General features: G+C 35.7%; 4 protein-coding genes across 4 annotated transcripts; 3 read left to right on the top strand and 1 right to left on the bottom strand.

The window, feature by feature from the left end:
• Positions 1–13,255: 13,255 nt before the first annotated feature.
• LOC125824809 (polyribonucleotide nucleotidyltransferase 2, mitochondrial-like) lies at positions 13,256–36,454 on the top strand. The gene is given in 18 exon segments (XM_049504195.1): positions 13,256–13,605; positions 20,823–20,978; positions 28,382–28,552; positions 29,015–29,140; positions 29,220–29,381; positions 29,515–29,634; positions 30,039–30,176; positions 30,293–30,319; positions 30,321–30,456; positions 31,582–31,707; positions 31,884–32,014; positions 32,910–33,129; positions 33,234–33,317; positions 34,121–34,200; positions 34,524–34,667; positions 35,204–35,439; positions 35,441–35,855; positions 36,245–36,454. Coding segments are annotated over 18 exon segments (2,919 nt in total). The 5' UTR covers positions 13,256–13,263; the 3' UTR covers positions 36,350–36,454.
• A 664-nt stretch (positions 36,455–37,118) lies between these two features.
• On the bottom strand, positions 37,119–37,496 carry LOC125824499 (em protein H5). The gene is made up of 2 exons (XM_049503928.1): positions 37,368–37,496; positions 37,119–37,282 (listed from the first exon to the last, which is right to left on the bottom strand). Exons 1-2 carry the CDS (start codon positions 37,483–37,485, stop codon positions 37,119–37,121), a joined length of 282 nt encoding a protein of 93 aa, XP_049359885.1. The 5' UTR covers positions 37,486–37,496.
• A 4,810-nt stretch (positions 37,497–42,306) lies between these two features.
• LOC125824597 (uncharacterized protein At4g08330, chloroplastic-like) lies at positions 42,307–43,372 on the top strand. Its single transcript, XM_049504025.1, has 2 exons — positions 42,307–42,413; positions 42,937–43,372. Exons 1-2 carry the CDS (start codon positions 42,307–42,309, stop codon positions 43,361–43,363), a joined length of 534 nt encoding a protein of 177 aa, XP_049359982.1. The 3' UTR covers positions 43,364–43,372.
• A 170-nt stretch (positions 43,373–43,542) lies between these two features.
• On the top strand, positions 43,543–52,441 carry LOC125825172 (laccase-12-like). Its single transcript, XM_049504529.1, has 9 exons — positions 43,543–43,584; positions 43,760–43,979; positions 46,838–46,974; positions 47,149–47,300; positions 47,491–47,735; positions 47,837–47,965; positions 50,915–51,403; positions 51,617–52,081; positions 52,279–52,441. Exons 1-9 carry the CDS (start codon positions 43,543–43,545, stop codon positions 52,407–52,409), a joined length of 2,010 nt encoding a protein of 669 aa, XP_049360486.1. The 3' UTR covers positions 52,410–52,441.
• Positions 52,442–72,089: the final 19,648 nt, after the last annotated feature.

Here is a 72,089-nt window from a genome sequence, read left to right as displayed (position 1 = left end):
CTATAAATACACTGATTCCTCAGACTTATTCCTTATGAGTTTTTCTGATTTCTTCTTCTTCTTCTGCACAAAATTTCTTCGTGTACTTTACTGCTGTTGAGTGGTTCACTGACACCAGAGTTTTGGGTATCAATACACTGGTAATTGAGATCATTCTATCCTGGGAGGACATATTTCAAATCAAACCTCGGATACTAGAAGGGAATAATTTCCTTAAGGGGACACTGTGCATTCAGTGGGCTTGATCTTTTTTTTTATTCTGTTTTTCCAGATTGTGGTGCATTTTTTACAGATTTTAGTTTTGTCAATTAATTTATGTTCATCTGTTCTTACTAGTTTATTAAACTTTGGTTACTTCGTGTTTATGCAAAGTTTATTGAAATTAGTAATTATGGTTTTTTATACACAGATTGATAACAATCTTAAGGAATTATTTTATACTTTTTAATTTGTGTTTCTAGTGAAGAGAAAAACCTTCGTGGTTTTATACTCTTGTTAAGTTTGCAACTTAAGTTATTGCTTACTGAGTCATTTGTATCAATTTCTATTTGTTACAGATTTTGAAATGGCTAATGACAATGTTACGGTGGTTGTTGCTGCACCAACCCGAACTGTTGTACTACCAGGAGAGAAACCGGGAAAATTCTCTGGTGTGAATTTCAAAGGATGGCAGCAACGGGTATTTTTCTGGCTTACCACTCTTGGTCTGCAAAAATTTACCAATGAAGTAACTCCAGTGCCTTCTGCTGAAATGCCAGACAGAGAAAAATTCATGATTATTGAAGCATGGAAACAGGCAGACTTTCTATGTAAGGGCTACATTTTGAGTGCGTTAGGGGATGACTTATATAATGTCTATAGTGCAATGACAACTTCGAAAGAATTGTGGGATGCACTTGAGAAGAAATATAAGACAGAAGATGCATGCTTGAAAAAGTTTGTGGTCGCAAAGTTTTTCAAATATAAAATGTCAGATAGTAAAACTGTTGGATCACAAGTGCAGGAACTTCAACTTATTTTCCATGATTTGATTGCTGAAGATATGGTAGTAAATGAAGTGTTTCAAGTGACTGCAATGATCGAGAAGTTACCTCCTTCGTGGAATGACTTCAAGAATTATTTAAAGCACAAACGTAAAGAAATAAAGCTTGAAGATCTTGTGATTCGGCTCAAGATTGAGGAAGATAACAAAACCGCCGAAAAGAAGTCTTGTAAGAGTTCGACAGTAATTGGAGTTAATATTGTTGAAGAAGCTCCTACAAAGACAAGAAGAGAAAGAAGTCCAACGGACAGAAGTCAGAACAGGCCAAGAAAAAGTTCAAGGGCAACTGTTACAATTGTGGTAAGGCTGGTCACAAGTCTTCTGACTATCGTGCTCCAAGAAAGGACAAAGACAAAGGCAAAGGCAAAAGCCAAGCAAACATCGTGGAAGAGATGGAAGATGCAGATGACCTGTGTGCAATGATCTCAGAGTGCAACTTAGTTGGAAATCCCAACGAGTGGTTTCTCGACTCAGGTGTCACTCGACATATTTGCTCTGCGAAAGAAGCCTTTGCAGCATACACTCTTGCTGAGGTTGATGAAGATTTGTTCATGGGAAACACATCAACAACAAGGATTCCAGGAATTGGGAAAGTAATGTTGAAGATGACATCCGACAAGGTGTTGACTCTGAACAACGTTCTGCACGTTCCTACTATTAGGAAGAATTTAGTTTCTGCTGCACTGCTCGTTAAAAAACGGGTTCAAGTGTGTCCTAGTTAGTGACAAAGCTGTAATAAGTAAGAATGAGATGTTCTTAGGAAAAGGCTACCTCACTGAGGGCCTCTTCAAACTGAATGTAATGGTTGTTGACAGTATTAATAAGAATTCTACTTCTGTTTACTTATTGGAGTCAAATGATTTATGGCATCCTCGTTTGGGACATGTAAATTACAAAGCCTTGTGGAAATTGGTTACTTTAGAAGTATTGCCTGATTTTAAATGCGATAAATCGAAATGCGAAATTTGTGTGGAAAGTAAGTTTGTTAAACATCCTTATAAGTCTGTTGAAAGAAATTCAAAACCTTTAGACTTAATTCACACAGATATATGCGATATGAAGTCGACACCATCTCGTGGTGGGAAAAAGTATTTTATAACTTTTATTGACGATTGCACTCGATTTTGTTATGTATATTTGCTTAATAGTAAGGATGAAGCAATTGATGCATTTAAGCAATACAAAAATGAAGTGGAAAATCAATTGAATCTAAAGATAAAAATGATTCGAAGTGATAGGGGTGGAGAATACGAATCTCCTTTTGCTGAGATATGTTTGGAATATAGTATTATCCATCAAACTACTGCACCCGATACACCGCAGTCAAATGGTTTGGCTGAACGGAAGAACAGAACATTAAAGGAAATGATGAATGCCTTAATAATCAGTTCTGGTTCACCAAGAAATCTATGGGGAGAAGTCATCCTTACGGCTAACAAGATACTCAATAGGGTACCCCATAGCAAAACACAATCAATTCCATATGAGTTATGGAAATGAAGGAAACCCAACTTGAAATATTTCAAAGTGTGGGGGTGTCTTGCCAAGGTAGAAGTTCATTTACCTAAGAGGGTGAAAATTGGACCCAAAACAGTGGATTGTGTATTTATTGGATATGTTGTGAACAGTAAGGCCTGCCAATTTTTGGTTCACAAATCTGATAATCCTGAAATTCATGTGAATACGGTAATTGAGTCAGATAACGTTGAGTTCTTTGAACACATTTATCCGTATAAAACTGAATGTGAGTCGACAAGTGAAAGATCTAAACGACCACGGGAAGAATCAAAGGAAAATGCACAACCTAATGAAGATCCTAGGCGTAGTACTCGCCAACGGAAATCCACTTCTTTCAGACCAGATTTTTTGTGGCATTTTTGCTTGAAAATGAGCCTCCAACATTTAAAGCAGTTATGTCGTCATCTGAGTCAATCTATTGGAAAGAAGCAGTCAATAGTGAGATCGAATCAATTTTAAGTAATCATACTTGGGAATTTACTGATCTTCCTTCAGAAAATAAACCTTTAGGATCAAAGTGGATCTTTAAAAGGAAAATGAAAGTCGATGGACTATTGACAAATATAAGGCTAGACTTGTAGTCAAAGGATATAGACAAAAGGAAGGTCTAGATTACTTTGATACATACTCTCCAGTAACAAGGATAACATCAATTAGAATGTTAATAGCACTAGCGGCAGTGCATGATCTTAAAATCCACCAAATGGATGTAAAGACAGCCTTCTTAAATGGAGAGTTGGAGGAAGAAATTTACATGGAACAACTTGAAGGGTTTGTGGTTCCTGGTAAAGAAGAGAAAGTGTGCAGACTTGTGAAGTCGCTTTATGGGCTTAAGCAAGCACCCAAACAATGGCATGCTAAATTTGACCAAACAATGTTGACAAATGGATTCAAGATTAACGAATGTGATAAGTCTGTTTACATTAAAAACGTTCTGAATCATGAAGTCATCGTTTGTTTGCATGTTGATGACATGTTAATAATGAGTAAAGACATTGACAATATAAATGCTACTAAGCGCATATTGTCCAGCAAGTTCGATATGAAAGACTTAGGAATCGTTGATTTGATCTTAGGGATCAGAATTCTCAAAACTCCTCAGGGACTAGCATTATCTCAATCTCATTATATTGAAAAAATATTGGATAAGTTCAAGTACTTGAATTTCAATGTTGTCAAAACTCCAATTGATTTAAGCTTTACATTTCAAAAGAATGTAGGTGAAAGTGACTCTCAATTGGAATATGCCAGAGTGTTGGGAAGTTTGATGTATATTATGAATTGTACGCGACCAGATATTAGACGTGTTATTAGCAAACTGAGTCGGTTCACTAGTAATCCGAATCAAACTCATTGGATGGCAATGAAACGTGTGTTGGGTTATTTGAAGCATACACAACACTATGCTTTGCATTATAATAAATTTCCTGAAGTGATTGAAGGATATAGTGATGCAAACTGGATCACCGGGTCAAATGAACTAAAATCCACAAGTGGTTATGTGTTTACACTTAGTGGAGGAGCAGTCACTTGGAAATCATCCAAACAGACATGTATCGCTTGCTCCACAATGGAATCTGAATTCATTGCCTTATATAAGGCCGGTGAAGAAGCTGAATGGCTCCGGAATTTCTTAGAGGATATTCCATTCTGGCCCAAACCTGTGGGACCTATTTGCATACATTGTGATAGTCAAGCAACAATAGGTAGGGCAAGGAGCGTTATGTACAATGGGAAGTCTCGTCATATATGACGGAGACATAATACCGTAAGACAACTCCTCTCTAGTGGAATTATCACAATTGACTATGTGAAGTCAAGCGATAATGTGTCAGATCCACTAACGAAAGGCCTAGTGAGAGAGGCAGTTGAAAGATCATCTAAAGGAATGGATTTACGGCTTAGGACAAGTCAGCATGGCGGTAACTCTATCTAGCAGACTGGAGATCCCAAGAGCTAGATTCAAGGAGAAAAACAAAGTTGTGACTGACGGTTCGACATTGTCAATCAACTCAATTCATTCTCATGATGAAGACAATGTTCAGGAACAAGGTTAAGACTTTAAGGCTTGTTAATGAGTTAATAAAGCTTAACATTTTTAATGATTTGCTAAGTTTGGCAGATTTGACCAAATAGTGTATCTACGAGATGACACGGTTAGAAATCACCTATGTGAGTGTGAAGTGTAAGCCGCTTCAAAAAGAATTTTATGTCAAAAGCCTATTTTTTATACACTCATGAAACCAGGAGGTGTTCATGGCTGAAACGAACACAACCGTAAGAACCATAAACGGTAAAGGGTTAATTGTGTGACATATGGTTGTCTAGGTATACACCAAAGCTCGACGGTTCAAAGATATCGCATCTACCGATTGACCGAGTATATCTGACATATGTTCACTACGGAAAGTCCAAGGGGAAACCTACTTATCCAGATGCAACTGATTCTTGCTTGTAAAGTACACACTCGTCCGTGCATTCCTTATGTTATAAACATTCTTCATTAATGTGGGGGATTGTTGGGTATGTAGCAAGAGTTAATGGGAAATGGAGGGAAGATAAAAGAGGAACTTGAAAAAGTTGGGAACTTGGAAAGTTGAGAACTTGAAAAGTCCTCTTATGCTTTATTGAAAAGACATTTGTCCCTTATCGGTGGTGAAAAGAAAAATAGGAGAGTTTAAATATAGAAACACTCCTATTAATTGTTAAAAGGGTTGGAAAGAGGGACCCCCCTCGCGCCGTCGTCGTCGTCGCTCGCTCAGCTCGGCTTTGGATTTGGATTTGGATTTGGAAAAATGATCGAGAGATTATTTTTTGGACAAAGTTTGTTTTAATTATTTTAGTTAATTAATTATTTAATTAAATTAAATTAAATGGCCAACGTTTTAATTAGTTAATTAACCGATTCAATTAATTAGTTAATTGACCCGACCCGACTCGGATCCACGTGCGACCCGTGTTATTTAAATCTTTCCCGTGTTATTTGAATTTCCTGCCGTTGGAAGTGACTGTTCTGAAAGGGTTGCAACTTTTAGAAACAGTCATGACCGTTTGAAAGGTTGCAAACTTTCATGAATGGTCGTGTGGATTCTGAAAGGATTGCAACCGTTCGGAACCAATTCCTCTTGCCTATAAATACATTGATTCCTCAGACTTATTCCTTACGAATTTTTCTGATTTCTTCTTCTTCTTCTGCACAAAATTTCTTCGTGTACTTTAATGCTGTTGAGTGGTTCGCTGACACCAGAGTTTTGGGTATCAATACACTGGTGATTGAGATCATTCTATCCTGGGAGGACATATTCCAAATCAAATCTCGGATACTAAAGGGGAATAATTTCCTTAAGGGGACACTGTGCATTCAGTGTGCTTGATCTTTTTCTGATTCTGTTTTTTCAGATTGTGGTACATTTTTTTACAGATTTTAGTTTTGTCAATTAATTTATGTTCATCTATTCTTACTGGTTTATTAAACTTTGGTTACTTCGTATTTCTGCAAAGTTTATTGAAATCAGTAATTCTAATTTTTTATACACAGATTGATAACATTTGGTCACCTTGAAGTCTGCTTTAAAGTTATGAAATCATCCAGTCACTAAAGGTCTAGGCTTTAAGAGTTGCATCTACTATTCAGCCAACACTCACTTGCATGATGATGATTGTAATATGAAATGTATTTCTCAATAATGTTTTAGGCTACATTTTATGAAATAAACAAATATAAAACGTTCAATAACATTTTATAATTCGTTATCGAGATGTTTTATGGCTATAAAGTTATTCACAGTAACGTTTTATTGAAACACCTTGTTTAAACAAAATGGTCAAGCTTTTTCAATGGAGATTCTTCCTCATGCTCAATCTACAATAAGAAATTTTCGAAGATTTTTTCTTGTTGCTTAGGTACCATCCTTTCAAATATTAAATTATCAGTCTTTTGTGATTGTTAAATATTAGACTATCAATTTTTTATGATTGTTAAAAATTAGACTATCAGTTGAAGAAGTTAATATTCCTTTTCATCCTACTTAAAGAAGCTATCGAATTAAATGTGATATAATAAATAAACAAAGCAACTATAAAAGAAGGGAAAAAGGTTCGAAATATATCTAAACTTTGACCAAAATTGTTGTAACAATCTCAAACTTTAAGCATGGCCTATTACCCCATATACTATTTAATAGTTTATTTTAAAGATATATAAGTGCTCACATGGACTTAATAATTATTGCATCATTATAAATAGTAGTTTGTCCACGTGACACTTATATATCTTTAAAATACATTATTAAAAAGTGCAAGGGGGTAATAGGTCCTGCCCAAAGTTTCGGATTGTTACAGCAATTTCGGTCAAAGTTCGAATATATTTCAGACCTTTTTTCCTAAAAAAATGACTACATCAATTAATTGACATTGTAGTAGATTATAAGAAGTTATTTTTCCTTACTGTTCTTGGTCTTGCAATTGCATCAAGAGTTCTTTTTTCACGCAAACACTTAAGTTATTAATAGTTCATGTAGCTTCAATTGTTAAATTTTGATACTCTTGTTCATGTTGTGTTTGTCGTTAAGTTTTAGTTATCTAAACCAATTTTGCCACTAACACACAAATATATTTGTCTTTCATGTAATTTCAGTTGTTAACTGTCCAAAATTCCTATTACAAATCTATATATATATATATATATATATATATATAATAAAGGAGAAACATAGATAAGGTGATGTGTCACCTCTCTATGGCCTCCATTTGTATTTGTCTTTTTTCTCATTTTTTGACATTTTTTTCTTATTTAAATTAATTATTGTATTATAAAATCAAATTACTTAATTTATTATAAATAATTATTTTATTAATGGAGTAACATTTATAACAAAGACTCTTCACATTTTTTTTCTTTATTAGCCTCACTTCTAATCATAAAATGATAATATATTTTAATATTTTAAGTGTTTTTCTCTTTATTATTTAATTTATTTACAAGGAGTAATTATCCATGACCTACACCTCTTTAATTTTTATTTTTAATAATATTCAAGACTCTCATAATTTTCATGTCTATAACCTCCAAAAATTAATTTGTAAGTTTATGATGTCTTATTGTATTCCTATATTTTGCCTATGTAAATTTATTTTTAATTTCATGGAGATTCACATTCAAGATTAACAAAAAAAAAGTACATGAAGGTGAGAAGTATTTCATTCCCAAGTCTTTCTTTTCATTTTCTACATTTTGCCTATCTAAATTCATATTTAATTTCATGAAAATTGACATTCAAGAATATATTTTCTCTTCTTTATCATATTAGTTTGTGAATTAACTAACATGTAACGAAAAAGAAGTACATGAAAGGTAAGAAATATTTCATTATCAAGTCTCTTTTTATTTTTATGTATTTGGATATGCTTTCTTAATATTTTATTTATGTATGTATTATCATTCTCCAAGCAAGTATGATTTAATAAAAAAAACTTTGTAATAATGAATAATGTGTTGTTAGTATATGATTGTTCTCTTTAATAGTCAATTTGATGAATATAATATAGTTTGATTACAATATGTGTGAGATTTCAAGGGATGATTATTATTTATTGTTAGTAAAATTCATGAAAAAATCATTTACAGATATATTACATATAGTTTAAATTTCTTTCTTTCTTTTGGTATAATCACTTTCAATTGGTATGATATTTTATTTATTCATAATTATGTTTTTTTATTCAATTGGTAGCATATAATGAAGAGGTTGACATATGGAGAACAGAATATAATGGCAGATCTACTTACAAAGGAAGATAGTAGAATAAAAGCAATTTTTGAAGCATAATTAGGAATTTTTTTTTGCTAGAAATTTTTTTGTTACTTTGACTTGTATTGGTAAGGTAGCTACTTTTGCTAGAATTTTTTAAACTTTAGTTTATATAAGTAAACTAACTACATGTATTGGCAATGCTACTCATTTGGTTCTTTACTATTTTTTATTTTTTTTGGTTATCTCATTTATAAAATAAATAAATTATGATGATAATGAGCTTCATTTTTATTATGCTTGCAAGAAAATAATTAAAAATAAAATATTAAATTTTATGATGTCGTGTTTTTTTTGTATGTAACAATTTGTTTTTGTCACTATTCTTTTTTGTTTGAAATGTATTTATATTTTTTATGCAGTCACCAATCATTTTATTTTTTTGTTCATTATTGTATTTCTATTCCTTATTTTCACATTTATTTATTATTAATTTATTTTTATAAATAAAATTAATACATGATTATTAATGCAATTAATTAATGTCTAATAAAATTCATAACTCATGTCTCTTCATTTTACTTGTAACTTCTACTCTTAAATATTGTTATAACTTTTTCATAATTTTTATTAATATTTTAATTAATGTTTAAATTTTTTTTAAAACTAATAATAAAGGCCAATGAAGAACTTCAAAAGTTATTTTTACGAAATCAGAATTAGTATAGAGGATCGTAAATATGTATACAATATATTGTTATTTCAAAATATGATCTCTATTTCATTTACTTGTAATGACCCGGAAGGTCATTTGTGGAAATTTTAAATATTCGTTTAACTACAGTTAATTAATTGATGGGTAATTGTAGATAATTGACTTAATCAATAGTTAATGGGCTAAAGTGATAATTTATTTAAGACCCTACACTATTTGACCATTATATATTAAAATAAGTAATAGGGTTTTCACTTTTATACTTGATTATTTTTATATGAAAAGAAAAGATAATAAGAAGAGGAGAAAATTACCTGGGCTTCGGACGAGAGAGGCGGAGGGCACGGGTCGATGCCATGATAAGAAACCCATGCTTCAGGTAAAATCTTAAGTTTATTTTGTTTCTGTATTGTTGTTATAGGAAAATAATAGAAAATTAATGGTTGGTGATAAGTTATATTATTATATTAATATGTTAAATTAGAAATTGGATGAATTATAGCGGTTTTGGTTGGAATGTAAATTGTTAATATAAGAGGTGTATATGAAAAGTATTAAACTGTCAATCGGTGGGGAGTTTCCATTATTTAACTAGCAGGTAATTCATGTTTGGATTTCACAAATATTTTGTCTTACATTGGCCATATGTGTGGCATCAATTTTCGATTGGGATAAAACAGTGGGCAAAAATCATGAAACAATTATAAATTGGTAATTATGGACAAATAAGGTTCTAGATATTTCTTTGTATGCAGGTTAAGTATGGGTCACGTGTGATTTAGGCAGATTTTGGTTTATTTTCTTTAGTTGTCATATTATGATTCAAGTTTGATATATTGAGATATTTGATTAAATATCGAGTGTATTATATTATATGAAAGCTATTAGGGTTATAGTGTTTGGGGAAATTATGACTTAATCCTAGGCTTGAATTTGAGAAATATGAGAGTTGATATGTTAATTGACATCGAGCTTAAGAACTTGATTATAAACTTGGGTGGATTTTGGAGTCAAAGCTAAACACATGGTAAGATGAGTGTTGTTAGTTTTGGAATCTTACTGTGGTCATTTATTTGAATAGATTGCTTTGAGTTGGAAGTTCAACGAAAAGGGAAGGCTCAAGTTCCGGAGTGAATTCTTGATTGATTGAGGCAAGTGGATTTCTAAACCCTTGTTAAGTGTATGGAATTCATGTATTTCCTTGTAATATGTGTTTAGGGTAATGAGGTTTGGTGATGGGTTGACTTGTCCACATTGATTAATTCTAATGATAAGAAAGGGATAATAAAAGGCAATGTGATCAATTGTTTGTGTGATGTGTTGAGAATTGTTTGAAAGGCTTGTTGAATCATTGTTGATGTTGTATTATGATTGTGTTGTTGTGAATTGTGCAATTGTATGAAAATGGTCATCTCTTCATTATTTATGTGAACATGTCATTTGCATTGTTCTGAGACATGGTTGTGACAAGTGTTATCTGCATTGAGAAAGAATAAGAAAATAAAGAGGATGTACCATTTCGAGGAACGTATCGCGCGCCGTGATGGATACTATATTTCGAGGACATGTGCGGCGCGACGGATACTATATTTCGAGGGACGTATCGCGCGCCGCGATGGTTACTATTATCGAGGGACGTATCGCGTGCCGCGATGGTTACTATTATCGAGGGTCGTATCGCGCGCCGCGATGGATGCATGGACAGATATGTCCCCCATGGGTCCCAGACTGAGAGACAGCGGGTGTGTATCATTAGGTCAGACATGCATCACTATACTTGACATTGCATTTCATTACATTGCACTTCTTTATTATTACTGAATTTGATCTTGTGTATTGCTGATCTTGTTAGTGTCTTTCTATGGAACTTGTGACTGATGAATATTGAGCTTGTTGTTGAAGGTAGGCAATTGTTAGAGTGTTGTTGTTGAGGATATGAAACTATTGTTGTTGTTGAGGATATGAAATTGTTAGAGTGTTGTGTTGAGCTATGTGCTTTGTAAATTGTGAACTGTTAGGTTGGGCTGGTTTTATACAGATTGTAGTTGTGAAGGTTCAGTTGGGGTGTAAGGAGTACTTGTATTCTATCCCCTTAACTCATGTTTAGAGGTTTACTTGTTGAGTACCGTGTGGTTTGGTACTCACCCTTTGCTTCTACAAATTTTTGTAGGTTACGAGCCTGGATTTTTGTGGTACTTGTCATTCTCTTCTTTTCCAAGGCTTCTGGGAGATTTTTGAGGTAGTTGTTTGTCTTCTCAGCGATCCTTCTTACTCCTGTTTATGATCTTGTTCTACTCTAGAAACAATGTCATATGAGACTTGTATTTTTCTTTTGATTCAATTGTAGTACTTTAGAGACTTGTACACGTGACAACCAAATTTTGGGGATATATTTGAGTTTATTATAAAAAAATTCTGCATTTTATTGTAATGGTTGTGTTTTAGGCTGACTGGTTTTGGTGGGTTAAGACAAGTGCCATCACGTCCATTTTTGGGTCGTGACATTACTTCACCATGGTAAATAATTTATTCTACTATATACATATGAATAGTTTGCACTTAAAACATGTAAAAAAAAAATCAGTTGTATATATTTAAAAAAGATGAAAAAATGTATCATATCACATATGAAGAGAATATCAATATTGTTTATATATCTGATACTAACATGAATATAAATATTAGTTTATATTATTGTCCAATAAATATTTCTTGTAGCCGCGCGAAGCGCGAACAATTTCCCTAGTTGTATGTGAGGAAGAATCTCCATTGAAAGAGCTTTACCATTTTATTCATACAAGGTATTTTAGTAAAATATTGTTGTGAGTAATATTTTTATTGTAAAACATGCCTTAAAATAATAAATTATAAAATGTTACTGACAGTAACGTTTATGTTTGTTTACTCCGTCAGAACTTCGTCATTTTTTTCATTAAAGATTTTTGAATAAAATATAGCCTAAGAAATACGTTTATACTAGTTTGTAAAATTTCAAAAATAATAATATTTTGGTAAATTAATTTTAATAATGGCTTATTTTGGTCAAAAATATTTGTTGGAGGGGCGATTGAAAAAAATGGTGTATTATTCTAAATTGAATATTTTTAATGTTTAGTAAATTATTTCGTATTTGTCTTTATATTTAGTTGAGCGTTAATTTAAAATTATAAATTTCACTTGTTAACTACTGGGAAATAATATTCAAGTTTACCTTTTTATTTTTAATTATAACTTTAGATTTCCTCGTATTTGAGTTACACCAAGAACAAAAAAACAAAACTAGATGACTTAATTCTAATAACTAGATTATAATCATAGTATAAAAACGGATAAAATTACTAAATTTTTAGTGTAGAGACATATTTGATTATTTTTGCTTAAAATGTAAACTCTATTTTGGATTGTATTGCTGGTTTTATTTTTTGAAATAATTAATAATGATATATCTTATATTCAACTTAAATAGTATATCTTATAATCTACCTAAGATATTAAGTGGTTAGTTGTACATACAGAAAAACCACTATAAATTAATATAGGTGGGATCATGAAATTTTATTATTTTTAAGAGATATTAACTAATCGATAAATTAATATTTATTAATTTAAAGAACGGTTAGAGATTTAATGAAGGTTAATTTTGATTATATCAAAATCATTGTATCTTACTAATTTCTGTATCATATTTATTGATTTCACATAAAAAAAATATATTATACATAAAGTACAACGAATACATCAAAATCATTATATCTTACTAATTTCAACCTTGTAATGCTGGGATAATAAGAGCTTTCAAGATGTATTATCGTAACAAATTTTATCGTATGATATTAGAAGGCTATGAAGTGGGACAAACTGATCCAGCAAAGATTAATGTTTTGGATGCTATCAGTTTTGTAATCCCTGCTTGGACAACAAATATTCAGCAAGAGACGTTAAGTGGTTATTTGTATATACTAGGTTATAAATGTCAAATAAAATTAAGTTAAAAGACAAATTTATCTATTAGTATGACTTTTATTTTATTTAATTAATAAATTGTAGCTGGTATTGCAATATTTATTTCTTTGTTAATTTTCTGAAAATGCAAATTTTTGGTAATTTGGGATAGCTCTGGACCCGGTTCATAGAGTTTCCTAAAACCCCACTGCAACTAGGAGAAAATCCTTAAACCCTAAGCAAGTTTCTTGTTTTTTTTCCTTCGTTCAATTTCCACTTATCCTTTCAACTCTGTAATGGTGTCTGTAAGAAACAAAATAAACCCACTTCTCTGCAACTTACCGTACGTTCTCACATGGCGAAGATTTGGTTTTCGTACAATCTGCAGTGGTCGTCTTGGCTTTGCGCCGTCCACATCACCGTCAATGGCTGATACAGATATTCCTGTTGCTGGAACGAAGGTTCTCGAGACATTTTCTCAGGAATTTGAGATTGGATCACGCAAAATTACTTTAGAAACTGGAAAGATTGCGAGGTTTGCTAATGGCTCTGTAATTTTAGCCATGGAAGAGACGAAAGTCCTCTCTACTGTCGCTTCATCTAAAGGCGACGCACTTCGTGATTTTTTGCCTCTTACAGTATAGTATGTTCATCACATTTCTGAATTCCTTTTTTTTTTAATAAAAAAACTTATTCTTTTTAATATTGCTTTCTTAATATTCCCTTGAAGGGCTATGAAATTATACAACACTAAAACACACCGGAATTCTTTTTTTGCTACTTTAATCTTTATTATTTTCTAGATTTTATAGAATTGACTTCAAGCTCTAACATAGAGACAAGATATCTCACATTTTCTGTTTAAGATTTATAGTACATCTCACATTTGTTTAAGATTTATAGTACAGCAGAAATACTTGAGGAGTTTGTGCTGCTTTGGAGAAGTGAAACATGTGTTACTACATATTAAATTTTATTTTTTTTCACAACTTCAATTTACATTATTTTCTATATTTCATAGAATTAACTTCAAGCTGACAAGATATCTCACATTTTCTGTTTAAGATTTTGGTAGGTAGCATTTTGGGATTTTATAGATCTGGTCCCAACATTGGGTGAGGCGGGTTTTGCTCTACCCATCTCTCCAGCGATCTATCGGTATTCCTATCAGTACGTTGAGTTGTGTTTACCAAAGAATTACGTTTCTCGGCTCGCTCCCACCTGTCTTCTTCCCACTATAGTGAAAGATCTTTCACTTCACCATAGCAGGAACCTCACTAGCCTTCTCGGCCAGTTAGTCTAACCACAGGGATCCCTTCCTGCTTATCCACCCACCGTAAACGATTACTAACGAACTTGGAATACGAATGAGATCAAAAAGGCCCTATTTGATTCTCTAGGCTAGTGGTCCCTTTTTGTCTGGCCATGAATAGTGAGTGGGACCTCATGTTCGCCGGGTAGCCATATTTGCATGGAATTACATCAGTACATTAGTTAGACGAGCAGGTAGCTGGGTACCAGAGAAATCTTTATTTGAATCAGCTTCGTTTTTACTCTTGTTCATTCTTTATCTAGAAGATGATAAAAAAAAGGAAATAAAAAGAAACAAACAAGTATGAAAGCTATAATTGTAAACCACGATCGAATCTATGGAAGCATTGGTTTATACATTCCTCTTAGTCTCGACTCTAGGTCGCTGGGCGAGCGCATCCGATTCTAAAGTCTCTCTTTACGGCTGAAGAATGGGCGTGTTCTTGGGCCATCATAGAAACATAGATAGGGTCGACGACGGAACGAAGAACGAAACTTTACGACAGCTTTTTCGTAGACGTTCACTTGCATCGTTAATCAAAGTTGTATGGCTCAAAATAAAAATAGAAACTTAAACAAATGGACTTCATATGAAAAAGACCAATTAATTCATTACAAAAAAAGAAAATGATTCGGAACTCTATTCATTATCAAACCAAAAAGATAATTTTAAAAAATGGGCCGAAAGGTTGGTTTGTTTATCTGCAATTGCAAAAATCAATATCTATTGGATCCATTGATATGCGTTTTTTCTTTCATCTGCTTAAACGATTGCCGTGAGTAAAGTTATTGGAATAATTGAATTTCATTTAGTTACAAGCAAGAAATAATAATGAAGAAATGCAAATTATACAAAAAATTTTGCCGGTGTGAGATATCGCATTGTTCGAGGAACCCTAGATGCTGTCGGAGTAAAAGATCGTCAACAAGGGCATTCTAGTGCGTTGTAGATTCTTATCCAAGATTCCCGACCATTCTTCGAAGCTGATTTGAAAACAAAACATTCGTTCCGTGACGTGAGGCTCCAGCTTAAAACTCTCCCAACTATATTTGAAAATGAATTGGTTATCCATTAAGAGAAAGAAAGTTTTCTTCTAGTTCCGCTTCTTGCTCTTCCAATTCAGAAAGACTTGTCGGAAATCGCCGGTTGGGTTGGTCCGACCAAGAAAGGCATGGGACTTTTGGGCATTGCTTGGGTCGAGCTAGGCTACCAAGTGATTTACAAGCACCCTCACTGCACACTTTCTATATATCTGTCTCCATCCAATCAAAGACGTCCATGCCAAAACTTATGTGAAACTTTCCCTCCCGACACCTTAAATAATCATATACCGAGATCTCGTATTTGATCAATAAAGAACGAGGACTAGCTCACCAGTAAAGGAGAGGGGCGGACTAACTTGACCGGTAGAAGGTGAGAATAGTCAATGAATCGGAAGAGGAATGTTGATCGCCTTAGTTTATGGTTTCGTTCCCCTGTTCATTAATAGGGGCTCCCGAATTCGACTTATTTGAGGAACAAAGTAGCTCGACCAACGAGAGAGGAACAACTGGCTAATTTCACACTTACCTATGAGCTATGAGAAAAGAGGTTTCTGGAACAGGTAGTGGGTACCGGCTCGCGACCCAAGAGCCCGCCACTAGAACCCAACCCTTAAGACAACTTCTCTTAAAAGCCTCGGTTGTCACCCCCCTAATCAAAAGACTTATCTTCATTTTCGTAAGGGAGACATCGGCATGACAATGTAGTAATATTATTATATTAAATAAGAATTGTAGTAGGGTATGGGGTGCTAAAGAGACATTACTGACGTTGGGATTTCCCTATTGGTCCAGGTCATTTCGGGGCAAGCGGATCATTTATGATGAAGATGATGAGCTTCAAGAGAATGATTCGGTGTTCTTGCAGAGTGGAACCATGCTGTACCAGACACGAGATAGATCTCAAGGCCTTTTCCCCGCCTGTTCAAGACACCTTTGTATGAAACTTCTGCAACTGGGCAGAATAGCAGAGCAAGTATAAGTAGTGTTGGGTGATTTTTGTCCAATAATGCCAACGATGGATGATATTATGGATTCTTTTCAATTCATTTTGAAATTTCTTCGGTGAATGTAGCTTCAAGAATAAGGCAAGGCCAGCCCTAAGTCTAAGTTGAAGTTACAGGGCTGGGAGGTATGAGTTGATCGGATGCAGGGAAGCCCGGGCAATCCGTTCCTATCAATCATTCGTCAGGCCTGGACCCATCGGTGGATAAGATCACATCTTCATGACATAGCTCTACGAACGAATGGATCGAATCGACTTGGAAAATGGAAAGATTTGTACAAGTTATACTGCTTCAAGATTGAAGTTTTCACCAGAAATCTCTGTAAAAAAAGAACGTTGTAACGAGATTGCATAGGTCCAACATAATCCTCTAAGAAGCCCCTTTGACATCTCTTCATCTGCAAATAATTCTCGATGTGAGCACTTTGAAGCAAGTTGATCCTAGAAGACTAACCTTGCCACTGAAAGACTCTACTGAGACAAAGATGGGCTGTCAAGAACGTAGAGGAGGTAGGATGGGCAGTTGGTCAGATCTAGTATGGATCGTACATGGACGGTAGTTGGAGTCGTGGAGAGCTTTTTGCGGGGAAACTTGCAAGTACAGTTTGGGGGGAGGCGGGCGTCGACCCTACCTTATGAGTATTCGAACTATAACAGTTCCGATGAACAGTCACTCACTTTTGACAGTTTGAAGAAGGGGAGGGAGAAGGAGCCCTTGACCCGCAGGAGGATTTTCCGGAAAGAAGGAGCAAAAGCGAAAAAGCTCAAGTGATTTTCCCTTGACTACTGTCAGGCCAGGAAAGATAACTGCATATCTGGGACCATACAAGCCTGTTACATGAAATGCACCAAAACCAAAGCAAGCCTTCCTTCGATTGCTTTCATTTTTGGCCCGATCAGGCTTCATCTTCTTATCGGGATGACCCAAGAAATTCGCTATTTTGATTTTGCTAGTCCTTGGAAACAGCGTAGCGACGGATAATTCAGAATCAGGCTCTTCTTGATCTTGAGGTCATGGGCTAACTCGACCGTAGGGAGAGGGGTTCAAGATGCCCTCGTCTAAGTCTGTCTATTTCTTTCTTTGCTTTAGGAGCTTTAGTTGGTTGTTGACCAACGGAAAGCATGGGATCCATGTTAGATTCATCGTTGGACCTTGTTACGTGCCGAAAAAGACGTTATAGCGACCATCCTAGGCCTTCCACGATTGTTGACCTGTCTTTGGTTTGGAAGTTCTAGAATCTTGTCTGTCGATTTCTATAACAAAGGAAAGCCTCCTACCCTAATACTATGCCAGACGGTCTTTGCCAGTAGTGCCATCCTCCCCGCTTGGCGAGGGGGAGGGGCGTACGGACCACTCCATTCGAAGTCTCACAAATGTTTCAAATACAAATTGCGGGGCGTATCGACGGAACAGAAATTGCACGTGTCGAATGGATCAGACTTTTTTAACCATAGGAATCCTTTCGGGAGCGGTATGGGCTAATGAAGCGTGGGGGTCCTATTGGAATTGGGATCCAAATGATTCTTTCTCCACGAATATTGTAATTTGAATAGTCTTATTACTTCAAAGAATCCCGGTTACTCCTTTTCAAAAAAATTCCCGCAGGAGATCCTGACCCATTTTTTTCTGATCCTTCGAGAAAAAGATTCATTCTCTTCATAAAAAATAGGAGGTAGAACCAATAAAGATTTCTTTTTCGATTCATCCCTGGCCTCATTCAAGAATTGTGCTATCATCATATTATAATGATTATTCCGACGTCAGAGCAGACGGGACTACCAATCCGCAGAAGTCAAAAGGACCCAGGCAGAGCATTCCCAGGGCAGGTTGGAATATGTATTATCATAATAATGGTAGAAATGGAATCATTTTTCTTTTTATATTCTATACAAAATCCTATAACTCCTCGAACTGCTGGGTGCGGCATATTCATGGACTGGCTTGGTGATAATGCTACAGTATGATACCAAGAAAGCCAAGTCAACCTAATTGTGTGTGAGCAATCAATCGTGACAAGTCGACCGATCCATAATGAAAGCCACCTTTGAAGAGTGGTTTTGCTCTGTCAATACAGCTTATCGAGTTATCAAGCTGAACTGCCTTCTGTAAGGATCCCCAATTCTGGATTGATCCGCTGGACCTCGAGGCTGAATTGCGCGTGCACTTCTGCCAGAGCAGAATCACGTGAGTACTTGGTGTATAACCTCAGCAGTATCTTCCATCACTAAGGACAGAGTCCCAAGAGGAACCTGGGGAAATAGTGGTTGATAGGGCTCGGGTTCCGCGGGACCTCTTCTTTCTAAAAAAGAAAAAGTCGGAGCTTTCATATGTTCTCCATTACTTGTGTGGATAAGCCCTATATTATAGAGTATATAACTTCGATCATAGGGATCAATTTCTAGTCGCATAGCTTCATAATAATTCTGCAAAGCTTCCGCGTAATTTCCTTCGGATTGAGCCGACATCCGTTACGGTCGTCATTCAATTGAAAGAATCTCCGTTCCAGAACCGTACGTGAGATTGCTCGTTCCTCCCGATAAAATATAAGGACAGCCGGTGTTGAAGCTCCGCTCTCATTTGGATATCAGGAAGGAGAGGGCGTTCTAATTCCGGAACCAGAATGGCGCGCGGAATGGGCGCAACCTCGAGCTCGGGAATGTGCGGCTGTGCTTCTCTCCCAGGAGGGCAGCCAATACAACCACAACCTAACTTGCACGAGATTCAACAACCGAAGCTACTGGTAGTCCCGAGGGGGCGGCAGAAAATTTGTCCAATTGGAGCTCAAAAAAAGGAATTTCTTTTTCGCTTTTAAACCTGTTTGCATAGGCTCGTGCACTGATTTACGTTCAATAATCCCAGGGGCTTCATCTAAGTAGAGTGAAAGATGGTCCTGCCCTCTTATTTGATTCAGGCAGTCGTCTGAAAGTGCTCACTGGGCTTCAGAGCCCATATGCTTAACACAGGGAATTCGCAGCAAAGAGAGTTGTTGCCAGGTGGAATGATTCATTCAACCTCGGTATCGGCAACCAAGACACCCTTCTCTGTCGAATGAATCTTCAAATCATTATCTTCAAACCACGACTCCGATCACGGTTTCCAGTTGACTTTATCTCAGGTGACAGGGGCAGGAGAACACTTCACAAAATGCGCTTTGACAGCGAGCTTAGCCCCCTATCACCGTGGAGGAAAAATCGGACTATTCGGGAGAGCTGGAGTGGGTAAAACAGTACTCATTATGGAATTGATTAACAATATTGCTAAAGCTCACGGGGGCGTATCCGTATTTGGCGGAGTGGGTGAACGTACTCGGGAAGGAAATGATCTTTACATGGAAATGAACACCCTTGTAAGCCCCCAAAAGAGAACTAAAGTAGGGGCCTACAGACTTTTTCTCTTTGGAATAAAATCCAGTTAGAAAAGGAAATCCAATTAGAGATAAGCTGCCCATGAGCATTATGGCATAGGTAAAAGGGAATGAGGAGGCAAGCCCCCCCATCTTTCGCATATCTTGCTCATCCGACATGGCATGAATCACCGAACCTGCACTCAGGAATAGTAATGCTTTGAAAAAGGCGTGATTCATTAAGTGAAAGACGCTAACCGAATAGTTAGAGATGCCGCAAGCAAAGATCATATAGCCTAATTGACTGCAAGTTGAATAAGCTATGACCCTCTTTAGATCATTCTGTAATATTCCAGTGGTTGCCGCAAGGAATGACGTCATAGCTCCTGCAAAAGTAATAACAATCAAAGTCGTAGGTGGGTATCAGGCTTCACCATTATTAATTAATCTTTTGATTAAGGGGGATGAACCATCTGCTAAGGTCTTCTTCTTCACTCGAATGAAGCTAAAAGTCAAGAACGAGAATGGGAAGTAGCGCCGCAACTCCGGACCGAAAGCATGACACGAATGGCAAGCGCGTAAGCGCAGGAAGAGCAAATTTCTTTCTGTTCAACGACATAATGCCTCACCTGCCCTCTGCTACACATCTCTTTCGTTCGCCCTAGACCCACCCACCAAATGGAACTCTGCTCTTTTTGTTGGGTTAGAGCGAGTATGAAGTCAGGGAGGAAGAAGAAGAGTCTCGAAACAAAAAATAAAACTTATTGCAACTACGAATGTGAACAGATGCTTTCTCATTAGACTATTTTAACCGATTGTTTATGTCGACCCTACGTTCATTAATCTCAGAGTTTTTTGCAACACTGGAGTTACAACTTTCTCAATTTTGTTGCTAAGTGCAACTTCGGCCCTTGCCGTAATCACTCTCCTGAATAGACTTATCGGTGTTTTCAATTGGGCGTTTCAGAAATCTTTCTTAAATGTTTGATGGCCGAACAAAACATACTTATGATGATCATGTTTTCCATTTTCTCATTTTCCTTTTTCTTTCATGTCTTTTTGCATCGTCTGTATTTTCCTATTTACACATATAAATAAGTGTTGTGAGCTTTTTTTCATTATATGGTCGTAAGTGCTAACAATGTTTGTTTAGGTTGATTACCAAGAGAAACAATCTGCTCAAGGTGTTATTCCGACAACATACATGAGGAGAGAAGATGCTCCAAAAGAACGTGAACTTTTATGTGGTCGTCTTATTGATCGGCCCATAAGGCCACTTTTTTCACCTGGATTTTACCACGAGGTGTAGGTAAGTTACCAGCTCAAGCTAGTTAGTCACATGAAGCCAAAAATAAACGGGAGCCCTAATTTTTAATTATTTATTTATTTTTGAGATGCAAAGTTATTTCTTTCTTTTTAATTAAAAATTGTATTTTTTCTATGGTCTTGAACTAAAGAGATATATATATACCAAAACTTAATCTTGTAATCTTAAACATATCATGTGGAAGTAAACTTACAAATTGGCAAAAAAGACAGAAACATATTTTAATGTTTCAAAACGAACTAAAATAAAGATAAATAAATTAAAAGATATAATATATTATTTTGTTAAAAAAAGGCTTATAATAATTTTATTATTACTAAAAAATTGGGCCTTCAAATTTTGGGGTTGATGCACAGTGACCGTCAATTAAGCATCAATTAAGAAGAACAATTCTAGGAGCTTTGAACTCGAAGAACTGAGAATCTAGTTCAAAGCTTAAAGCTGAGATATTAAAAGATAGAGAATTTTAGAAGAAGGAGAATGCATTATCATTCAGTGAATCAACTCTAATCCTTTACATGGTATATATAGATACATTCCACAACTAAAATCAACTGTTACACTGACTGTTATATGACTGTTATAACAGAATAACAAAATTATAACTAACTAATGAACCCCAATTAACTATTGGACATCATCCACTAACTAACTTGTAATATCTGTAGACTTGCATCTATACCCCCTACCAAAGTACAGGCTTGTCCTCAAGGCTGAAATGAAGGAAATCTATGTTGAATGTCAAACAAGTACTCCCAAGTAGCTTGAGAAGAATCAATAGCAGTCTACTTCACAAGCACTTGAACCACAACCTTGTTGCCTCTTTTCACAAGCCTCTTGTCTAACACACCTTTAGGCCTAGAGCAATATGGACTGAACAAGTGAAACACAGGTGGATGATTGATGACATATGGGACCTCATGACACTTCTTCAACTGAGAGATGTGAAATGTATGATGAATTAGGACATTAGTTGGCAAAAGTAATTTATAGGCAACAACTCCAACCTTAGAAACAACAGGATAGGGACCAAAATACTTAGCAACCAACTTGTTAAAGGGTCTAACAACAACTGAAACTTGCCTATAAGGTTGCAGCTTAAGGTAAACCCAATCTCCTACCTCAAACATCTATCAGACCTCTGTCTATCAGCCAAGTCTTTCATTCTTTGTTGGGCTCTTTGAATATGAAACTTCAAAAGATGAATGATTGTTTCTCTAGTAGCCAATGATCTATCTACCATATCATATAAAGACTCACCTGCTAAGTAAGGAAGGTGAATGGGCAGTGTGGTAAGTAGTTTATACCACCACTCAGCAAGTGGTGAATAACTGGACCACTCCTTAGGGCTAACAGAACAAAAACATCTTAGATAAGTTTCCAATGTTTTTTATTTTTGATAAAGTAAAGTTGTATTCCTCAACAATGAGGGTATGCTGGCAACCATAAAAAAGATTTACATCAGTGACCCAAAAAAGACCAACTCAAGAAATTGCTACTAAACTTATAAAGAAGAGAAAAAAATTAAAATCTGTCCAGCATCCTCTATACCCTCCTCATTACACCAAAAACAGAAGGTCTTCATACAACGCCATTTGATCTTTTGTACTGATTCTGCAATATTTTCCATATACCTCTTGTTTCTTTCTCTCCAAATAGTCCACCATATACAAGAGGGTATCATGTTTCACCATTTCTTCTGGCTCTTACTCCCCCTTCTTCTCACCCAGCAATTAAGAAGGTCTATAGTGTGTTCTGGCATTGTCCAGTTTATGTGTGTTCTGCTTAGAAAAATGGCCCATAATTGAGCAGTGACTTTGCAATGGAGGAATAGATGGCTATTAGTCTCATTTGTCTCACTACACAGTCAACACCAGGAAGCTATTTCAAAGCCTCTTCTTTGCAGCTTCTCATGAGTTAGGCATGCCCTTCTAGCCACTAGCCATGAGAAACACCTCACTTTAGTTGGCACTTTATTTTTCCATACCTTACTCCATGGTCCAGAGATTTCCCCTGGAAGTTCCTTCACTTTCATATTGTACAATCTGCTGACTGACAACATACCATCATGATTGTGTTTCCAAATCATTACATCAACTTCCAGATTTGTGCCCTTGAAATCATCTAGTGTTTGTTGCATCTTGGTTACTCTCCCTATCTCTCAGTCATTTAGTAACCTTCTGAAGCTAAAATTCCACCCTTGTTCAGACCATACCTCATTTACCATTGCATCTTGAGATGAGCTGAGGATATATATATCTGGATAGGAAGACATCAAGGAATCCTGACCAATCCAGTGATCTTTCCAGAAAAGAACCCTAGTCCCATTCCCCACTTTGTATCTAATATTGTGTTGTAGTTGACCCCATAAATTTCTGATAGTTCTCCACACCGAGACACCATACGGGATATTCACCATATCGGAAACCCATAGGCTATTCTGGCCGTACTTGTTACTGATAACTTCCTTCCAAAGTGCTTGATACTCTCTTCCGAACCTCCACAACCATTTTGCCAACAAGCACTTGTTTTGTAGCCCCAAGTTTCTGATCCCTAACCCCCATGAGCTTCTACTCAGCAAAACAGTTTGCCATTTGACAAGATGTATTCTTTTACCTTCCTTGATTCCCGACCAAAGAAAATCCCTCCTTAATTTATCAAGTCTTTCTTCCACTTTGGCCGGCATAGGGAATAGGGACATCACATAGGTAGGTAAAGAGTCTAGTACAGAGTTTATCAGAATGGTTCTCCCACCGAAGGATAGATATTGAGATTTCCAGTTTGCCAGCTTCTTCTCAGTTTTTTCAATTATACCATCCCATATCACTAGCTCTTTATGGTTGTTTCCAAGTGGCATACCTAGGTAAACAGTTGGGAGTTTTTCAATTCTGCACCCCAAAATGTTTGCTAAGGCCTGGATCTGTGTCACCTCTTTGATGGGATATATACAACTCTTCCTCCAATTGACTGCCAAGCTTGAGACCGCCTCAAAGACTACCAATATCATTCTGAAAATTCTAATTTGTTCCTCCTTAGCTTCACAAAATATGATAGTGTCGTCAGCATAGAGCAAGTGACATATCTGCATATCCACCCCTGATAAATTGCCTACTTTGAATCCTTGCAACAATGAGTTTTGAGTAGCCACCCTCAGATAGGTTTCCAATGTTCTATTCAAAACCTCTGTTTGTCCATTTGTTTGAGTTTGATAAGTAGTACTCCTCTGTAACATAACCCCTTGTATTGTAAACAATTCTTGCCAAAATTTGCTGAGGAACACAGGATCTCTATCACTTGTCAATGTAGTTGGCATGCCATGAAGTTTAAAAACATTGTCCAAGAAGCACTGTGCTATGGACTGAGCAGTATAGGGATGTTGTAGGCTCATGAAATGGCCATATTTACTCAACCTATCAACCACCACCAAGATAACATTCTTGCCGTTAGACTTAGGTAAGCCTTCAATGAAGTCTAAACACACATCAGGCCACACTCCATCTGGAATAGGCAAAGGTTGAAGTAAGCCTGGATAAGCAGAAACATCATACACGTGCTCTGATAGACATCACATTTGTTGATGAAGTCCCTCACATCCTGACTTAGAGACTTCCAATAAAATAGAGACGGTATTCTCTTAATGGTAGCATCCATGCCAGAATGAACACTATGTGTAGTAGAATGCCACAATGAAATAATTGTCTTTCTCAAGTGGGAATTGGCTCCAACCACCAATCTACCCTTCCACCTAAGCTGAGCATTACACCAAGTAAAAGACTTAAAAGGCTGAACCTGTAGTCTAATAATCAGAGATTGCAAAGATGCGTTAGTTAACCAAGTTCCCTTGATCTGCTCATACAGAGAATCATTAGGTGTCAATAAGGAGATAGCTAATAACTCAGCATCAGGCATCAGGCTTCCTTGATTAGGCACCAACAACTTTGTTGTGTATACCCTACTTATATTCAATTGAGAAGTAGAAAAGCATTAGTTTGGAAATACCAGCCACCTGGAAGTCAGTGTAGAGATTTTGTTCCAACAAGTGCTTCAAGGCTTTTAGATCAGAATTGACAATGAAGGGTCTTCCTATCAAATAGTGGGACCATTTAGTGACAGCAAATATAAGAGCCATTAATTCCCTATCATAGACAGACATGGCTTGGTGTCTAAGAGTCAGTGACCTGCTAATATAGGCTATAGGGTGGCCTTGTTGCATTAGCACAACACCAATTCCCTTCCCAGTTGCATGAGTTTCCACCACAAAAGGTTGAGAGTAATCAAGCATAGCCAATACTGTGGAAGAAATTAAGGCTTGCTTTAGTTCCTCAAATGTTGTTGTGGCATCCTCAGTCCAAGTATATCCATCCTTCTTAAGTCATGCAATGGCTTACCAATGGATCCAAATCCTTGTATGAATCTTCTCTAGTATCCAGCAAGTCCCAAGAAACCCCTCAGCTGCTTGATATTGCTGGAAATATGCCATTGTGCTACTGCTACAATCTTCTTGGGGTCTGTAGACACCCACTCACCACTAATGAAGTGACCTAGATATTTCACTTTAGGCACTCCAAAGGCACATTTGGACATTTTTGCATATAGTTGGAATCTCTGCATTAGGTCAAAGACGGTCTCACATGTTCAATGTGATCGACCATACTTTAACTGTAAATAAGTATGTCATCAAAAAGACAAACTGTTTTTCTCAATAGTGGCTTGAAAACTAAATTCATAAGACTTTGGAAGAATGCTGAAGCATTAGTTAAGTTAAACGGCATTACCAAAAACTCATAGTATCCTTCATGAGTCTTAAAGGCAATTTTGTGAATGTCACTTTCATACATTCTCAGTTGGTGATATCAAGCTCTGAGGTCAATCTTTGAAAATACCATGGAACCTCCTAACTCATCCAATAGGTCCTCTATAATGGGTATGGGAAACTTGTCTTTAATGGTCAAGTTGTTCAGCTCTCTGTAATCTGCACAAAGCCTCCAACTACCATCCGTTTTGCCAACCAACACAACTGGTGAGGCATAAAGACTATTACTATGTTGTATGACCCCCTAATCTATCATTTCCTATACAAGTTTCTCTATGATACCCTTTTGACCACTGAGTACCTGTAAGGTCTTTTGTTCACTGGGTTGGCAGACTCAACCAGTGGTATGCGATGATCAAAAGAATTTCTATGAGGTGGTAGTGTAGTAGGAATCTCAAATATGCTGGCATATTGGTCAATTAATAAGGATAATGCTGGATTAACTAAGTTACCTTGACCAATATGAATGTTGTAGCACTGCAGCCTATCCTCTGTACCAAATAATAATGACATCATGAAGAATTGAGTCTCATCAGCATCAACCTTATTTATTGATTTGGCCCCTGTTGACTTCAGCTGACTACTAGCTCCTCTCAAGACATGTTTCTTGCCTTGATACCTGAATTCAATGGTTCTATTCTGAAAATCAAACAAGATTCTACCCAAGGTATTTAACAATTTTACCCCAGGACAATGTCCACATTACCCAATGGTAGCAACAAGAAAACAGAGGCAAATGTAGTAACTTGTAAAAGCCATATTAGATTTTTGCACACTGAAGTTATTTGCACATTCCTGCCATCAGCAACACTAATAGTAGTGGGCTGACATCTTAACCTCTTGGCTATTTCTTGATCAATGAAATTATGTGTGCTCCTAGTATCAATTAAAACCTGCAAGGGTTTCTTTTCATGAAAGCAGATAACCTGTCACTCCTGTGAAAGCTTGTAAGGATATGGTCATGTATTCATCAACTTCCTCATTGTCTTCCTGTATTTGGTCCTGCACTACCTCTTCTTGAACCAGCTCCTCATCTTCTCTCCACTAGAAAAAAATGTTTTTTGGACCTACACATGTGACCAACCACATATTTACCATCACAGAAAAACAAAGGCCCTTAACCGTTTCTCATCCATCTCCGCAGCAGTCAACCTCCTTCCCAACCCATTACCAGTGAATCTTTTAGGTTTGGCGACCTATACTTGTTTCCTATATGTGGAATTTGGTATCAATGGCGGCTTTTGAGAGAAATGTGGTTTAACATGAGTAGGAGTAGGTAGAATTGGACCCTATACTGGCCTGACCATAGGTTTCAAACCCCATTTCTTAGCTTGTCCATCAAAAACAACCTCCTGTAGGCTGTAGCCTAGCAAGTTTATAGGCCTGTAGTAGTGTTCTTGGTGACTGCATCCTAATAGATTTGTTTAGTTCTGGCTTTAACCCACCCAAAAAACAGCTGATAGTATTCTCATTTGATAGATTCACTCGTTAATAATCTATCAAACTCAGCTTGGTATTCCTTCACCTTGTCTATTTGAGTCAAGCTCTTCAATGCCTCCATGAAATCCTCAAACTCTTCCCCAAATCTTTTATTCAATGCCAAGATATATTCTATCCATGAAAGATCAGCTACACAACTTCTTGACCTCATATACGACCTATGCCAAGCAATTGCCTCCCGTTCAGGTGAATTGAAGCTATTTGTACTCTCTGGTCGAATGCAGCCTCATCCATAGCAAAGAATTGGTCCACCTTATACAACCAAGTTCATAAATCTTGATCAGAAAATCTAGGGAATTCTAATCTAGAAAATCGAGTAAAGAGATTACCAGAATTGCTGTGATTTTTCTTTGTCTGATTTCATGTTGGAATTAAGCTGAACAAGCTCTATCAGTTGAAGATTTTGTTCTTCCCAGTCCCTTTTCTTTGCCCTTCATTCCCAGTCGACCAATGGTGTCCTTGATCTCATACAATTCCTTTTCTGTTTGTGAATTCCTGTCATTCATGCTAGTCATCCCTTCCATCAGTTTCGTCAACTAATCTTGGATCTGGGCTAATCGATCATCCATTTCTTCCACTGATTTATCTTGATTCTTACTATTGGTCACCGTCATGCCAAGGATCACTAGCTCTAATACCAATTGATGCATAATGGCAGTCAATTAAGCATCAATTAAGAATAACAATTCTAGGAGCTTTGAACTCGAAGAACTGAGATATTAGAAGAGAGAGAATTTTAGAAGAAGGAGAAATGTATTATCATTCAATGAATCAACTCTAATCCTTTACATGGTATATATGGATATATTCCACAACTAAAATCAACTGCTACACTGACTGTTATAACAAAATAACAGAATTGTAACTAACTAATGAACCCCAATTAACTATTGGTCATCATCCACTAACTAACTTGTAATATCTGTAGACTTGCATCAGGGCCTAAGCCGGATGCCTCATTTTTAAAGGCATTGAGCTGCCTCTGGTAAGCTGGTGTCTTGTTCTTGCAATTAATTTGATAGTAGTAGTTTGTTTGGTGGCTATAAGCTTCGCTGACTCGCATTCTCCCCAGGTAATGGCAAGTGTGCTTTCGTCTGACGGGAAACAAGATCCAGATATATTGGCAGCTAATGCATCATCTGCTGCTCTAATGTTGTCAGATATTCCTTGGGGTGGGCCAATCGGAGTAATACGTATTGGAAGGATTTCAGGTCAATTTGTTGTAAATCCAAGCATGGAGGAGGTAATATCTTATATCAGCTGGCATCCTCAGGATAAATTTATAACATTAAGACTTCCGAATTTCAGCAAGTCGACGTTCGTTCTGGTGGCAGTTATGACCCTGGCATCTTGAGAACTTAGGCCATATCCTTAGGTGCTGTACTTGTTTACACTCTAACAGAAGATGGTTGAAATGGAGCTTTGGGTCTCATGCAGAAGTTGTAGTTTCTCGATTATGTAGCCACTGCTGGGTGTCAATAGTGGATAACTAGCTTACATTTCCAAGAATTTGCATACTAGGTAAGCCATTTCTCTTCCATAGTGTTAGGAAGAACTACATAGTAAGAGAATATAACAAAAAGCTACTCGGCAACTCCAACTGCCAATGTGTCTTATGCTAATTGTTGTCACTGATGCCAATTATGTTCACCAGTAATTGAAGTCCTGTCCCTTGATTAAAGTCTTCTTATTAGATGTCATGCAGCTTAGCATCAGTGATCTTAACTTGGTATATGCATGTACGAGGGATAAAACTTTGATGATAGACGTCCAAGCTCGTGAAATTTCTGAAAAGGATTTAGAAGCTGCTTTGAGACTTGCTCATCCAGAGGTCAGACATTGCTGGCTATCAATTTGTCACTGCTGCTCCATTACTCCAAACCAGTAATTTTGATTTTTTGAATATTCAGGCTGTTAAGCATCTTGACCCTCAAATTAGACTCGCAGCTAAAGCTGGTAAGCAGAAGAAAGAGTATAAGCTGTCTATGGTATCAGAAAAAACATTTGAAAAGATTCAGAATCTGGCCAACGAACCTATAGAAGCTGTTTTTACAGACCCTACTTATGGAAAGGTATGTAATTTCTTACTGCAAGATGAATTTAGGGACTTCACTATTTTTCACTATTCATGTTATAGTCTATTAATAAAGGCAGCAGGGACCTTCTTTTCATCTCATTAATACTATGTTTTCCATTCTCAATCAGTTCGAGCGTGGAGAAGCTTTAGAAAAAATCACACAAGACGTTAAAAGAGCTCTTAAGGAAGAAGGTGATGAGGAAGGCCTAAAAATTCTACCAAAAACAGTTGATACAGTGAGGAAGCAGGTATGCTTGTAGATGCTGAAGTTTATCTTTTGTGCTTCTGATTTTGAGTTTTTATTTTTACATCATTAATAAACAGAAAATATTTTGTTTCTTCTTTTCCTTTTGTTGATTGCAGAGGAACACATGATCAATGATTGGCCCTCTAGGTTATTTCCTCATGCATTTGATCTTTGGCAAAATAATGTGTACTTCCCTCCTAATCGGTTAATAGTAGGTTGCATGTGTTTTTGGCTTTATAAGTCCAATAGCAAACATCTGACATAATCTAAATAAAGACTTCAATACTTCAGTTACTGCATTTTAAGGAATATTTGTTTGGGCTTCTTTTTACATCATAAAGTAAGGTTTTGATCTTTTAATATCACTTCGTGATGTTAACCTCCTCAAGTTTCTGACAACATCAGGTTGTTCGCAGAAGGATCATTTCAGAAGGGCTTAGAGTGGATGGAAGGCGTCTTGACGAAGTTCGGCCTTTGTACTGTGAAGCTGGTAATTTACCTGTATTACATGGATTTGCAATCTTTTCAAGAGGGGATACTGAGGTCAGTATGTTCATTTTTCACTAAAAACACAGGATGTACTATGATTTAGGGTTATCATCACATGCTAATATGCAATCTTGTTGCCATTCATTATCCCTTATGAGATGTTTATACAGGTCTTTTGCACTGTTACCCTTGGAGCCCCCTGGGGATGCTCAACGTCTGGATTCACTGGTCGGTCCTTCAAGCAAGCGTTTCATGCTGCATTATAGTTTTCCACCATTTTGTACAAATGAAGTTGGAAAACAAACTGGCTTGAATAGGTGTGAAGTTGGTCATGGTAAGCTAGTTAGTTCTCAAGTTTATAATATGGTCTGCTTCTGAAGTTAGTGAAAGCTGTAAATGGACCTTAATACTAGAATGTCAATTTGCAGTTGTAATCAACCTCAATATGTGGAAACATTTATGCCATTTTGTACCAACAAGGCAACGAGGGAAGAGAAAAGGTGATAATGTACTCTCTTCCCTTTCCTCATTAGCCTTATTTTTCTTGTTTTATTGTTGTTTCCTTATTTCATGTAAAAACCAAATACTGGCTAAAGGAAAAAGAGAGAAGATCTTATTTCTCTCTCACGCAATATCGTAAAGTAGGGGGCAGGGTTGCCTGCATTCTTCTATATGTTTGATTAATAAATAGTTATATCGTTTGGTATAACTGGTTCTAGTTTTTTTTTTTTATGACAAGGAAAACCCGTAGCCGCTACCCTTTAGGTGCGCACGGGGTAAAACCCCGCTCCTATGCAATAGCTCGCAAACCACATAGGAGAGGTAACCTGCACTAGGCAAGCCTGTTGCGACGAGCTCGACCCAGAAGGCAAACCCCTTGCTTTCGCTGGCAAGGGATTTTGAACTTGAGACCTCCAACATGAAAGTCCCAAGCCCAAACCACTGGGCCACCCCGAAGGGTCTGGTTCTAGTTTTCCTTCTCAAAAAAAATAACTGGTTCTAGTTTTTTTGTCTCTCTCCACTTGGATCATCTTTTGGGTTTCTTGGTCTTTCTGTTCATTTGCTACGAACTCCAAAAAGTAAAAAAGAATGAAAATGCAATTGTGAAGGCCAGACTTTACCTACCTTACTATGCTCCTTTCAAAAATTGTGCTTTGATGATGCTTAACTCAAATGACGATTTAACTCTTTGGCCACAAACTCTTGTGGATTCATATGTGATAAGCCTTGACATATGACTACCTTATAGACATTTTTGCACATGGTCAGGATCCAGTAATTTGAGTTCTGATTTTGTTTATTATCACCCAATCTAATATGCTTGGTGAAGATTGATGGCCATTTGATGATAAATCTGTTGCTCATCAAATTTATGTTCATGTTACCTTTCTCTAATTATAGCATCTCCAGGGTAATTTGTGGATCATTTTCTTGATACTGGATGGTTAATCTTCTACAGGCACTCTTGCTGAAAAGGCTCTGCTTGCTGTATTAGCTCCTGAAGATGATTTTCCATATGCAGTCCGAATCAATTCTGAAGTCATGGCATCTGATGGCTCGACATCAATGGCAACTGTCTGTGGAGGTATTTTCTCAATTTTCTTGATCTCAAGGTTGTTCAATCTGGCAAATATTAGTCATACGTTTTCACACTTTCAGTATGCACTAAGAAGATTTCTCTGATCTAAGTCTGTGCTTGTAAGTTATAGTTCTCCTTTCAAAATGCAAACATCATACTTCCTATTTTTTTGGTTGCTGCAGGTAGCATGGCTTTGATGGATTCTGGCATTCCACTAATAGAACATGTAGCAGGTTTGTTGATGGGGCTTGTTAGTGAAGTTGACCCATCAACTGGTGAAATCAAGGATTATCGTTTATTGACTGATATTTTGGTGAGGACTGTTGTTTCGATCTTTTTGAATGTTTGTCTTAGCTCTGTGAAGTTCAGTGAGAGGGACAAAAAGAGGGAAAAGAAGCATCTTTAAATGAATGTCCCAAAGGGATGAAGAAAGTTTCGGTACATATCATGTAGGCTTGGTGGTAAAATTTACCTTATTCAGTATTCAAAATGGGTATTAGGATTTTGGATCTTTTTTTCAAGATAGTAACTGGAAACTCATAAACTATTGCTTTATACCGGCGGCTGGAGTAAGATCAATTCATTTTGTCACCTTGAAAGTGTGCTTTAAAGTTGTGAAATCATCCAGTCACTAAAGGCCTAGGCTTTAAGAGGTGTATCTACTATTCAGCCAACACTCGCTTGCATGATTATGATTGTAATATGAAATTCTAGACTTTTCATATGACCTTTTAGTTCCTCTTGGATTTCACCAAATTTATGAAAACCTGCTATTCCTTGTTTTGGTATAAACTTAGATTGTGGAGTCCACTGTTGTGTGTCTCCATTTGGTTCATGCTGTAGCTTGGTCTTGTGTGTTTATGCATCTGTTTGACTTGAGTAGCCCCCACTCTGAACTTTGTCTTCCCCCGTCTGAACCTTGTCTTTTTGCCTTACTTGCACTTGCATGAATAGATTTTACTTCACACCAGAAGTCCAGAACTATATGCTCATAAAACTTTAATGTTATTGAAAACTGCAAATCCTGTAAACAAGAGTAATCAACTTTAAAACTTTACTTACCATCACCACTTATGTAGTCTATATTGCTGCTCTTCCTCTGGCTTATTGGTTTAAGTTATATCCTAATTTTCTTTTGTCTGAGGCTGGTCTCTATCTTTCTCTAAATTTGGTGTGAGTTTTACTTACTTGATTAAGTAACTCTCTAGGGTCTGGAGGATCATCTGGGTGACATGGATTTTAAGATTGCTGGTACCCGTAATGGTGTAACTGCAATACAATTAGATATTAAACCTGCTGGAATTCCTTTGGATATCAGATGTGAGAGTCTAGATCCTGCACTTAAAGGGAGGCTTCAAATCCTTGGGCACATGGAGCGTGAGATAAGTGCTCCACGTATTCAGGATGACATATATTCTCCTCGGCTAGGTAATTAGCTTCAATCATTGATCTTATGCTTCTCTATACTCCCTAGTTCCGCTTCATTTGACATGTCTCTTTTGCTCATGTTTTGATGACTGCTTCAAATACAGTTACGTCAAAATACAGCAATGATGCACTTCGTCGCTTGATTGGTCCTGTTGGTGCTTTGAAGAGGAAAATTGAAGATGAAACAGGTGCAGTCAACAGTTTGCATTAGACTTATTTGTTACTTTTACCTGGTTACTTTGGGTGATCTTTGACATGAGGGCATGGTTAATAGTATTTTTCCTCGTGCCTCTCTTGCGTATGATCATTGATGTAGCTCTAATGTCAACTGTTCTTGACTTTTTAAGTAGAATTTTCTTCCCTTCAAACTTGTTGCAGGAATACTTGTTTTTGGCTTCTAATATGCTGATTTGTACACCAGTTTTTTCTTTGCTTCATATTGCTTATCCACATTATCGCTTTGCCTTGTTAAGTTGTGTGACGATATGACACTTGTGCCCAACTCAGCCTCAGACCGCTAACTCATGAGGAAGGATTCCCAAGACAATTTAAGGAGACCATCAATCCATTCCCCAACCAATACGGAACTCTTAACACTCCCTCACACGCCCCAGACCGCCAACTGGAGCATTGACAACATTACATGGGGCCCAAGCAGGGCGGACCTGACTCTGACTCTGATACCATGTAAAAAATATGACACTTGGTCCGGACTCAACCTCAAAGCTACCTCACGAAAAGAGGATTGCCCAGTCTATATAAGGAGACGACCAATCCATTTTCCAACTAATGTGGGACTCTAACCTCTCTAACAAATGGATACACACGCATAGAGACAGATGATGCACGTCTTACAGCACTGCATTTTCATATGTAAACACCTTGTGATGGTGTTCTTTCCAGACTGCAGTTTTCATTTTTAATTTCTCCAGCTGATTCCTTTGTTACTCCTAAGATTGCATTCATTTCTCCTTGCTGATTCATAATGTAGGTGCACGGATCTCCGTTAGTGATGGAACACTTACTATAATTGCCAAAAACCAGTCGGTGATGGAGAAAGTACAGGAGAAGGTAATTTTGTGTTTCCCTCTTGTTTACTTGCTGTAGGTTAGATAAAAAACTGCTTTTGTCACTGTATTCCATTTAGAGAAAAACTGCCTCTTGTTTTAGCATGTAACATTTTTCTTAGAGATTGAGCACAATCATGTTACTGAAGTAAGGTGAACAGCTAAGACAGAATGGTGAAATAGGTATTAAAAAAAAAGGTTTGTCGTGAAAGCTCCTCAATTGCTATAGATGTTTCTATACCTTGTTTTTCACTTCACTTTGGCTTCAGTGTTCTTGAAAAGTTTCTGAGCCAACCAATTCCATCCTTTGCAATTTATTGCTGACAGGTTGATTTTATAATTGGACGTGAAATTGAGATTGGAGGCGTATATAAAGGTATTATTGTATCTGTTAAAGAATACGGCGCCTTTGTGGAGTTTAATGGTGGACAACAGGGCTTCTTACATATTTCAGAATTGTCACACGACCCGGTAGGTTCTCTTTTTCCTCTCTCTCTCCCTTGCTATCAAAACTTTATACTGCCAGGGATCTTAGCAGTTTAAAACTTAGTTTTTTTTAACTCGCTCAGTCATAGTAATTAGTACCCACTCTACATGAGTCGATATTACCTTTACTAATTTGCAATTGCTCACCCCTACCATGCAAATAGAGCTTGAGACTATTTGCAGAAAATAATCATGACCTTCTGGGATAGTATATCATTGCTTTCAAGGGCAAGTGTATAGTTTTTCTTTGGAACTTTGAAATTTAACTAGAATATTGCTTTCAGTCTGCCATGGTCCCTCTCAATTTTTTTCATTCAGCAAAGGTTAATGTCTATATGTAAAAATTGTGTAAATCATGCATAGATTTATAGTTTCTAAAGCTATGTTAAACACACAAGTCAAATAGTTAATTGTCCTTTTTGCACTTGAGAAACAAAGTCTGAGGCATGGAGGTTTAGGCTAGAGTGGCTAGTCCTTCCATGTTATTGTTTTGTGATTAATTTGTGTCTTTTTACTATTAGGTTTCCAGAGTTTCAGATGTGGTATCTGTGGGAAAGCAACTTTCTTTAATGTGTATAGGACAGGACGTTCATGGCAATATTAAGTTATCATTAAAAGCCACCCTGCCTAGACCTAAATCTAAGACAGGCATTTCTGTTGATGAACCTACTAGTCAAGAGGTCAATGTTTGGGCTGCCATTGAGGATGTATCCAATGAGCAAAAAAACCAAGGTGCTACTGTGGGACCTGAAACTAACACCAGCAGTTCTAATCCGAAGTGCGCCCGAGTGTGATAAGGAGGAAAAAAGTGATGCTCTGAATTCGAAAGGTGATAATGGATCTCAAAGTGCTTCTAAATCTGAGAAGAAGACAAGGATACCGTCCTCACTTTTTGAATCCGGTTTTTCTTCTAGAAGTGCTAAGAAGTCCAAAAGAGGCAAGGATGCCATTCTTGACCTAATAAGTGATGATGAAAGTGAGCAGAAACATACTCCTGAAGTAGGCCTGCATTCCCAGATTGGGTCAGATAAGGATGATGCTACGTCTGAGACCCCTATGAGTGCAAACAAACTAAAGCTTGGTATGAGATTAACAGCAAAAGTGCATCAAATTCGTGCCCTTGGTTTGGTGCTTGATTTGGGTGGTGGGATTCGGGGAATGTATCGTTTTGAGGTATGTTTGACTTTACTGTCTCAAAGTTTCTCTGTTATTTTCAACTTTCTACATTAATAAGTCTGCTTTATGTGAAACCCTTAGTTGCAAGTTGTGGTCAAAATGTTTGGTATCTTTTCTTATCTTGTCCTTGCTCGGCTCGGCAAGTTATTGTTTATCAATTACCCTTCCTTTATTTTTACGCTTCTATCGGTGTACATTGCTTGCTTTCCCTCTTTTCCTTGTTTAGCCATGTAGTATTCACAAAAGCCTTAGCAAATATTATGATGGTCCCAGTAGGGTCTATTGTGCATCGTACCACTTTTAGATATTCATCATAATAGAATTTCGTTTATCTCACCTGGAGATCCTAATTCCAAGTCAAATGAAATTTACTTTTTTTTGTGTAGCCTGGTATGAAGAGGGACTTTGAGGTGGGTGATGAGCTGTGGGTGAAGTGCTCAAGTTTTTCAACCAAAGGGATTCCAGTATTGTCTTTGGTGAAAGAAGAGTAATTTAAGGAGCTATTATACCAAAGTAAAGCATGAAACTGCAGGCTGTAAAAAATGTCAACTAAGAAAATTGACAGGGAATCACAAGACACCTATGCTTGAAATCTGTTTCAAAAGCCTGCATTTCTCAGAGCACGTGCAGATCGTTGCGATGAGTTGGATCGTGAGAATAAAGGAAACAGAAGGCCTCCTAAAATCAGGTAGCCTCCCAGAACAGGGTTGTTCCAAGCCCTTCACCTCTGGTTGGTTTTAGTCCTGTGACTGTGTCACGAATAGCTTCAATTTTGGTGCGAGTTGAACGTCAATGTAAATCATTCTTTCATGGCTCTTTCCATATTATGTTTTTTCTACGCAAACAACAAGGGGTTTGGGGATGTTTTTCTGTTTTATTAAAAATCTCCCTATTTGGTGGGATAACAAAATAAGGGAGATTAATAATGTGTTGTTTCCTTCTTTCTACGTACCCTATAAGAAAAGGAGCACCAAGCAACTATGGACAAATGATGAACATGCAGAGCGAGCATATATATATATTAAACTAAAAAGAAAAGGAGTGTTACTTCATTCCAAGTCAAAATGAAGACGAAATACGTAGGCATGGATGCAGCACATAATGCATATATATAAGAAAGAAAAGGCAGACGTACGTTAGTACCGGCCAGCTACACTAAACAGGACTGGAAATTAAATCCTAAGAAGTAGCTAGGGACAGCCTTTATTAACACACACAAGGGAGACAACCGGTACTGCAAAAACTATGTATGTAATTTATTTAACCCTTGGTCTTATACTTTGACTCGTCAATCTCGATCCCTTCACGTTGAGCACGCTCACCACCAGACTCGTCTCCCGTGCTTAGACCTCCCTTGCGTCCCATTTCCTGGTACCCTTCACTTCCCAACTGGTCCTTCCTCGTCTGCCCTCCTCGGCTCCTCCCTGGGAAAAAGTACACCAGCGTATTTATATATATATATATATATATATATGGAGATCAAAAAAAATATCTATAAATAAAGAATACCCTCAGCAAGGTGCTCTTGAGCTTCAAGACTTTTGCCACCAGTACCACCAGGAACTACAGTTTCTCCTTCCTTTGCCCTCCGATCGAGTTCTGACCTTTTTTCTTGCTCTGACGCCATTTAATTAATTTCTTTATTATTACTGCTACCTACACAAATTGACTCATTTATAGGGAGATAATGGCTGTTATGCAGTTGACATGTGGAGGTTGACGCAGCACCAAGAATCACACGTGTCCACTATGCTTGCTTACACGCAACCTCTCATTCATTCCCCACAAATCACAATGATATATATGTTTAGCCATATCTGAAGATGTTTCCAGTATCTCACTCATATTTCCAATCCTTCTTATTGTACCAGCGGTGCAGTAGCACACGCACACTTATCCCAGTTGCATGTCTATTCAAAAATAATCATATGAACATATATATCTAACTTGAAAAACTGATAAAAATTAAAATATAGTACTAATTAATAACACACCTATGAGAAACATAAAATTATCAATAACTTCAAATCCACCTTATCGGTATTTCACTACTTTTATTTCCCTCTGACAGTAGTGGCATACACGTACCATTTTCTTTTTCGTTCTCTCACTCATGAGTACATACCAAAAAAAAAAAAACTAATAACTTCTCTGATTTAATAAAATGCTGTAATTTAATTTGACACTAAATTTTAAAAAGTAATTTTATTTTTTTAAAATTTTATGATCTTAAATTAGAATTATGTTAAATATATCAAAATGTTCGTTAATTTTCTGACCTTAAGCATATCCCGTGAAAAATTGAAATGAAATATGTTTTATCAAAAGAAAGAATCATTTAAAAAAAAAAAACTAAGAATGATAATGGATCATTTTAAAAAAAAATTAAAAATAAAGATAAATGTTTAATTTAGGTTGTACCATTCGAATTCCAAAAGTTTAATTATATATCATATCATAAATTTAAATACAAAATAATTTTAAAAAATAGATTATAAATTATAATAATTAACTATTTAAATTTTTTAAAACGCATATAAAAAATCAACTATATTATTAGTTAATTTATAATTTTATGAATTTGATCAAATGGATATGAGGGAGCAATTATGACATATTTTATTATATATTTAGTCAATTCATGATTTTATTTTGTTAGTCGAAGAAGCTTAAAATAATCAATCTGAAACACATTTTGATATCAAATTAATTTCAGTTTTGGTCAATTGTTACGTGACTATTTGAAATTTGATTAACTGTGCAAAATTCGATTCCAATTTTAAACGAAATTGCCTATTTATGCAAGCAATTGGCTATTATATGAATGCGAATTTGGTTAATATGACATAATATAGCAAACATGTGCTACGTATTTGTTGTATGTAATTAGACTTTTTTCTTCTATTTTATTTGATGTATTTGTATTAATTATATATTTTCTCTGCCTCTATCTTTATACAAGTGATACAAGAGCTTTGAATACAAGTGATACAAAAATGAATGAACATAAGTTATGTTATATAAGAGCTACTAAAAAATTGCCAAAAAATGACGGACAGAAAAGCGACGGACTGCGTCGCTGCAAAAAGTGACGCCATTTGCCACATTGTCCGTCGCTTTTTAATAAAAATAATTATTTTTAAAATTATTTTACAAAAAGCGACGGACGGCATCTCTTAGTCCGTCGCTTCTTTTCGCGGATTTTTGCGCTAAATATATATAATAATTATTTATTTAATATATATAGAGACACCGTTCGTCGCTTTTTAATAAAAATAATTATTTATAAATTAAAAAATAACCACGTTGTCCGTCGTTTTTATTTTATTTTATTTTATTAATTAGTTTTTTTAAAAAGCGACGGACGGCATTTCTTAGTCCGTCGCTTTTTGGTCAAAATATCTAGTCAAACATTTTTAAAAAGCGACGGACAATGTCTCTTAGTCCGTCGCTTTTTAGTAAAATATTTTTTAAAAAGCAACGGACAAAGAGATGTTGTCCGTCACTTTTTTTAAATTATGTTGAACCAAAAAGCGGGTTTTCCCCCATTTTCCCATCTCTCTTTCTCTCTCTTCTCTCCCTTCTCTCCCTTCTCTCTAAAACCAAACTGTTGCGCCGCCGCCGCTGCCCCACACCATCCCATGCCGCCGTCACCCTTCTCTCTTTGAGCATTAGTCCCGTCGCTGCCTTGCCCATCGGCGCCGCCACCCGTCGTCCCCACTGCCTCTTTTCCTTAGCTTGTTAAGGTTAGGGTTTAATTTTAGTTTTTTTTTCAATTCTAGTAATATTTGATTTGTTATAAATTAGTATATTGTTTTAGTTTGATGAATTGTGTTATTCAATTGTTAATTTGTATATTTGATTATTGTTAGTTAGGTAGAGAATTAGGAATTTTTTATTTTAGGATTTTCTTCTTAATTGGATTTTAAAAAAAAATATGATTGTGAATTGAATATTAGAAGATAGAACTAACAAATAATTAGAAGTTAGAAGTTATAAAGTTAGAAGTTAGATTAGTTGCATTTTCCAACTTTGAAATTCTTGAATTTAGTATGTTTGACGGTTGAAGTTAGAAAAACATTCAATTGTATATGAAAGTTAGATTACTTTGAAGTTAGAAAAATATTGGATAGTATATGAAAGTTGAAATTAGATTAGTTGAATTTTCCAACTTAGAAGTTCTTGAATTTAGTTAGTTTGAAAGTTGAAGTTACAAAAATTGGGAATTTTTAAATATGATTGTAAATTAAGTATTAGAAGTTAGAACTACCAAATAATTAGAAGCTAGCTAGAAGTTAGAGATTAGTTGAATATTTCAATTTGTCATTGTATTTGTGCTTATATGTATTATATTGTTGTTGAAAATTGATTTACTTGAATTATATTCTTGAACTTGGAAATTCTTGAACTTAGAAATTTTAGAAATTAGATATGAACTTGAATTTTTGTAGGATTTTGAACTTTAGGTTGTGAACTTTAGAACTTTAAGTTGTGAACTTTAGAAGTCTTGAATTATTGTAGGATTTTAAACTTTAGGTTGTGAACTTTAGAAATCTTGAACTATTGTAGGATTTTAGAAATTTAGGTTGTGAACTTTAGAAATCTTGAATTATTGTGGGATTTTAGAACTTTAAGTTGTGAACTTTAGAAATCTTGAATTATTGTAGGATTTTAAACTTTAGGTTGTGAACTTTAGAAATCTTGAATTATTGTATTTAGAACTTTATAAGATTGTAAACGTTAACAATCTTGAATTATTGTAGGATTTTAGAACTTTAGGTTGTGAACTTTAGAAATCTTGAATTATTGTAGGATTTTAGAACTTAAAGTTGTGAACTTTAGAGAACTTGAATTTTTGTAAGATTTTAGACCTTTATAAGATTGTGAACGTTAGAAATCTTGAATTATTGTAGGATTTTAGAACTTTAAGTTGTAAACTTTAGAGAACTTGAATTTTTGTAGGATTTTAGAACTTTAGGTTGTGAAACGTTAGAAATCTTGAATTATTGTAGAATTTTAGAACTTTTTAAGTTATGAATTTTAGAAAACTTGAATTTTTGTAGGATTTTAGAACTTTAAGTTGTGAACTTTAGAGAACTTGAATTATTGTGGGATTTTAGAACTTTAGAAATCTTGAATTATTTTAGGATTTTAGAACTTTAGGTTGTGAACTTTAGAAATCTTGAATTATTGTGGGATTTTAGAACTTTAAGTTGTGAACTTTAGAAATCTTGAATTATTGTAGGATTTTAAACTTTAGGTTGTGAACTTTAGAAATCTTGATTTATAGAATTTATGAACTAATTATTAGGTTGAACTTTAGAAATCTTGATAAAATATAGTCTTTACGAACTATTTGTAATTTTGAAACGAATTTTGAAAGACTTTATAAGTCTTTAAATCACAATTTTTGACTGTTAATTTAAGTTTGTTGTTTTATATTTTGTGTAGCTTCTTTATAATGCTTTGTGTTTGATTGGGGTTAAACTGAATTGAATTACTTTTGTAGGAAATTTTTTTACAGAAAAAGCGACGGATTGACTGCGTCGCTTTTCCGTCTCTTTTTGGCAGTTTTTTAGTAGTGAGTAAATGAATACAAGTGATACAAGAGCTTTGAATACATGTGATATAAGAGCTCTGAATACAAGTGACATAAGAATAAATGAATACAAATGATACAAATTTATGTTTTGAATACAAGTAATACAAAAGAGATTGAATACAAACGATACAAAAATGAAATATGTAAGAACGAGAAGGTAAAATTATAGAATACAACCTAAATGTACGCACGAATACAAAAAACACATTTATATGATACCTCAAAATATGTAAATACATAAAGTGGTGATAAATACAAAGAGAAATTAGAGAGGTGAAAATACAAAATATAAAGAAAAGAGAGGTGAAAATACCAAATATAAAGAAAAGATAGGTGAAAATAAAAAGTACAAAGAGGGAGAGAGATAAAAATATAAAAAAATAAAAATACAAAAAGGGAGAGAAGAAGAGGTGAAAATACAAAATATAAAGAACGAGAGAAGTGAAAATATCCAAAGAGGGAGATAGAACTGAAAATACAAACTACGAAGAGGGAGTGTAATGTCTCATTTCGTGAGAAATTGCTTTTATGTGTGAAATGACGATTTTTCTCTTCCCCTTAGCTGCTATCTTGGGATCCACGTGAGCTTATATCAAAATTAAAAAAGATAAATTTCTATCAAAATATAATAAAAAGATATGTATAGTTGAATGAAGATATAACAAAAATTATAGTAGTATTTAATAAATTGTACTACAATACAACGATGTATTTGAACCTTTTGGGAATATAAAATTGTGAGGCGGCTTAGTTACCGTTAGGAGCGGCGTGAAGGTAGCTGTCACAAAGGACACAAGTATATGCACATACACCTTAGAAGTATTCTGCATTTAGCTTCTCTTGAAGATGACAGATTTGTTGAGCTGCTCATCACCTCAGCCTCAAGACATTCATCTTCCCTTTTCCTCTCATCTTCTAACCAATGCTGCTCAAAGAGACGCGGTCACTTACAGGTACCTACCTTCTTTCACACAGTTGTAGAATTTTGTAACTCATAAATAATAAAATGGTACTAGAATTACAACATAATATAATGTACAACCAACATGAAATGTGTTCTCGGAATTGGATTTCATTTCTTCTGATTTTGTATCACATCCATTTGTCGTAGCAAAGGGCAAGGTTTCAAGTGTGAAAAAAACATTAAACTTGATTTTTGGAGCCACAACTGATCCTAAATTTCTTCTAGAATCAACCATTGTAGTATCTTGGCTATTTATCTTTAAGGATAGGTTTAGAAGTTCTATGTTCTTTTTACATAGCTAGAAGATAAAGTTATTTAGATTGTATCTCGAATCTATAGGGTAGACCTTATTCATTTGTAACTAATCCAAATTCAACAAGTGTTGTTGCCTAACAAAGTTAAATCATCTTTTTCCTTTTATAGTTGTCTTCTTTAGTTGAATTTTTCGATCCTAATTAACGATTCTGGACTCCACACAGTACTATTGTGATTCTAATTACAATTTGTTGCAGTTGTGGATCCTGTGGATATGAATTGAACCTCAACTCTTGCAATCGCAATACCACAGTCATTGGATCAAAATATGGGAAAACAATGAGGAGAGGGGTTCTATCATTTCTATGCATTGACGAGAGCAGATTTACTCAGATAAGTAAACTTAGATGCTCGCCCTATTTCAGGTCCAAAAACTCGTGGGGTTTCTTTCAACGACACACTAAACTCTTGTGTCGAAAATGCACAAGTTATATTGGTATTTCTTATAGTACTAGTAATAACAATAGTACAAGTGGTGCTGCAATACATATTGATGTCAACTCAGATGCTGCAGCATTAGCAACACCTAATTGTTGGGATGGGCTGTCAGCTTGTACAACTAATTACGAAATCAAGATATGTGCATTAAGGCCATCTGTGAAGGAAGTCATTATGCACCAGTAAACTAAGCAAAATGCTCATTCTTGTTTGTGTCATAAGACAGATTCAATATATGTATGTACCTTAGTAGGAACATACATGTTTGAAGAATCTGTTGTGTACCACCAAAAAGGAATGCTTGCTTTTGTGACCAATATCATAAGAAACGGAAGACAGAGTCACTCTGCTAAAGTTTTACCAAGATGGATAGTATTATCCTTATTGCACTTCTTGTTCTTACTTATGTATGATGATTGTTAAAGTTTGTACTGTACACTATAGCTCAAAATGTGTTATCTTCATGTTTCGTTGAATTTATTAAAGCAAAAGTAAAAACATACAAGCATACTCTAAGGTCTCAATGTATAAGTTATTCAGTTGTTCTTTGTTTCTTAGATCCTTTTCTGCGTAATTTCACAGGCACTTGATGTAGACAGAATTGACAAGATTCTAAGAATAGATCTTATTGATCTTCCTGCCAAAAATCCTTTAATTTTGGCATCTTTCTTCGGAAATCCATGCCTGATTGATTTGGGTAGCTGCTACAAAAGATCAATTGCCATCAAGGGCTCTAGAGGCACTAGCACAAATTGTATTTCGTGGACAAATCTAGGACTAATGCCTTTCCAACTGGATGGAGGTTTTGTAGTTCAATGCAACATGTTTAAATAATTAAATAGCATGTATTAGGGAAAAAATTCGACAGTATCAGTAGCAGGCCTGACATGAATATCAGGGATGACCATGATGTTCACACCGATGAAAATAGATATGATACATAAACATGACTCTTAACTTGGCTTCAAACCTATGTCCTCTAACTTTGAGTATGCACAAATAGACACTTAAACTTGTATAAAAATTGAACAAGTAGACACACATGTCCTACATGGCTTAATACACGTAGGATGTCAGGTAGGACACAAAATTGCCATGTAGGGCGAATATGTCTATTTGTTCAATTTTCTACAAGTTCTAAGGGCATACTTGTGCAAATCCAAAGTTAAATGTCAGATGTCAAGTTAAGGATCATGTTTATGTGTTATGCGGATGAAAATACTAGCTAAGGAGCTTAGTGACCGGGTAAGTAGTTACACTATAGCCAGTTCTGTCTCAGAGCATCCTTGATGGAAACCTCGTCTGAAAGGAAGTCATCAATAGATAGCTTGCGATGGGCACAAATCAATCTTGAAATCAGAGATGGATCTGAGGCAAGTGATAACACTCTAAGTATAATCTAGAGAAGTTTTTTTTTTTTGCATAGGATCATTCAAGACTAGCCTTTTCTAGAGGATCATCTTAAGAGAATTTGCCCTACCCTAACCCCTAACATGAACCGACTTATAACCCTTGGGTTGGACTGGATGGCTCATGACGTCAAATATTAACAAATTCATAAAAAGTTAATTATTCAAAAAATAAAATATAATAAACTGATTGATTGTTTGGGCTAAACTCTGCTTTCTATCTACCTGTATATCAAAATAGTTATGCTACGTAATTTCTCAGTTTGACTACAAAAACAGAGGTATATAATAAAGTGTTCATAAATCACAACCACTCGTAACTAATTTGTGAATATGAGTTTTTTCAAGAAAACAGAAGAGAAAACTGCAGTGTAGAAATGGGGAAATTGCAACTCAACTAATTAATATATGAATAATTTGACTGCATTGTCTATATGACATAGCAAAAATAATTTGGTCAATATTAAAAAACTTGCTTGTACGAAAGAAAAATTTACTCCACTACTATAGAAACTTGAGAATTACTAAGGCCAAAGAAGTTAGCTTTTAGGGTGTGTTTGGTATGAAGGAAAATGTTTTCCATGGAAAACAAGTACATTTTTGACTTATTTTTTCATGTTTGGTTGGTGAGTAGAAAATATTTTTCGGAAAAGTTTTTGTAGTGTTTGATTTATGAATAAAAAATATTTTTGAGAAAATATCTTTTATTTTTACTAGAGACTAGAAAATAATTTTTGAATTGAAATTGAAAATATTTTTTAAAAATAAATTTAAATTTTTTTGGGGTGGGTGGTGGGGGTGGGCTGGCCGGGGGAGGGGGGGTGAGATGGGGTAAAAAAAATAAATTGAAATTAAAAATATTTTTTAAAAATAAACTTAATTTTTTTTTTTGGAGGTGGTGAGAGGCTAATAGGGGGGGGGGGGTTGCGGATAGGGGTGGGGTGGGGAAATAAAAATTTGAAATTAAAAATATTTTTAAAAAAATAAACTTGATAATTTTTTTGGATGTGCTTAGGGGCTGATGGGGTGAAAAAATAAAAATTTGAAATTGGAAATATTTTTTTAAAAATAAACTTTGATTTTTTTTTTGGATGTGCTTAGGGGCTGATGGGGGGGGGGGGGGTTGCGGGTAGGGGTGGGGTGAAAAAATAAAAATTTGAAATTGGAAATATTTTTTAAAAACAAATTTAATTTTTTTTTTGGGGGGGGGGGGGGTTAGGGTATGGGTGGGGTGTGAAAAATAAAATTTGAAATTGAAAGTATTTTTTAAAAACAAACTTTAAATTTATTATTTTTTTGGAGGGGGGGAGGGTGGGGTCGAGGGTAGAGGGGGGGTTGGGTGAAAATAAAATATCTTTTAAAAATAAACTTTAAATTATTATTTTTTTGAGGGGGGGCGTGGTAGGGAGCTGGCGGGAGGGGGCGGGGTCGGGGTCGGGGTGAGGGTGGGGTAAAAAAAATAAAAAAATTGAAGTTGAAAAATATTTTTTAAAAATAAGCTTTAAATTTATTTTTTATGAAAAAATAAATTAATTTTTCAACAAAAAAATAGTAATTTAAAGAAAAGTTTTGGAAAATGTTTTCCTTAATTTTTGAAGGGAAGTCATTTTCCTAAAATTTGAGCAAAATGAGTTGATTTGGAAAAATTTCCTTCATACCAAACACACCCTTAGTGTTACTCAGAAAACAGTCCAGATTAATTAATGATAATATAAGAAGTTTACAAAATATGATACATCATGAGTTTTAATTTTCTGGAACAAAGCTAACATAATGTGAAGTGAAAACGTAAGATGGTCACATCAAGAAGAGACTTATGGGACAAGCATTTGTGAAAACTGTGAACTAATGTATATAGTGGGTGAACCAACTTGTACAGGGAAATTAATCTACACTTTGCCCTATAATATAAGCTGACCTTCATGCCCAATCAAAACCTATTCTTCCAAACTTCAAACTACCCTCTCTCCCTTTTCTCCTGTGTATTTCCTCTATCCCAATTTATACGACTCACTTTTTTTTTTAGTCGGTCTCCAAAAAATGACAAATTCATTTATTTAGTAACAATTTATTGTCCTTAATGAAAGCCACACAAGCATTTATGACTTATTTGATACCACAAGTTTCAAAAGTCCTTTTATAAACTCTGTTCGAAATCAAACTACATCACATAAATTGAAACGGAGAGTAATATAATAAGTCTCAACTCTCAAATCTTTACTGCTTGCATGCGTTTTCTGTTACTTGACAGAATTTAAGAACAGAAACACAATGGATCATGCCTGCAATAGAATTGCAAACATGACTTTGTGTTATTTCTTCTTCATCGCCATTTTGCTTCTCTTCATAAATGCAAGTACTGCAGAAACACACTACCATGATTTCGTTGTATGCCTTTCTCGTCTCCATTAATCTCTTTATTTCTTTCTAATTAACATTTTTGAGATTTTAATTATAATTGGAAGACGATGAGCTTCACCTTCACCTTCACGTTGTTGGTGAATTAAGGTTCGATTCCCCTTCCCCATTTCACTTTGTTTGAACTATGTTGTTATGGAACAGATTCAAGCAACACCAGTAAAGAGGCTGTGCAAGATCCATAACACTATAACAGTGAATGGACAATTCCCTGGACCAACATTGGAAGTGAACAACGGTGATACTTTAGTCATCAACGTAGTCAACAGAGCTCGATATAATGTCACCATTCACTGGTAAGTTCAGAATGCAAATGAATGTGAGTATAAATGATGGATTAATTAACTTCTATATAGTTCACAGACAATATCAAATCCGATACTATCATGTTACCTAGATGATAATTACAGGTAATCGTTCCATAAAACTAGACATATATAGTAACTTGAAAAATAAAGCAAAAAATACTTTTTTGTATTTGGAAAGGCATGGAATCAAGCAAATAAGAACAGCATGGGCAGATGGACCAGAATTTATAACACAATGTCCAATTAGACCAGGAGGGAGTTACACTTACCGCTTCACAATTCAAGGACAGGAAGGCACACTTTGGTGGCACGCTCACAGCTCATGGCTCAGGGCCACTGTTTACGGAGCATTAATCATCTACCCAAAAGAAGGAGAATTCTACCCATTTTCTAAGCCTAAAAGAGAGACACCTATTCTGCTTGGTACTGATTCCTTCCCATTTTTAATTGAACACTTGAAAATAATACTTACTACTACATGAACAGTTACTCATTAAAGTAATGGTTTGGCATTTTGTGATTAGGTGAGTGGTGGGATGCAAATCCTATTGACGTTGTAAGACAAGCCACGAGAACAGGAGCAGCTCCTAAAGTATCAGATGCTTACACCATTAATGGTCAACCGGGTGATCTCTACAGGTGTTCGAGTAAAGGTAAGTTCCAATCTATGATGAACATTCAAGATATGATTTGAGCTATATAAATTGATAGTGTAAACATATTTTACACTACTCGTGTAGTATAAGTGCCTTGACACTACTCACTAGAGAAACATTTCACACATTGTCGGTGCATAGAAATTAAAAACACGATACCTCCTATGATGGTCAACAATAAGCATGTGTGATACTAATGCTAAACAATGACATACAATTATCTCACTGTACTAGTTTTGGAAACGTGCGTTGCACGTTTGTCTTCTACTACGATCTGTAAATCTAATCTCATGTCGATATAAATATATATCACATTATATTTTTATAAATACAATAAAGCTTGTATTGATTAATATGCTTCTATATAAAGCTTACTTTTGCATCCAAAAATAAAGAGATAAGTGTCAAAAACACACTTAAACTATACCATTTTTTTGAGTTTCATACCTAAACTATTGAGAGTGTGAGTTTCATACCTAAACTATCATTTTTTAGTTTGAGAAACACACCTATATCTGTTATACCATTCTCATCATGGTGCGTGTAATACACTCTCTCTTTTATTTAAAAAAATTATCACATCACACTCCTATGGACAAAATATTTAACTTTGACAAAAATTAAATAAATTATTAGTATTAGTTAAAATTTAAAAATTATTATCCAAAAAAATAATATTTCTTTTATAAAATAAAATGTAAAATATTTTTCTCACCCCCTCCCCCAACCCCCTGGCCATTTTTTATTTGTTTAAATTTCTTTTATAAAAGTACTTTTTTTTTTTTTTACTTCATCTCCTCTCCCTCCCCCCTTTTCAAATACTAATTTAGATATTATTTTATTTTTTTAAAAAAATAATTCTACTCTCCCCACATAACCCTCCGCTTCCAATTTTTTTCTCATTTAGTGTTACACATGTACATATCGAAAATATTTTTTACTTGCCACCGAAAGACTTTTTTTAAGTTTTAATTTATCTATGTTATATTCGTACACTAGTAAAAAAAATAATCTAAAAATATATATACGTACATATCTAATACAAAATGAGAAAAATGTGAAAAAAAATAATAATAAGGACTGGAGGGTTAGAATGGGGTAGAATTTTTATTTTTTATAAAGTAAAAAAATATCAATTTTTTTGGGGGTACGTAGAGGAGGTAGTGGAGTGGGTAAAAAAAAAATTTTAAAATAAATTTTTTTTTTATGGATAGTAATACTTTAATATTTAATTTTTAATTAATATTAATAGTTTATTATTTAATTTTTATCAAGGTGAAATATTTTATCCATGTGGAATGTCATGTGTCAAAGTTTTTTCAAAATAAAAGAGAGAGTGCATTACACACACCACTGTGGTGTGTTTCTCAAACTAAAAAATGATAGTTTAGGTATGAAACTCACACTCTCAATAGTTTAGGTATGAAACTCAAAAAAATGGGATAGTTTAGGTGTGCTTTTGACATTTATCTCAAAAATAAATGAAAAGAAGGATTTCAAATATAATCCTCTAGACTAAAAATATCTCAATATGTGTTTCTCTACACAAATACAAGGGTGACAACTAATTCTTTTCATATAACTTGTAGTTATTTGTTTGGAAAATAAGATATGTTGAATTATGTGTAAAACTTATTAAGATAATATAGCATCTGATGTTATGTGACATATCAAGAAACTCTTGCTCTAAATTTAAGAAGTGCACGTAAACATCATTAACGTGAATGCCTTTTTTGTACACTTTGAGTCGGTACTTAGTTGAATGCAATAAAAAATTAGGTAATAAACATAATACTTAAATATGACCATCATTATTATCTACAATAATTTTCTTCCAAAGATTGTAGCTAGCTAGATATGATACGAAACAGGAAGAAATAAGCTCTTATAAAATAAGGGGAATAAATTTAATGAAAGAAAGATAAATGTAGCACCTTTTCGATGATCAACTTATGTAACATATCATTAAGTGAAATGCCAAAGAAAAGAAGAAGAGAGTTTCCATCTCACTTACCCAAAGTATGTAAATCAGTGAAAATGCGCTAAATTTCTTCAATAATTGCCTAAAAATTAAATATTAAAAGAGAAGTTTTCAAAGCATGAAATGTATTAGTTACTTACTATGCTTGTTAGAAGGCCAACTTTGTGAAAAGATGAATTTCAACCTCCGCAAAGATTTTCAACATCCATTCCCAAATCACATTGCAAGCTCCGTATGAAGTTTTAGAATGTACGTACACGTACATTTTTCTCATGTAAAAAACAAAAAGAATATAATAAAAGTGATTAGTGATCAACTAATACATTTAAAGTGAAATGAAAATTTTGTTTAACAATCATGCATTTTTGTTGTATAACCATCGGGTGACCTCTTTGCTACACAAATATAATATTGACTCTGATAGTAAATAACCCTAACTCTTCATTCTCCTTATTGTTGGAGCAATAAGTGAACATTTCTCTCATAATTAATACAGTACAACTCTTCATTCACCTTCTTTAATATAATTATTATAGCAATAAGTGACCATTTATAGGTAATGGGAGAGTAATTTAGATTAGGAAGAAAATCAAAAGCCATAAACGGATAAAACAAACAAGCAGGTATCTACCGATTAACATTAGTATAATAGTATAATAATATGATATAATTATTATTTAATATTTAATTTATTAATAGCTTATAACATTTTAATTTAATGTAGGGTTTAAACGGTAATCTACTTTTGCCTAATATATATTCTTCTAATTTATAGTAAGGGTAAAATCGTAATTCAACTTTTAACTTTTTTTTGTTCCCACTTATAGTAATATATATGATGATGATAAGGGGTCGGTTGTTAAACTAACTAGTTCATCCAAACATTCATTAGTTTGGATACAGAGTAACATGTTCAGCTATCATGTTTTCATAGAAATCATCTAGTTGGATTCACCTTTATGCAGATACTACCGTAGTCATTGTGGACTCTGGTGAAACAAACCTCCTTCGAGTTATCAATGCTGCACTCAACCAGGCACTTTTCTTTGCTGTGGCAAACCACAAGCTAACAGTTGTTGCAGCAGACGCTTCTTATGTTCAACCCTTCACTACATCAGTGCTTATGCTAGGTCCTGGCCAGACTACTGATGTCCTAATCGATGGTAACCAGCCACCAGGCAGATACTACATAGCTGTACGAGCTTACGCAAGTGCTCAAGGACCTTTTGACAACACCACTTCCACAGCTATTCTTGAATACAATGATACTCCTTGTTCTGTTCAGGGCATCAACATCAATCCAATTTTTCCATCTTTACCAGCATTTAATGACACTGCCACTGCCACAACCTTCTCAACTAGTTTCAGAAGCCCAAGACAAGTGGACGTGCCAACTGAAATTGACGAAAATTTGTTCTTCACGGTTGGACTAGGACTCAACAACTGCCCTAGAGGTGTGTTGGACTATAAAAATAATCTCTTCATAAAGTTAGTTATATATCTATAAGACACAAGGAGGATGAAAGTGATAATAAACCTATAAAACACACTTCTAGAAAGACGAATGAGATTTAACTTATTAGTACTATACTACTAAATATTCTAGAAAGACGAATGAACGAAGAACTTGATCTACTTTGTAACATTTAACCTTTATTTCTAACCAGGTTCAAGCTCCACGAGTTGTCAAGGTCCAAATGGAACTCGATTCACTGCCAGTATGAACAATATGTCTTTTGTGCTACCACCCAACTTTTCCATTCTGCAAGCACATCACCAAGGGATACCTGGAGTTTTCTCAACTGATTTCCCAGCGGTTCCACCTGTGAAATTCGATTACACTGGTAATGTAAGTCGATCACTCTGGCAACCTGTTCGAGGAACTAAAGTTTACAAGCTAAAATATGGGGCAAGAGTGCAAGTTGTTTTACAAGGAACGAGCATCGTCACAGGTGAAAACCACCCAATCCATCTTCATGGATATGATTTTTACATTATCGCGGAGGGCTTTGGGAACTTTAATCCTCAAACTGATACAGCTAAATTCAACCTTGTTGATCCACCTACCCGAAACACGGCAAGTGTACCTGTCAATGGATGGTCAGTTATCAGATTTGTTGCTAACAATCCAGGTGGGAAAAAAAACATTTATATTCTTACAAAATAAGTTTTATGCAAAGTAATTGATAATTTGATAAAATGTTACTCCAACGAACATGCTATAATAGATTAAATTACACTGATAGCGTATACCTATCCGCATACATAACATAAAATTCTTTTTTATTGAGCTTTTGGACTTTAACACTTTTTTTTTTTTGTTAAATAGGAGTCTGGTTAATGCATTGTCACCTGGATGTTCATATTACATGGGGTTTGGCCATGTCATTCCTGGTGGAAAATGGAGTCAGTGAATTGGAATCATTAGAAGAGCCTCCGGTCGATTTGCCTGTTTGTTGACAAACACAATATGCACAATGATTCAATGAAACATAACTTACATAATTTTTTGATGATTGAGTAAATATGAAATGGCACCAATTCTTGCAATATATGTATATAGGCAATACATAAACATGACCCTTAACTTGGCTTAAACATGCAAGTTGCAACTATGACATGTAACTTTGGGTGTGCACAAGTATATACTTAAATTTGTATAAAATTGAACAAATAGACACATTTGTCCTACATCGCGTCCTACATGGCAATTTTATGTCCGACATGGCATCCTATAGGGATTTTGTGTAGTTTTTTGCTTAAAATCCTGATTATCACGCTATAGCGACAACTTACATCACTATAGCAATCTGAGCGTCGCTATAATGGGGGGCCATCTGCTATAGCGAGATCGACGGATGATCTACGACTCAACATCTGAAAATGGACCCCTTTTTACAACACAACTTCTTCCCTTGACGTCCCAACACATACCTTTCACGCAGTGGCAGATCCAAGATCTTAGGCTCGTGGGTGCTCACTTCTCTTATTATAAAGTTACTGTAAATCGCATTGTATAATTGTATAAATGTACAACTATCTAAACGTTATAGTTAAAAACTCTTCATTTCTTAGTTTTGAAAAACAAAGAAATGAAGTCCAAATTTTCCTAGCTTCTCTTACCAATTACACTAATAATTCACTCTTGCAAGCACCCTCATTTATTTTATGTTAAAGAAATGAGCACTACACAACCATTAAAAAATTCATCACCTATACTCTTACGAAGTTCATTTTTGATGTACTTCATGGATGAAAAAGCTCGTTCCACAAAAACAGTAGCAACACGAAGAATGAGAGTCAACTTGATAAGCAAATAAACATGTAGCCAAATTTGATACAGATTTGACTTCACCAATACTTTAGCAAAGTCACTAATTCCCTTCAAGTTAAAGAACCTCTTTTAGAATTACGAGCATAAATTATAAAATTATCAAGCTAGCGACTGAGATCTCGAAGCTTATGGCTATCAAACTCATTTATATAATACTCAGTCAACCTCATTATCCTGTTCTTATCAAAACCACCAAATGAACTAACTAGATTCAAGCTACCCATTCCAAGAAGTAAGTAGTCTACTCACAACATTAAAACAATTATTAAGCTCTTGAAGATGCAAATTAATAAAGACATGACAAATCTTAACGCGCAAATGATGAGAATATATAACATCAAGAGATTTACGCTTGGACTTTCCTGGAAAGTAGCTACCATTCATGAAAAGTAACATCAAGAAGGGGTAATTGCCGCTAAAAATACACATTTAGCAGTAATTAAGCTATTATCGTTAATTAATTGTCGCTAAATATTATTTTTATTTTGTATCTTTACTTATTGATACATAATTTGCAAATAAAATTTTAAAATGTTATATCAGATGTTCATAACTCACGAGTCAGGCAAATCACTCTTTGGTAGGGGTGGGCAAAATCAGTCCAAATATTCATGATCTGTCTAATTCATTTATGTTTGAATAAGTTAATAATCCACTTATTTTATTATGTGGACTCGTGTGATCTGTTTATCTCATCCCATTTTAAATTTGGGCTAATATAATGCAATTCAAATTGATTCATGAGAAATTACAAATGTCTTTTTTAAAATATTCAAATAAAATTTCTCATGAATCAATTTGAAATGCATTTTAATATGGTATTATAAATAATAATTTATTTTATGTACAAGAAAATACATGATGTGAACGAGGAATATGTTTCTAAAGATTACTAAGGCTTCATTAATTAATTTTCAAGAGTGAGTTCTAACTTCCGACCTAAATTATGTAGTGTGGTCAAATCCAGCTAACAAACAACTATGGAAGAACATTTATGAATGTCGTAAAAGGTTGAGATCTAATTGTGAGAAAAATGTATACTTTATGGGGAAAAAATGGGCTGCTGGCGAGATTCGATCCCTCGACCTAGCAGCCCCGCACGCATGACTTTGAGATTTGGCCCTAAACAAAAGCACCCATCAGTTGTTCAAAATTCAATTGATGCTATTATGTATTTTATATTATTTTTGCAGATTTTTTATATAAATATACAAAAAAATTGTCAGGGTTAATGGGTGCTCGAGCACCCGGCACGCCATACGTAGATCCCCCCAGTTTCACGCCAAATTCAATTTTGTGAGTTCTACTTACCCAAAGTTGATTCCCGAAAGGCCTTATAGATCCATTAATGTCTTGGATACAAGTATACATCATTCAAATCTCAAAACAAGATCCCACCCTTTCCCGAATGGACTTAGACCTCACCTAGCCCAGATTCCATCTAAAGCTGTCCTAGCCAAGAATTTTTAAGTTACTACACGGAATTTTTTTTGACCCAAATTCTTTCCGACCTACTCATAACGATCAGATCAGGTCGTTACATTTCTCATCCAACAACATCTTTGAATTTCTTCATCTAGCAAGATTGTCACATTTGGTCTACTATGAATGGAACATATTTCTTTACATGTGTCACATCACACATATAAAAAGTATTAGAGAAATAATGATTTATTAGTAATCTCGTTGTTTAAATAAAAAATAGTAAATGTGAAAATAAAAACATATCTATAGTTCATTAGGAAAATAGTTTTTTTTTATATCGTGCAAGAACCTCATGTTAAAGTTAATATTGGGTTCTAATTATTAGTTGAAAAAAATGTTTGTGATCATCAATTACCTAAATAGTAGGAAACCAGAATCATTGTGCAACTCAAAATTCAAAAAAATAATGCACCCCACCAATAAAAAAAAATTTGCATTAAAACTAAAAAAAATCTCAGTCAAAATATAAATAAATATGTTTAACCACCATAGGAGACAAAAACTGAGTAGTATTTATTTCTTGTGAGAACGTGTGTTCATGGTATCTGATAGTGGGTTGGATTTTAATTGTAAAATAAATCAAATCCTTAGTTGTATTGGTACAAATTCTTAGTGATCATATCGAGTTCAGAAAGTTATTTTCAAAATTGGTGAAATAAAAGGGATTACTTGAATGCATAACTATTAGGGTAGTTGAGTAATTGTATAATTAGTTAGTTAGATATTTTGTTAGTTAGTTATGAGTGAACAGTGAGTTGTGTAGAAGTGTATAAATAGCATGTACTGTAAACATTTGTCATTTGAAGCTTCTGAAATATATCATCTTCTTCTTTCTCTCTACTTTATATTGATCATTGATGAATAATTCTAGTCATTGTATATGAATTCTATCATGGTATCAAAGCATTGATCACAATTGTGATTTCAGTTTATCCTGGATTGCGGATCGACAATGGCTAAGTTCGATCATAGTCATGCTTTGTTTCTTCATCCTTTTGATACTACTGGAGCTTCGATCATACCGATGTAGCCATCAGGATCTGACAATTACTTTGTATGGAGCAGGGCCATGAAGATTCAGTTGCTTGGAAAGAACAAGCTAGGAATTGTAGATGTAACCTGGAAGAAAGAGGATTTTGGAGCAAATCTAAGTCATCAATGGGATCGATGTAATGCTGTTGTACAGGGGTGGATCATGAGCTCAGTAATTCCAGAATTACACACATGAATCGTATATGCTACGAGTGCAAAGGCAGTTTGGGATGATTTATGTGAGCATTTCGATAAGGTGAATGCTTCTCGAATTTATCAATTGCATAAGGACATAACTGGTTTAGTGCAAAGAAGTGATAGTATTCATGTTTAGTTTTTGAAATTGCAAAATCTTTGGGATGAGTTTTCCAGTATTGTTCCTCCGCCATGTGACTGTCCTAGATCTAAGGATTTTTGTGCTCATATGTTGAAACAGAAGTTGATGCAGTTTTTAATGGGGCTGAATGAGATGTATGATCAATCGAGAAGTCAAATTTTGATGACTGAACCTACTCCTAGTCTAAATAAAGCATATGTAATGCTTATTGAGCAAGAAAGCCAAAGAAGTCTGGGTAGTTCATCTAGCAATTCTATTAGTGGGGAAAATATAGATCTAGCAGCACTCATGACAAGGAGAAGTGATAATTCTCAACATTATAGGGGAACATTTCAACAATATTCAGGACAAAAGTACCAGAAAGGGAAGAAGAATTGGGATCAACAGTGTGATTATTGCAAGGTAAAGAGACATATGAAGAAGAACTTCTTTAAGCTAATAGGATATCCAACTGACTGGAAATTTAAGAAGAAGGAGAACTTGAATACTACTTACAATTAGTGGCGGACCTAGGATTTTCGTTCAGGGGGTTCGAAAAATAAAAGTATAAACGTGTAAATAAACCTTTAGAAATGGAAACCTTGAATTCTTTTGGGTTTAAAACCAAACTTTTAGCACATTTTTTAAAGTAAAAAAACACATAAAAAAAACTTGAAAAACAAAACTGAAAATTAAAAAAAAGCTTAAAAAAACTGAAATTGAATAAGAAAAAAATAAAATGCTTTCACTGGCATTCGAACCGGTGACATACAGCTTAATTGCAGGGGTATTTGCCACTGCGCCATCGATTTCTCTTTGTTACTGAGGGGGTTCATAATTTATATATCTACAGAAATATAGAAAATTTACCTTATATATATCGTGTAATTTTTTACCCAGGGGGTTCGGGTGAATCCCTGGATACCACATGGGTCCGCCCCTGCTTACAATGTTCAAGCTGAGAATACACAACAAAACATGTCATCTAGAATCAGGAACACAGGAGAAATACTGGACAAGATGGCATCTAGAGAACTTCAAAGGGCTCATCACTTGACAGATGCACAACATGACAACATTTTGGGTTTGCTCAATAATTACTATTCACAACATGGTATAATGTCTAATATGGCAGGACACACTCCTATAGCTAAAATAGAAGATTTAAAGTGGATAGTTGATAATGGAGTAACTAATCACATGTCTTCTAGCTTGTCTAATTTAACTGATGTGAAATTAGTTAAATCAGATTATAATAGGAAAGTCATTTGCCAAATGGAGGAGTTACATTAGTTACACACACTGGAAGTAGCAAAATTATTGACACATGAGAGCTGAAAGATGTTCTATTTGTCCCTGATTTCCAGTATAATTTGTTGTCAGTATCAAAGCTAACTAGAGAGCTTCATTGTTTTGTGTCCTTCTATCCTGGATTTTGCTTATTCCAGGACTTTTCGATTGGGAAGCTGAAAGGGATTGGTAATGAACATGATGGACTTTACTGGATGGTGCCACATAATTCACAAAAGACTGAAAGTACTCAAGGTGTGGATACAAAAGGGTTCACAGTTCATGATGATAAAAGAGATATCATGTTATGGCATAGAAGATTAGCTCATTCCTCAATAAAGCCAGTAAAAGATGTTTGTGGGCATACAATAGATGTTTGTAAGTCTGTTGTAGACAATTGTGAAATATGTCCATTGGCTAAACATACTAGGCTTCCTTTTACAAATAGTGATACTAGATCAGATAGAGCTTTTGCTTTGTTGCACTTGGATGTATGGGTCCCTACAATACTCAGACTTTTGATGGCAACAAATACTTTCTTACAATGTTGATTATTACTCAAGAATCACTTGAATTTTTCTATTGAAGTTCAAATATGATGTGCTGATAATTCTCAAACAATTTTGTCAACTGGTGCTTACTCAATTTAATGCCTCAGTTCAGGGTATTAGAACAAATAATGGTGGATAATTTTGTAGTGATCAATTACAGACTCTTCTTAAAGATCTAGGCATTGTGCAATATAGAACCTGTGCTTATACTCCTCAGCAAAATGGTGTAGCTGAGAGGTAATACAAGTATTTACTAGAAGTAGCAAGGGAACTCAGATTTCAGAGTGGTGCTCCCCTTAATTGGGTCATTGCATTCTTACTGTTGTATATATAATCAATAGACTTCCTTCTAAGGTACTTGTAGGTAAGTCACCTTATGAAGTTTTCTTCAACAAAAGACATTCCCTTACACATTTGAGGACTTTTGGCTGTTTATGCTATGCTAGTATTTTGCCCAAGGTAGATAAATTTGCAGCTAGGGCAGTGAAAGCAGTCTTTATGGGGTATGCTAGTGTGACTAAGGGATACATATTATTTGATCTTGAGAGACAAAAGTTTTTTTCGAACAGGGATGTTGTTTTTCATGAGGACCAATTTCCTTTTAAAGATTCTACTCCACCTGATGCCAGTATTACTACTGATATATTTACCTACCCTGCAACATATTCCCCTCATAATTCTCCTGACATATCTCCTAAACATATTACCTCTTCACCTTCTGATTCTTCATCACATACTCTTGTAGTTTCTGCTCCTATACCTCATGATCATAGTTCTCCCACTTTTGTTCCCACTTCAATCTCACTCCCTATCAGAAAATTCATAAGAACTTCTCATGCACCTCTATTATTAGCTGATTATGTAACCAGACCTGCTTCCAGTTCCACACTATATCCCTTATCCAACTATGTCTTTTATACAAATTTGTCCTCCTCTCATCAACATTATCTAGGTGTTTTCTCAGCAATCATAAAGCCTTCTTCCTATCATGAAGCTATTAAAGACAACATATGGATTGAAGCTATGTAGTCTGAAATACAGGCTCTCCATGACAATCACACTTGGGAGTTAGTGCATTTACCTCCAGGGAAGGTTCCCATTGGTTACAAATAGGTTTACAAAGTTAAGTTAAGGTCCAATGGTGATATTGAAAGGTTTAAAGCTAGACTAGTAGCAAAGGGTTACACTCAGAAAGAAGGTTTGGATTTTCATGAGACATTTTCTCTTGTAGTCAAGATGACTACTGTGAGAACTGTGTTATCTTTGGCTGCTCAGTTCAATTGGCATATTCATCAATTAGATGTCTATAATGCCTTTTTACAGGGTGATTTACATGATGAGGTGTATATGCAATTACCTGAGGGATTTTCAAGCCAGGGGGAGTCTAGTGGACTTGTATGTAGACTTGTAAAATCCCTATATGGGCTTAAACAAGCAAGTAGGCAGTGGAATTTAAAATTATGTGAGGCACTATTATAGGTTTTGTACAAAGCAGTTTGGATCACTCATTATTCATCAAGAAGCAGGGAACATATATTGTGGTGATTTTGGTTTATGTGGATGATATGCTAGTAACAAGAAGTAGTTTGGCACTCACAGAACACACAAAAGCTTTATTACATAAGACTTTTAAGATAAAAAATATTGGTGATCTCAAGTTTTTTCTTGATATGGAGTTCAACAAATCTGGAAAAATGATTTTAATCAATCAAATGAAGTATGCATTGGAGATTATTTCACAGTTGAGATTAGGAAATGCAAAGCCATCCTGGACACCACTAGAGATAAACATGAAGCTAACAACACATGAATTGGATGATTTGATAGGGGAGTCAGATGAGAAGTTTCTAGACAACAAAGAGTAGTATCAAAGTTTAGTAGGGAAGATGTTATATTTGACATTAACAAGGCCAGGCATTGGTTTTTCTGTTTAGACCCTTATCCAGCTCCTACAACAACCAAAGAAATCCCATTGGGAAGCAACACTTAGGGTAATGAAATATGTGTAAAGAGAACCAGGTCTTGGCATATTGTTGAGCAGCACCAGAACAAATAAATTAATTGTCATCTGTGATGCAGATTGGGCATCATGCCTAAATACTAGAAAGTCAGTCTCAGGTTTCTTGGTAAAACATGGTAATTCTTTGATAGCATGGAAATCAAATAAACAGATTGTAGTTTTTAGGAGTTCAGCAAAAGCTGAATACAAGAGCATTGCCAATGCAGTGTCATAAGTGGTGTGAATCACAACATTGCTGAAGGAGTTGGGAAGTGAAATTAGTGAACCAGTGATGATATTCAGTGACAGTAAGGCATCATTACAAATAGCAGCCAACCCTGTATTTCATGAGAGAACAAAGCATATAGAAATTGATTGTCATTTTATCAGGCAAAAGATACAAGAAGGCTAGGTGAGGACAAAATATGTGAATTCTAAGGATCAAATGGCAAACATATTGACTAAGGGTCTTCCTAGACTGCAACATGAATATTTGGTAGGCAAGCTAGGTGTGTTGAATGTTTTTGTACCCACCAGCTTGAGGGGGAGTGATGAAATAGAAGGGATTACTTGAATGCATAACTGTTAGGGGTAGTTGAGTTATTATACAGTTAGTTAGTTAGATATTTTGTTAGTTAGTTATGAGTGAACAGTGAGCTGTGTAGAAGTGTATAAATAGCATGTACTGTAAACGATTATCATTCGAAGCTTCTGGAATATATCATTTTCTTCTTTCTCTCTAATTTTATGTTGATCATTGATGAATAATTCTATTCATTGTATATGAATTCTATCAGAAATATCACACTCTATCACTTTTAATTGATGATAATCCGATCGAAGGTCAATCTTGAGAAAGAAGCTAATACCCTAAAGTTGATCGAACAAGTCATTAATCCTTGGGATGAGATACGTATTTTTGATTATGACCTTGTTCAATTGCCGATAATCAATGCATATTCTGAGAGATACATCTATTTTTCGAACAAAGAGAATTGGAGAACCCTGTGGAGAAATACCCGGTCTAATGAAACTCTTTCTTAGAGGGCCTTCAACTGATCCTTCAACCCTTTATGTTTTGTTGGATCCATTATGTATGGAGGAATACAAATAGGTTGGGTATCTGGAAGAAGGTTGATTCCAGAGTCGATTTCCCTTTTGGGAGGAACACTAAGAAGATCATTGAAAAACACTTTCGGAAACTCATTCAACAATAGGGACTGACTCAAGAGTAGGAGTTTTGGAATCCGTATCCCTAGCTCGTACTAAATGATAGATGAAACTCTTAGAAATCATTTTTCTAGCTTTAAGGAACGAGATAAACTAACATTTGGGAGCCGAATTACTATCCTACCACTTTATGAATGGTTTATTCGAAAATTGAAACTTAACCACTCGGGTTTTACAATCAATAGAGGCATAACAAGTATGAAGTTAATTCATACCAAGAATAACATCAAAATCAAGCATATCTAAATCTACTAATGATTTTCTGAAAAACTGAAACCGGACGATTTCTATAGACCTGTTAAGCAATAATAAAATCACCGATATAAGTAGAGACTGAGAAAGATTCTAATAAGATTTTGGTATTGGCATCAAACTTCATAGCAACATATGAAGTTAAAAAAGACAATGTAGCTCCTAGATATAATAAGACATAAACATCAAACTGGAAGACTCGTAATATACCAGTGACCACATCGGGCTAACCTCTTGATCAATCATACCGAGTTTGAAGAGTATAAAACCTATTCTAGTGTTGTTCACCACCAGAACTAGATGAAGCACCCTACTGAGTAGGTTGACTTGAAGAAGCAGATTGAATCCGTCGATGACCATGTCCACTCTTGTTAGCAACCGAAAGGCAATCCCTTAATCTATGACTAGTCTTACCATAACCAAAGAACGCACCAAAACCAGCTAAGGAGTCCCACATTTCTGACATATGGGGATAGAACGCCCACTAGAAGCATTGTTGTGAGACTTAGGGGTCGTTTGGTAGAAAGAGTGATAATACCAAGATTAGTAATGTAGGGATTAGCAATGCTGGGATTAACAATGCAGGGATTAGTAATGCAGGAACTATTTTTTTATCAAGTGTTTGGTTCATTATTTCCAACCTAATCTTCTGTGTGGTTTAAGACTCTACAAGAAGCTTATTTCCAATTATACCCTTGAATTATTATGTGATTTTTTATTTTATGTATAGTATTATGACATATTTTCATTTTCATTATGTTGGTGAGCTTCAGTGCATTCCATTGGTCAATATTACTCATCACATTATCATATCCCCTCAATTATGACTATTTCGAGAAACGAATTGTTATAGTCCCTAATATTTGTATTGGATGGTTTTGACATTATTTAAGTGATAGATCACATGTTTTAAATACTGAGGGTTCGATACGTATATTGAAGTTTCTAAATTTGATAGAAGTTCATTCATAGTCAAAAAGGAAAACCAACTTTTTTCTTTTCTTTCTTTACCGAACATCTACAAAACAGAAACCATTTAAAAGAAAGTACAAAATGTTGAATACATATAAACACTTGCATGTTTGTGTCTGGAAATTTTCTTTTTATCCTTTTTCTTCTCTTTAACCCTTCACTTGAAAGAAAACCAACTAGTCTATTTCAATTTTTGATGTACATTTGAAGCTATATGTCAATACAAATTACTATCAAACTTGCAGAAACAACAAACTTCTTCACCCCTCCCAACTTTCCAACGACACTTCCTCTTCTATCATGTTAGTATTTTCTTGGCTCTCTTGAAGCCACCTTAAGCACAACGTTTTAGGTTTTATCGTAATTTGTATAAATTTGCAAGCCTATCACCATCAAATATTTTTAGATACGCGGTGTTTGGAGTTTTATATGGATAAAATTCATCCATTTTTTGTCCGAAGAGGTAAAGTACCTTAAATACAAATATATAGAACTTCAGACATTTTCTTTGCTAATCTATCATAGATAATACTGTAGAATTCAAATAAATAACATTGACTGTAAAAATTTAATCAAGACAGGTAGTCAAATGCCACATTTATAAACTTAACAAATAACACAAGCAAGGGAAATTCACCCCTTTATGATATTTTCTACTTCATGCAGACAACAAGACATGCTGAATAATAACATACATTTGCTTCCTCTTGTTGAAGTCCAAAAGATTAGAATTTTGTATTCCCTGATGTAAATGAAAATATGAAATGCAATTCTTGGGAGTAAATTTTGGAGGTTTAAAACTTGATCTTACTTTTCAATTGGATTTGAAAAGAAGGGTATTTTTCTCTTGAAAAAAATACTTGATTGAGTTCTTTTGAAAAACTCAACCGAATTCTCTTGGTGCAATAAGAAATGATACTTCATTTGGAGACTCTGATTCGGTTCTGTGTTTCTTTACCAATTCTGAAGAGTGTATAAAGAAATTGAGGGGCAGTTCAGTTATTTTGTTGCCTTATCCAAGGCTTATTAAACATGGTATTAGTAATCCCTATGAATCCTTTGTATTAGATAAGACCACATATGGTGTATTAAGTTATCCATGTATTAGGTGGGTTTGAGTTGAAATGTGCTACCAAACATTGTATTGGATGGATTAAATTTTAATCCAAGGATTATTTTAATAAATTCATCCTACCAAATGACTCCTTAGAATTATAAATCCTATCCTTGTTAAACTTAGGCACTAGAGCACTAGCAGAAGATGAAGTTGTGCCTGAATACCTTTGTCGAAACTGAGAACGAACACCACCATTGGATCTTTAATGAGAGTAGTCAACACTATCGGTCTGAGTTCTCTTAGTCTCTCTAGCTCTCACCTTTAATGTAACACCTCAAATCTCAAAACGAAGAAAATCCTAGTTTTCAAAAAATCTGGTGTCAGTACCAACGGAACCACCCATGGACCGTAGGTAGGACCACAGACCGTAGGTGGAGTTTCATCGTTAAGGCCAAAGTCTTAATAGTCTCTGATCCCACCCACGGTCGACCATTACGGTCCGTGGTTGGACCTACGGACCGTGCTCTGACTATAGGTGAGGGTCAGCAGCCAGTTAGAGGGAAATTGTTGATGGATCAACTTCAAATGGTCATAACTCTTAGCACAAAAGGAATTAGGTGACCCATGACCCACCTAATGATATATAATTGAATCCTCTTTCCAACGCTACCTAGTTTGCTAAAATCCCATCTCTGAGTAAAAAATTATGCTCGTTTTTGTGAAGCCTTGTCAGGTAGATGTGACCGACGGAACCAAACGATGGTCGGTAGGTCAAACGACGGACCGTTGTTCCTTTCGTGGATGGGCTTCACCAAAATTAAGTTAGGGTCATTTTGGTCTTTTCACTTATGCGTTGAACCCTAAACTACGTCGTTTAACCCCTAAACTACGTAGTTTTGGTCAGTTTAAGCCTAGCTACTTAATTAGAACTTACCCTAGTCAACTCATTCTCCAAAAAATCATCAAGTTGAACGAAAAGAAGGAGAAAGAGTCGACCAACACCTAGTCCAAAAATGCAACAGGTTTTCTTCAGTTTCAGCCCAGAAATCGAAGGATTTCTTCGTAGATTTTGTCACCAGGTATGTGGGATTTCACTAGTGGGTTCCTTTCACCCATTAGGTCCCTAGATTTAAGTCAGAATATTAATTCCCTTAATACTATCTAGACCCTGGGTTTCTTGAATATTGGAAATTGTTGGGTTTTAGCTGCTAGAAAGATCCAAATCAGATTATCATATTATTGCTTAGTTTTTACGATATTCAGAACTCTAGCTATGTAGTTCTTTTAGTTCATGAATTACACATGCTAGGTCAGTTATTTTAGATATACATACTTCAGGTTACGAATGTCACATTATTAGTTATAATTGTTTCATTCTCAGAGTTTGCATGTCAGTAATTGAGCTATCCAGTACTTCAACATTTCAGTCATAATATTGCTTATATACATTTTATTTGGGAGTAGACTTAGACCGAGTGGACTAGGGTTCAGCGTACCCGAATAGTCCTAGAACTACGTGCCTCCGTAGGCTTATAAGTCCCCTTTGTGGGCATTACAATTTAGTAATCACGTCAGTCATGTCTCTATACCTCTGACAGGGTATATTGGGTCTTCTCGATGGGACGTTTACATCAGACTCCACATTTAGCTGATGTGGTTTTATGTCGGTCATTAGTAGCTCCCAATAGTCAGATTCTATTGCATTGACCATGTTATTAGTTATAGATCAGATTTTAGTTTCAGCATGTTATTAACTTGGTCATTGCATTCAGTTAGTTCATGTTTAGTATTTTTAGTATAGTTAAGCTTACCTTATGTCATTGCTTAGTTATATGCTTTGTTCAGTTATGCATTTTATACAGCTTTATTCTATTCTGCATGCTCAATACCTTTCAGGTACTGACGCATACTCTGTGCTACATTTTCTCATGATGTAAGTTCAGGTCCTCAGCATTTAGATCACGTATAGATCGGTTCCCGATCTTAGGCTCAGCAGCATCAGTGGTGAGTCCTCATTCTCTGAGGACGACATCCATGTTTCTTATCTATTTTTGGTCTTTAGTTTCAATTTTTCTAGATTTAGTTGGGGCATGTCCCATCACTTCTAGTCAGTTAGAGGCTTATTTCAGACATAGTTAGATTTAGTTTTAGCATTTGAGTTTTTTTTTAGTATCTTAAACTCTTCTCAGTTTTATATAGATTCAATCTTAAATAGGTATTCCCCATATTTCAGTTTATCTTATGATTTAGTTTTCGCACAGTACTTTCCTAATTTAGTTTATTTAGTATGCTTAAGATATGCCAGTAGGGTTAGCTTGGGGTCACTCGTGATCCTCGGTCCCGAATCCGCGTCCTAGGGGTAGCTTCGTGGAGTGACAAACTTTGTATCACATCAGTAGGTTTAAGAGTCCTAGGATGTCTTAAAAGTCACACTAAGTAGAGTCTTTTTCATAGGTGTGAAGTGCACCACATCTAATGAGAGGGAGGCTACGAAGTGTTTTAGGAAAACTTCACTCTCTTTGTTACTCTTATCGTGCGTGAGGTATGAACCAATTTCCTTGTTCTAATCCGTCGTTATGCGCTTAAGATCATGCCTCCTCGTAGAGCTTACGCAAGGAATGTTGTTTCACGCAATGCTAACGCAGTTCCTCTAGTCCAGACCATGAGATTTCAAACGTACAATTTCGAAATGTGATTTAGCTTTTGGCTCAGAGTATGACCAACCAGAACAATCAACAGGTTCTAGTTCCTACTAATAGAAATGGTGGATCAATGGCAGCTAGAGTTTGAGATTTTATTAGGATGAATTCGCCTGAGTTTTTAGGATCGCAAGTTGGTGAGGACCCATAGAATTTCATTGATGAGGTTATGAAAATCTTTGGAGTGATGCAAGTGACTGGTAATGGTAGGGTTGAGTTGGCATACTACTAGCTTAAGGATGTTGTTCACATATGGTACACTCAATGGAAAGACAATAGGGGCTACTTTGTCTTTTGTAACTCCTTATATAGCAGTAATCTTAGGTGTCAGTCCAGAAACTCTTTCAAAACCCTTCTCAGTCTCTACTTCAGTCGGTGACGGGTATACAGAAATTGCCCTGTCATAGTCTCCCAGAAAGTTACCTCAGCAGATATTGTAGAGTTAGAAATGGTAGACTTTCATATCATTTTAGGTATTGATTGGTTACATTCATGTTATGCCTCAGTAGATTGTAGAACTAGGATCGTTCGTTTTCAGTTTCCAGACGAGCCAATCCTAGAATAAAAGGATAGTAGCTCAGTGCCTATGGGTCGATTCATATCTTACCTTAAGGCCAGAAAGATGATCTCTATGGAGTATCTCTATCATCTAATTCGGGTTAAGGATTCAAGCTCTGAAACCCCAGCTCTTGAGTCAGTTCCAGTAGTAAATGAGTTCCTAGAAGTGTTTCCATAAGATCTTCCCGGAGTTCCTCCCGAAAGGAAAATCGACTTTGGAATTGATCTCCTTCCAGATACCCAGCCTATCTCTATTCCTTCTTGCAGAATGGATCCAGTTGAGCTTAAGAAATTGAAGGAGCAGTTGAAAGATCTTCTAGATAAGGGCTTTATCTGACCTAATATTTCCCCATAGGGTGTACCAGTGTTGTTCGTGAAAAAGAAAAATAGGTCTCTCAGAATGTGCATTGCCTATAGGCAGTTGAACAAAGTCACAATCAAGAATAAGTATCCTATCCCCAAGATTGATGACTTGTTTGACAAACTTCTGAGTGCTAGTTATTTCTCGAAGATAGACCTCAGATTCTGTCATTATCAGTTCAGAGTCAGAGATAGTGACATTCCAAAAATAGCCTTCAGAACTCGGTATGGTCATTGCGAATTGTAGTTATGTCATTTGGACTAGCTAATGCTCCTACAACTTTCATAGATTTGATGAACAGAGTGTTCAAGCAGTAATTGGACTTGTTCGTTAACGTCTTTATTGATGATATCCTCATTTACTCTAGGAATGAGGAAGAACATGCGAATCATTTGAGGGTTATCCTGCAGATTCTCAAGGATCGCCAGTTATTCGCTAAGTTTAGCAAATGTGACTTTTGGTTGCAGTTAGTTACTTTCCTTGGGCATATTGTGTCTAGCGAAGGGATCCGAGTGGATTCTTAGAAAATAGAAGCAGTGAAACAATGGCCCAGACCTACCTCTCCTACATATATCAGAAGTTTCTTGGGTCTAGTGGGTTACTACAGAAGGTTCCTGGAGAGATTTTCATCCATAGTCTCTCCATTGACTAAGTTGACTCTGAAAAATGTCAAGTTTCAGTGGTCAGCTGATTGTAAAAAAAGCTTCACAGAACTTAAAACTAGGTTGACTACAACTCCTATTTTGACTCAACTAGATGGTTCAGACGGTTATGTTATCTATTGTGATGCATCTAGATTTGGCCTAGGTTGTGTGTTGATGTATCGAGGTAAGGTTATAGCTTATGCTTTTAGACAAATTAAGGTGCATGAGTGATGTTTGACGTAATCAACTGACACTATTTCGGTTCAAGTGCCAAACGATTGCGTGTAGTGATATAACCCAACCAAGGGTTGGGATCGTTCCCACAGGGATTGGTTTTAAGAATTAGTAGAAAAATAAAATCAAGTTCTAATTAGTCATAGCTATAAATACTAACGAATAAAAACATACTAAATCTAAGGAGTGACACAAGCGTCAATTATAGATAGGGGTTTGTATTAATTAACAACAAAAAAAAGAGTAAAAACATAAGAAAACGAGATATGGATACAGGATTCTTGGGATGTGATAGGAATACGGGTTAAACTAGACTATCAGGTACATGTTTTTTTATAGTAAATTGTTGAACATTTGTGACTAGGCTAGACTATAGTGGGGGTAAATTCTCTCTCGAGCAACTTACTCTGAATCAACTCGATTTCTCTCAAACACCAAGTTGTCGCATTAAGCACAGCCTCCGCCTTAGCCCATTCACTCTCTCGAGCTGAATGTATGGGAGAAGAACTAGGATTCACTCTCTCGAGCTAAACCATGTCAGCCCAATACCACCGACTATCAATTTAGTAGTCTTAGTTTTACCTCTCTCTCGAGCAAGCCAAAAACACTAAGATGAAATCGTATTTGCAACTACAATCCCATTAAGTTCATACACAACTACTAAATGAAATCACATTTAAACAACAAATAAACCATCAACAAGCAACAGCCAACAAATATTTTAACCCATATTCACAAAATCACACCCCAAGAATTGGGGTTTTAGCTAGACATGTAAAAGAGATAAAAATTTATACCAATTTTAGTTTGCATCAACTGGGTATGAAGAATTAAGTCTTAAAACATGTTAAGAGTGAAGAATCTTCGAGACCCACGTCAAATTTCTTGGAGTTGAAACCCTTTGAATCTTCAAGGTCTTAGAACAAAGTCTCCAAAACCCTCTTAAACATAAAACTCTCCAAAACTGTAAAAATATCGAATAATAGAAGTGATATGATATTAGAAATTTAAACAAGGATTTGTAGTGTTTGAAAATTTGTGTTGCGGAGGACCATTCGGCGTAGTTAGTCGCGATCACTGATACGCTCGGCGATCCGCCTTTTGGTCGATTTCATTCCCTTCCTACTTTAGCCTTCAGCCTCTTCACATTTTGAGTCATTGGGCGATATGGTACTACTTCGTGAAACTGATCGGCGTCGCGCCGACTGGTCCATTTCATCGCCAAATTGACCTTTTCCTTCAGGGCTCAGCACACTGGAACAAAAGGCGATCTCTAGGCCTATCGGCGACTCGTCAACTGGGCTCGGCGATCTTCGGGCCTTCATTTCTTTGTTATTTTCAGCCGCCTTGTTCCTTCTTGCCAATTAGTGTCCATGCTTTGCCTCAAACTCTGAATACCTGAAACTTAAGGATTTTCATGAGATATTGAGACAAAATATGCATTTGAGGACATTAATTCTATCAAAATATAGCCCTAAATGAGTCCAAATTGTGGACTCATCAACAGCCCCAACTTAAACTTTTGTTTGTCCTCAAGTAAAACTTAAGTTCGGCAGTCCAAAAAGGATGTCTCAAACAGTGCTACACAAGACTCAACCATTAATGTACACAACAAGACTCAACTTACTCATGCAAGAATCAATTGTATACTCAAAGACTCAAGTTGTGATACACCATCATCAAAGATTCTCAAGCTCAAATGCAAGTTTAAGCTCAACAAAGGTATTTGAATGCCCTCACACAAAGAATGATTCCATATTCACACACAATGGTTTAATCATTTAAAATTCTGGAATCAAATGCAACGCTCACTCTCACAAAGAAGAACACAATGCATGATTTCACCCATAGGTTTACCCGTATTTCCAATCAACAATTGTTTCAGCTCACTTAAGATCAGAAAAGTATTTTCATGGCTTGTAATGGGACTGAGTGCAAAGGTATGGTCATTTAGGCTCAGTGACTTTCATCCTCATGAAATGTGGTGCTTTCAACACTCCATTTGCTCTTCTTTCATCAATTTCTTTAGTACTCATAAGTCATCCCATTATTCACTTCCATGGATTGTTCGGAACCCCATTTCTTTTGACATTTCTCATAACTTTATTTCACAACTTTTTCTTTTTCTTTTCTCTTGTCTTTTTTTTTGTATGGAGGGGTTCCATTTTTCTCAACACCATGAGTTAAAATGGATTTTTCGTGCACTTCTTGACTTGTCTTTTCTTTTCACCACACCCCCAACTTAAGCTTTTGGCCTAAGTGTGCTATTCAATCAACCACAAATCATGAGGATTATGGGTAGTGGATTTAATAAAAGTCATGTTTTTATCAAGTTTCTTCCAAAGAAAGGTAAGGCTCAAGGGTGTTCAAATGAGGTTCACACTCTCACAAGGTATGCCACAAAAGAGGTATATGTCAAATTGGCTCACACTTTTCGAAGTTACCTAAGATCATATCAAGAGATAGCCATACTTAGTCGACCGGACCAACAGGGTAAATTCTAGGTGTTATCATGCATGGTTCACAGTAATCTCATCACACAAGGCATCCACACCAAAGTCAAACAAGACTCCACACTTTCGCTAGTGTGCAACGTTCATCACAAGAGAATCAATTCGATAATTGGCTATTCACAACGAGATGCAAAGAGTTCACATTTTGACTATGTAACTTCAATTAGTCTTATCATAGACGCACATTCATGTTCGTTCAATTATGAGCACTATTTGAGTCATCAATATTGATCAAAATTGAGACTCAAATTTGCTAAAGAACAGCCAAATTCCACACGTACAAGAGGTGGCAAAAATTTTAAAATTTTTTGGAAGGGTCAAAATCATTTACAATTTAAAATAAGAGGAGCCACAAGCTCAACTTCCACAAGAAGCAGTGTAAGACACAATTAGAAGCAAAACGACCCAATTATATGCACAAAACATCGAAGCATTAATATTCACACAAAAGGTGGTCCTCACCCCACCACAAATAAAAACCATTTGTCCTCAAATGTAAATGAATTAACGTATCCAAAAGTGAAAGAAAGTAAGACAAAGAGGGAGGTAAAGAAAGGGTCTTGTCTATGCAGTCTCTCCATCTGTCTAGGCCTTAGTGCCCGGTGCAACAGTCTGTACTTGGGCATCAGTGCCCGAAATAACCTCAGAAGAAATAGTAGTGCCAGATCCACTAGGAGTTGCTGTGGATGTCTCAGTCGGTGATATCTGGATCACCGGCTATACAATTGTCTCCACCAGATCTGGTAAATCTCTAAATATGCTCTCCTCTCAGCTCTCTATCATCTCATCATCATGTACCGCCATCTGCTCCTCTTCAGTCTCTGCATTCAACTCATCACCTGCTGTGCCATCCCTATGTACCTTTCCGGTGGTAGCCGGAGGAATCACTGAAGTCTCTGGGGCATCTTCATCATCAGAAGCCTCTATTAATGAATTGAATTCGGTAGACTTTAGATAGTCTATGTCCTTCCTCAGATCTGCTACTTTGGCTTTCAAAGCCGTTACCTTGGAGGCTTCCCTCTGTCTGCTCTAACAAGCTGTGACTCTCACAGTCAAAGCATCAACAGAAGTCTGGAGGGGTTGAGTGCAACGAGTATGGCACTCTCGATCATCCCTGGGATGGATCTTTCGAGTCGGGTCGCCCACATGTCAACTTATTGGGCCAAATGCCCCATCTTTAGGATCATGGCCTGAGTAATCCTCATAAACTGGGAGGAGGAGGATACACCTGGGGCCTGTGAAGAAGAGGAAGGAATGGATGTACCTGAAGGCCCAGAGGCTAGAGTAGGCGAAGATATGGCTGCAGTTAATGAGTCAACATCAACTTCTGGAGAAATGTCTGCCGGAGCTACTCTCATTTTGTCCACCTCCTCTCGTGTGTACTCAGCCTCAATACGCTAGATGTTAGTGAAGGATGAAGGGGTGACCTCAATATCCCTCGCAGTATCCCAGGGTACTCCAGCATGCCGGCACAGCTCAGTGATCAGGACTGGAAATGACAGAGAAGTCTATCTCTGCTTGGCTCTCATGGCCATCTCTTGTGAAATCAATAGTCCTAGGTCGATGCGCCTCCTACACATGATAGAACCAAGGCAAGCTGCTTTCGGATGGCG

The sequence above is a fragment of the Solanum verrucosum genome, unplaced genomic scaffold, assembly GCF_900185275.1.
Source record: "Solanum verrucosum unplaced genomic scaffold, falcon-dt-bn FXZP01001111.1, whole genome shotgun sequence".
Taxonomy (NCBI): domain Eukaryota; kingdom Viridiplantae; phylum Streptophyta; class Magnoliopsida; order Solanales; family Solanaceae; genus Solanum; species Solanum verrucosum.
This window is presented reverse-complemented; position numbering and strand designations above follow the sequence as displayed.

Coding starts and splice junctions, on each gene's coding strand:
- LOC125824597 (XM_049504025.1), top strand. CDS start 42,307: ATGACAGATTTGTTGAGCTGCTCATCACCTCAGCCTCAAGACATTCAT. Junction 42,414..42,936: donor AGAGACGCGGTCACTTACAG/GTACCTACCTTC, acceptor AATTTGTTGCAG/TTGTGGATCCTGTGGATATG.
- LOC125825172 (XM_049504529.1), top strand. CDS start 43,543: ATGGATAGTATTATCCTTATTGCACTTCTTGTTCTTACTTAT. Junction 43,585..43,759: donor CACTTCTTGTTCTTACTTAT/GTATGATGATTG, acceptor GTAATTTCACAG/GCACTTGATGTAGACAGAAT. Junction 52,082..52,278: donor ATTTGTTGCTAACAATCCAG/GTGGGAAAAAAA, acceptor TTTGTTAAATAG/GAGTCTGGTTAATGCATTGT.
- LOC125824499 (XM_049503928.1), bottom strand. CDS start 37,485: ATGGCGTCAGAGCAAGAAAAAAGGTCAGAACTCGATCGGAGGGCAAAG. Junction 37,283..37,367: donor TCAAGAGCACCTTGCTGAGG/GTATTCTTTATT, acceptor ACTTTTTCCCAG/GGAGGAGCCGAGGAGGGCAG.